General features: G+C 42.7%; 1 long non-coding RNA gene across 1 annotated transcript; it reads left to right on the top strand.

Moving 5' to 3' along the window:
* The first annotated feature begins 16,668 nt into the window (after nucleotides 1–16,668).
* On the top strand, nucleotides 16,669–46,603 carry LOC310754387. Its single transcript, XR_014543789.1, has 4 exons — nucleotides 16,669–16,749; nucleotides 24,124–24,657; nucleotides 34,391–34,531; nucleotides 43,797–46,603. It is a non-coding gene; the product is annotated as an uncharacterized lncRNA (long non-coding RNA).
* Nucleotides 46,604–72,089: the final 25,486 nt, after the last annotated feature.

The raw sequence follows: 72,089 nt of genomic DNA on the forward strand, positions 1-72,089 counted from the left end.
TGCTGCCCTACAACATCTGTAGGGCCACAGGTCCTCTATCCTTTATTATTCAAACTCAGGTAGACAACCCAGTCAGTCTAGGGAGCTGTGGACAGAACTACTTCAAAAAGAAAAGTGTACAGACTACTTTTCAGAAATCAGTGAACCACATTAACCCATTTTCCATTCTATCAGAATTTCATTGTGCCATATGTAATCTTTTTTTAAAAAAAAAAACCTGGTGACATTCAAAGGAATAAAATAGCTATAGCTATAGGATTACCCCTTAATGGCAAGCCCATCAGTCAAGCAGGAAAAGCATGGCCATCAATAAAGTTAGTCACATTGATGTACATTTATCTTCTCTTTACCTAAAGATTTTAATGTACAATGGAAGAGTTATAGTCCCATATGACTAGGAAATGCAGAGGCACGCACATTCATGTTTTAATTGCGCACTGGACCACAGGACATCCATGACAACAACAACAAAAACATTTTATGCAGACTACCAGTGTTTCAACTTGGAAATACTCTTAAACCAGCAGCTCAATAGCTTTTCCTTGTCAGTACAGGCATCTTATACATTTTTGGCCATATTTCACTTGCAACGTCCTCTACCTCTCAGCTTGTCACTTTCAATTGCATTTATTGTTAACTTGAACTTATTCCTGAAGGACTCCGTCGTCTTCCCTTGTCAGTTTGCATCACACTTATTTATAAACCGATCTCATTCCTCTAGATCCCTTTCTTCATTCTTATAAATTTGCATCACTGGTCCTTGCTTGAATCCAGTTCACTTCTGCAGCCTTCATAAATGTTATGCCTGTGTCTCTCAGGGAAGAGCTTCACTTCCTGACAAGCTTTCTACCAGGTAGAATCACAAGGACTTTTTAATGCCTTGAACATCAACAGCTCTGTCAGTCACAAAGTTCGTAACATCATTAAGCTGCATTGGTAGGTAGGATCAGTTGTGGAAGACCAGATTTGGCTGTGTCCACACATGATGGGCTGTTGATGATTTCTCCTGCTGGGATGGGGGAATAGGACAGATGGGTGTTAAAGAAAGATGGCTGTCAGAGACATAAAGAACAGGATCACAAACTGAATCTTTAATGTAGGTGTAGGGAAGCTGTGGCCATAAGAATGTAAGAAGAGCACTACAGTGGTATCTCGGGTTAAGTACTTAATTCGTTCTGGAGGTCCGTTCTTAACCTGAAACTGTTCTTAACCTGAAGCACCACTTTAGCTAATGGGGCCTCCCGCTGCCGCCAGAGCATGATTTCTGTTTTCATCCTGAAGCAAAGTTCTTAACCTGAAGCACTATTTCTGGGTTAGCGGAGTATGTAACCTGAAGTGTATGTAACTTGAAGCGTATGCAACCCGAGGTACCACTGTACTAGATTATGCCAAAGACCCATCTTCTCTCACAGGTTAACCCAATACCTATGGGAAGCCCAGAAAGAGGACAGAAGTGCAATAGCATTCTCTACTCATGGTTCCTAACAATGGATATTCAGAATCGTACTGCCTCTGATACATGGTACGGTAATATAGCCATTGTGACTGGCAGCCAATAGTTGCCTTATCCTCCAGAGATTTGCCTAATCTCCTTTAAAGCCATATAAATTCATTCATATTTTCTGGGTTAAGAAGTACTTCCCTGACTACTGGTGATAGTGCCTGCAGCTGCAACATCTTGGGGGCTTCTGGTTCCCCATCCCTGGTTTCATAGGTCGACCCCAAGCTTTTAATACAGAATTAAGTTGAAAGTTTCCATGATTCTCTGGAGACAGCAGAATAACGGCAGAGAAACAGTCACAATTCATGTGAATAAATAGTTTTCTAGGTCCTTTCTCACTGTGATCATGTTTGAGAAACACAGAGTAAGAGCATTTTTTTGTCACGATTGAGGGAATGTTGAGGGATTGGCCTCAGATTCTGATACGACAACCTACAACAATCAAGAAAAATATGGCTATTATTTAGATGAGATTTCCTTCCTTCTATGTAGCTGAATCAGGAAGTGCTGAAAGCCCCTTATCTAGAGGACTAATGGCTGCTGCCCCCTTCATGGATCACTACCTTGCCGTGGCGAAGGGGCTTGAATAACTCAGAGAAGCTATGAACTATGCCGAGCAGGGCACCCAAGATGAACAGGTCATAGTGGAGAGTTTGGTCCAAACGTGATCCACCTGGAGGAGGAACCGGCAAGCCACTCCAGTATCCCTGCCAAGAAAACTCCATGGACAAAGACAACAGGCATATAAAAGTTATGACGCTGGAAGATGAGCCCCTCAGGTCGGAAGGCGTCCAACATGCTACTGGGGAAGAGCGGAGGACAAGTACAAGTAGATCCAGAGCTGATGAAGCGGCTGGGCCAAAGCCGAAAGGACGCTCAGTTGCAGATATGCATGGAAGCGAAAGGAAAGTCCAATGCTGTAAAGAAAAATATTGCATAGGAACCTGGAATGTAAGAACCATGAACCTGGGTAAGTTGGATGTGGTCAAAAATGAGATGGCAAGAATAAATATTGACATCCTGGGAATCAGTGAGCTGAAATGGACGGGAATGGGCAAATTCAGTTCGGATGACTATCATATCTACTACTGTGGGCAAAAAACCCGTAAAAGAAATGGAGTGGCCCTCATAGTCAACAAAAGAGTGGCGAAAGCTGTACTGGGATGCAATCTCAAAAATGATAGAATGATCTCGATACGAATCCAAGGCAGACCTTTTAACATCACAGTAATCCAAGTTTATGCACCAACTACTGGTGCTGAAGAAACTGAAATTGACCAATTCTATGAAGACTTACAAGACCTTATAGAAGTGACACCAAAGAAGGATGTTCTTCTCAATATAGGGGATTGGAATGCTAAAGTAGGGAATCAAGAGATAAAAGGAACAACTGGCAAGTTTGGCCTTGGAGATCAAAACGAAGCAGGGCAAAGGCTAATAGAGTTCTGTCAAGAGAACAAGCTGGTCATCACAAACACGCTTTTCCAACAACACAAGAGACGACTCTACACATGGACATCACCAGATGGGCAACATTGAAATCAGATTGATTATATTCTCTTTAGTCAAAGATGGAGAAGCTCTATACAGTCAGCAAAAACAAGACCTGGAGCTGACTGTGGCTCAGATCATCAGCTTCTTATAGCAAAATTCAAGCTTAAACTGAAGAAAGTAGGAAAAACCACTGGGCCGGTAAGATACAATCTAAACCAAATCCCTTATTAATACACAGTGGAAGTGAGGAACAGGTTTAAGGATTTAGATTTGCTGGACAGAGTGCCTGAAGAACTATGGGTGGAGGCTCGCAACATTATACAGGAGGCAGCAACTAAAACCATCCCAATGAAAAAGAAATGCAAGAAAGCAAAGTGGCTGTCCAACAAGGCCTTACAAATAGCGGGGGAGAGAAGGCAAGCAAAATGCGAGGGAGATAGTGAAAGATACAGGAAACTGAATGCAGATTTCCAAAGAATAGCAAGGAGAGACAAGAAGGCCTTCTTAAACGAGCAATGCAAAGAAATAGAGGAAAGCAATAGAATGGGAAGAACCAGAGATCTGTTCAAGAAAATTGGAGATATGAAAGAAACATTTCGTACAAAGATTACCATAATAAAGGACAAAAGTGGAAAGGACCTAACAGAAGCAGAAGACATCAAGAAGAGGTGGCAAGAATACACAGAGGAATTATACCAGAAAGATATGGATGTCTCGTACACCCCAGGTAGTGTGATTGCTGACCTTGAGCCAGACATCCTGGAGAGTGAAGTCAAATGGGCCTTAGAAAGCACTGCAAATAACAAGGCCAGTGGAAGTGATGGTATTCCAGCTGAACTATTTAAAATTTTAAAAGATGATGCTGTTAAGGTGCTACACTCAATATGCCAGCAAGTTTGGAAAACTCAGCAGTGGCCAGAGGATTGGAGAAGATCAGTCTACATCCCAATCCCAAAGAAGGGCAGTGCCAAAGAATGCTCCAACTACCGCACAATTGCACTCATTTCACACGCTAGCAAGGTTATGCTTAAAATTCTACAAGGAAGGCTCAAGCAGTATGTGGACCGAGAACTCCCAGAAGTGCAAGCTGGATTTAGAAGAGGCAGAGGAACCAGAGACCAAATTGCAAACATGCGCTGGATTATGGAGAAAGCTAGAGAGTTCCAGAAAGGCATCTACTTCTGCTTCATTGACTATGCAAAAGCCTTTGACTGTGTCGACCACAGCAAACTATGGCAAGTTCTTAAAGAAATGGGAGTGCCTGATCACCTCATCTGTCTCCTGAGAAATCTCTATGTGGGACAAGAAGCTACAGTTAGAACTGGATATGGAACAACTGATTGGTTCAAAATTGGGAAAGGAGTACGACAAGGCTGTATATTGTCTCCCTGCTTATTTAAATTATATGCAGAATTCATCATGCGAAAGGCTGGGCTGGATGAATCCGAAGCCAGAATTAAGATTGCTGGAAGAAATATCAACAACCTCAGATATGCAGATGACACAACCTTGATGGCAGAAAGTGAGGAGGAATTAAAGAACCTTTTATTGAGGGTGAAAGAGGAGAGCGCAAAATATGGTCTGAAGCTCAACATCAAAAAAACGAAGATCATGGCCACTGGTCCCATCACCTCCTGGCAAATAGAAGGGGAAGAAATGGAGGCAGTGAGAAATTTTACTTTGTTGGGCTCCATGATCACTGCAGATGGTGACAGCAGTCACGAAATTAAAAGACACCTGCTTCTTGGGAGAAAAGCAATGACAAACCTAGACAGCATCTTAAAAAGTAGAGACATCACCTTGCCAACAAAGGTCCGTATAGTAAAAGCTATGGTTTTCCCAGTAGTGATGTATGGAAGTGAGAGCTGGACCATAAAGAAGGCTGATCGCCGAAGAATTGATGCTTTTGAATTATGGTGCTGGAGGAGACTCTTGAGAGTCCCATGGACTGCAAGAAGATCAAATGTATCCATTCTTAAGGAAATCAGCCCTGAGTGCTGATCGTGACCCTGAGTGGAAGGACAGATCGTGAAGCTGAGGCTCCAATACTTTGGCCACCTCATGAGAAGAGAAGACTCCCTGGAAAAGACCCTGATGTTGGGAAAAATGGAGGGCACAAGGAGAAGGGAACGACAGAGGATGAGATGGTTGGATGGAGTTCTTGAAGCTACCAGCATGAGTTTGATCAAACTGCGGGAGGCAGTGGAGGACAGAAGTGCCTGGCGTGCTCTGGTCCATGGGGTCACGAAGAGTCGGACACGACTAAACGACTAAACGACAACAACAACAATGGCTGCTGCTGTATGACTCCGTGGGGAATTTCCCTTCTAAGAAGAACATTTTCCCTCTTATCAGTCTCCCCAGTGTTGTATTTTTCAAAGTAGATTGAAAACACTTCTCTGTGGAATCAGAGCCCACTCATAGCAGGTGAAAGCTTTGGAATCAGCCACTGACTGCTTCTGTCACTAAAAAGAACCAAGCCAACACATGTTAAAATTAAATATTGTATAAACCATTTTGATAAGAGTCTTCAAAATGAAGCACACAAACATAAAAAGAAAATGCAATCAGGATCAAATTTTGAAAGGTTTGGGAGCTCAGAACTGATGGCAGACCTAGAAGCAAAGAACATAGAGGTAGATCAGTGTCAATTAGTATTAAGCCTCTCGCCTGATTAAAGAAATCCTAGTCAATTAATCATATGAGTTTCAATTGAACAAACTGATTTACTGGATGAATAAAACAATAACCCTGAGGGGGAGGAGGTGATTTTAGGAACATAGAAAACTGCCTTATATGATTCAGATCATTGTTCAGCTTGGACACTAAGGTCCAGCTCCGAGGGCCTTCAGGCAGTTCCCTCACTGCAAAAAGTGAGGTTACAGGGAACCAGGCAGAGGGCCTTCTCAGTAGTGGTGCCCGCCCTGTGGAACGCCCTCCCATCAGGATGTCCAGGAAATAAACAACTACCTGACTTTTAGAAGACATCTGAAGGCAGCCCTATTTAGGGAAGTTTTTAATGCTTGATACCAGAGTGGCTGGGTAAACCCAGCTAGATTGGTGGGATATAAATTATGAATTATCATCATCTTCATCATCATCATTGGTCCATCATGCTCAGTATTGTCTACACTGACTGGCAGGAGGTGTCCAGGATTTTAGAGAAGGGACATTCCCAGACCTACTAGGAGACTAAACCTGCCATACATGACAGATGCTCTACAACAGAGGTATGGCTCTTTCATTTTTCATGTTTACAGCTGATCTCCATGTGTGTCACCCACAGCAGGCTGCATTTTAGAACAGCCATGAGAATTTAAGATTGTACCTACAACCTACAAGTTTTTTTAGAACTCAGCTTAAATTTCCCAAAATAGTATTTCTCCTGTAGGTATTTTTCTTTCTCTCACCACCCCCTAAAAAAGACCACATTGCAGAATCCCCCCAAATATTCTGAACTGTTTTGTTTGTTTGCTTGCTTTGGTGGCAGCGGCAGCTGCTATTCCCTGTTCTAATACCCCACACAGGCCTGTGTTTTAAAGTAACAACAACATTGACTTCATGCACTGCAAGTCTCCCAATGGGGGTTGCATGATAATAGCCCCCCCATTTCTAAACTGCTTAATATTAAAAAAAATCTAACTGGTATACAAAAATACAATATAAAAAACAGTAAAACAGTATTATGAAAACAGAAATTCAGGAATAACAGGGTGCATAGCTAAAATAAAATCAAACTAGCCTGATTCTTTGCCCTTCTGCACACCAGGTGTGAAAAAAAATTCAAATCATTGATCAATCATTTATCAAGTTATTGGGTTGGTGACATTTCTTTATTTACAAACTATGATTGGTATCCAGCTAAGTCTGGCTCAGAGCAGGCCCACTGAAATCAATAGAGTTAAATTCCTTAAGTTGAACATCACTCATTATTTGGATGGGGACCCAGGTGGCGCTGTTGTCTAAACCACTGAGCCTCTTGGGTTTGCCAGTCAGAAGGTCAGTGGTTCGAATCCCTGCAACGGAGTGAGCTCCCGTTGCTCCTTCCCAGCATCTGCTAACCTAGCGGTTCAAAAGTACACCAGTGCAAGTAGATACATAGGTATGCTGCGGCAGGAAGGTAAACGGCATTTCTGTGTGTGCTCTGGCTTCCGTCACAGTGTTCCTTTGTGCCAGAAGTGGTTTAGTCATGCTGGCCACATGACCCAGAAAGTTGTCTGTGGACAAACATTGGCTCCTTTGGTCTGAAAGTGGGGATGAGTGCAGCACCCCATAGTCTAATTCGACTGGACTTAACCGTCCAGGGGTCCTTTACCTTTACCATGATTTGGTAACCAATTTGGTCACCAATTTCCTCAGATTATAACTTTGTAATGATCCACAAATATCTCGAAAACTAATATCTGGACTCTGATTCCTATCATCCCAGACCTTGGACCATGCTGGAATCAAAGAACACCCAGAAGGCCAGAGGTTTCCCATCTCTTCCAATATGTTTTAAATGCAAGATGTTGATTGTCTACCAATAACCAGTAGCTTAACAGGTTACGAAATCATCTTTAGCTAAAACTACACCTGAGCATACTCAGAGTGTAGTAATGACCTACAGCTTCCTGCAGTAACTAACCTGAATAATATTGTTACATGCCACCCCAATCTCCACAACAGTGCAAGATGCTGGGGTCCAGGCACTAACTCAGGGTTCGTGTTTCCTTTGGAAATGAGGCACAGTGGCGACTGTTGCGTTGTTATGATATGTGGTTTGTTTACACATATATACAACCTGAGCCTACAGTGGAGGGGATCCCAGCACTACACTCCAAGAGGGCCCTGCTTTTTCCATGGTCACAGTCCTGGGTTCAAACTGCCAGCCCACATGGTGTTCTGAACCCTCCCCTGCATTTTCTCCAGCCTGCCCCTGCTTGCAAACTGACACCTTCTTCCCTTAGCTCAGATCAAGGAAAACTGCAAACCTGAAACTTCTTCTTCCTAAAAACCCTGACATTATCTTCTGCTTACTCCCCAGAGCCCAGGGTGTGGCTCCACTCATTTGCTGGCTGGAGCCCAGAAAGGGAGCCCTGGCACCCCACAAATGCCCAACAATATTTATTAACCAGAACAGTGAGTTTACTGCTGATCCTAAAAAAAGAAGAAAAATAAAACAGGAATAAAACAGGAAGCCAATTTATGACTATTGCAAGCTTAATACAATCCTTTCAATCATTAGCAGTAAACTCAGCTAAAGCTTTTCTCTCCCTAGCCCTTTTTAACAAAAAAACAAAACAAAAAAAAACCCACAGTCTTCTATTGACTCAATTCAAAACACTGCATTCAAACCTTGTGCCACATTTCCCCCATACACTTCCTAAACAAATGCAGTATAAAAGACCCTTTTACTTGAAGGGGGTTCTGTGCTAAGGCTGGGAGCAAGCCCCAATAATCATACTGGCACAGATTATTGCAAACAGTAAAGCCTATGTGTGCACAGCTGCTCATTCATTGGCTTCCTCCCTGCAGATGTCTGCTTCAATGCATAGACATCCTTGTGTGGACCTGCTTCCCAGTCATTATATGGACAATTAACACAGAGGATCATAGAACTGTTCAGTCAAACTGAGGAAGATTGAAATGACTTCAAGGTAATGACTTCAAGCTCTTCCTTCTACTAAGATTGGCCGACTACTGATATTCCTCGTAGATTTCAACTGGCTTGCTTTTACCACCAATCAACTGGATGACAGCGAAAGCAATCCTCATTGTCCAATTCACTTCAAAGGCTCCTGGTTGTGCATTTTGCAGCCTTGTCTCTACCTGTCCCTCACCTGACGTCACATATGGCATCAGATGGGTATAGTTTGGTAGAAATGGCCTCAGGCCAAATTGGTATCCATGCTGGGTCTATAAATAGCTCAACAGATTGATTTGAAACATGACAGTGTAGAAGGAGTGTTTGTGGATGGTTCATGAACTGGGGGTAAGGTAAAGGCAAAGGGACTCCTGACCATTAGGTCCAGCCATGGCTGACTCTGGGGTTGCGGCGCTCATCTCGATTTATTGGCCGAGGGAGCCGGCGTACAGCTTCCAGGTCATGTGGCTAGCATGACTAAGCTGCTTCTGGCGAACCAGAGCAGCACACGGAAACGCCGTTTACCTTCCCGCCGGAGCGGGACCTATTTATCTACTTGCACTTTGACGTGCTTTCAAACTGCTAGGTTGGCAGGAGCAGGGACCGAGCAATGGGAGCTCACCCCATCGCAGGAATTCAAACTGCCAACCTTCTGATCAGCAAGTCCTAGGCTCTGTGGTTATCCCACAGCACCACCTGCGTCCCTGAACTGGGGGTAGAAAGGATAAAAGAGGATTTCCCCTCTCCCCGCCATAGACTTTGCTTGGGTGGTTTATCCAAAAAGATCTGTCCAATTGTAGAACAAAGTTTGTAAAATGAGAAGTGAGAGGTGGGGAACCATAGGCCTAAATCCCCAAATCAGTTCTTTGGCCTCTCTCTCTATTCCTTGGAATTTTGCTCAGGCGAAATTCTTAACAGACCCTGAGTATTTATATTTTAGTTAATTTCATTACTGCGTTTGCATCTACCAATTTTTCAAAATCTCATTTCTCTGCATGGTAGGCATAAGGCCAAATGTAGCTCTCCACACTGGCCTTGCTTCACATTCTCCTTGAGTGGTTTCCCCCCTGGCTGGGATGTGTCCTTGAGTTCTGATCATGCTTCTTACTTATCTGGATGGAGGAAGGAGAGGAAAGTGCAAATATGTGTAGATTCCACCACCCACCTTTGTCTCTGGCCCCTCCCACCATTCGCATGTGGCCCTCAGAAGGTGGTCCAGAAGGGAATGCGGGCCTTGAACTAAGAAACGTCCCCTGCCCCAGTTTTAAGTGATTTCCCCATGGGCTGTAGTTTGTCCAAAGCAAAGGTAATTCTTGTCTACTTACACATTATGCAAGTAATATCAGCTGGGGACTAGTCTAGTCTTTTGTTTTGTTGCTTGTAATTAACTCTCTCCTTTGAAGGAATGCATCTAAGCAAGTGGTTTAATGTAGCAAATAATTCCCCCTTACACCATTGTACTGCATAACCCCCCCCCCCCAAAAAAATGTTATGCAAATCCAGTAAATAGAAGCTTGGTTGGTGTTCTTGTCAAAAACAAAACTCTTCTCATTTAACTGGGGGCGTGATATGGCAAATTGCCGAGTCCTATGCCGTCTTCACAGATGCAATGGAAGATGATGAACACTCATCAGATATCATCAAGCACTCCACGCTTAGCTCCTACAGTCTGATTGCCAATAAGCAATGCATTTGCGTTACATTCATATCCATTGTCTCTATGGACTTGGGTGTTCAGCCGAAGGTGAACAAGGCAATTTATTATCAGAGAAGAAATACAATAAATATGCAAGGCAGGGGATCTGGTTTGAATCTGGGAAACCAATTTATTTCCAGTGGAGTGAAGAAAAATGTCTTTTTGGCACAGGTGTAGCCCCACATTCTTTTGCAAAGCTTTTTGCTATCCAACCCATCTCTCTTGAAGCTATGGCATAAATAAGTAGAACTGTCACTTTAGGTCTCTCAGAAAGACACTGTGCTCCACACAGTTTGAAAGCCTCCACTGAGCAGCAAGTGGGAGAGAGAAAATGAAGAACTTCCTTCGGAGACTGTATTACCAAGTTTCTTCTCTTCTCCTGGGTGTGAAGCTGGATCTGTTTCTTATTTCATACTTCTCATTTTAGGAACTTCAGCACTCCACAGCATTAGTGGAACCACTGTCTAATTCAATCAAGAAAGTCACAAAGACCAAACAGATACAGTAGTATATCTTAGAAGTACAAGTGAACTCAGGTATGCATCTTCATCTTTTTACCATTAATCTGAAACAAGCCAATTTATCTAAGCTTTACAGGGATGGGGCAATTTATGCCCCTGGGCACAAAGTGGGCTTTTAGTTCTCTCTATCTGGCCCTCAGCACTCTATCCAGATCACACACCCTCCCTTGCCACACACGCTCTCCCTGGACCATATCTCACACTGGGTCTGCTTTGCAGGTTCCTTAGGTATTTTTGCCTGGGGAGGATATGTTCTTGAACTCAATACTTTTTTTTCTTGCCCAGAGGTTACTCAGTCTACTTCTATCCCTGACCCTGACTACTAGAGAAAGGCCCAGAAGGAAATGTGAACCTTAGGTAGAAGAAGTTTCTCTATCCCTGATCTAAGCAAATTACCAGACGTCTGCCAATTTTCTGTAGATATCGCCATGCTCTTTCTGACAATTGACATTACAGTGGTACCTCCGGTTAAGAACTTAATTCATTTGGGAGGTCTGTTCTTAACCTGAAACTGTTCTTAACCTGAGGTACCACTTTAGCTAATGGGGCCTCCCGCTGCCGCCACGCCGCCGCCGCGTGGTTTCTGTTCTCATTCTGAAGCAAAGTTCTTAACCTGGGGTACTATTTCTGGGTTAGTAGAGTCTGTAACCTGAAGCGTCTTTAACCTGAAGCATCTGTAACCCAAGGTACCATTGTATGTGTTTGGAGTACTGTTCACATACTTGGTCAGGACACATGTTTCTTAACACCCATCTGAATTTATCCCTTAGTTTGTGGAGTAATCCCATCAGGAACAATGAACAAATGGGGGAATTTGGTCTGGTGGTGCTAGGGGAACCTTTTTCCTCTCCAACTCTTGGTTCTATTCCTACTGGATGACAAGCCACTGGCAATCTGGCAGAGCTTGCTCAGAAACTAGCAAATGATTATGGTGATGATGATAACGTTAATGAGAATGAGAATTAAAAGTCCCCTGCATACAATCGAGAAAGACCAGCCTCAGATTTATTACCTTAACATGAAAGAATCTTCCACCTAGTAGTTTTCAGCCTTGCATGTCAGTCAAGATTAGACTTGCTTTCCTATTGAGTCCTGCAGTCCACTGTTTTATCTCTCTAAGGTAAAGGTAAAGGAACCCCTGACCATTAGGTCCAGGCGTGGCAGACTCTGGGGTTGCGGCGCTTATCTCGCTTTATCCAAGGGAGCCGGTGTACAGCTTCCGGGTCATGTGGTCAGCATGACTAAGCCACTTCTGGCGAACCACAGCAGTGCACAGAAATGCCGTTTATCTTCCCGCCGGAGTGGTACCTATTTATCTACTTGCACTTTGACGTGCTTTCGAACTGCTAGGTTGGCAGGAGCAGGGACCGAGCAACGGGAGCTTACCCCGTCGCAGGGATTCGAACCGCCGACCTTCTGATTGGCAAGCCCTAGGCTCTGTGGTTTAACCCACAGCACCACTCTAGTGCTCTTTAAAACTTGTCTCAATACTTGTAGATTTGCTGTTCAAGCCACACCTTTTTTTATGTGCTTGTGAGGAGCAAAACCCATCAGACTGTGATGGATGTAACATCAGTGCTCCACTCTCCGAGAGAAATTTTTCATTCAATTGTAATGGAATAAATTCAGAAATTCATACCTGCTGTCATCTAAAGAAACAAAAGTTGCTATTAGTGTAGCTGTAATTCATGTACTACCCTCTGGACAGCCGAATAATTTCATTCCTACACTCTTTCCTTATTTACTTTGAACACATCTTTTGTGTCAAAGGAAAGGAAAATTGAATTCAGCTTTGAAATTCATCGTTACTTGTAAACAACTGCTCCTCAAGTATATGCACAGTGGAAACAGTTTCTGTTTGTAAAAAAGTATGGCTAGTCATCTTTTGATTGTTGTTTTCAGTTCCATGAGATGTCAGGCTTTATATTGGATCTATGCTCACCAAGAAAATAAACAAACTTTTCCCCCTTGGAAGTAAATCAATCACTCTCTACCTGAATGTGGGTTTTGCTAAAAGACCAGCACTGATTTTGCAAAGGGAGCTAATTGTTCCTGAATCATGCAAATGTACAAGAGCTGTTGCAAGTCAAATAATCTGCCAATTCAAAAGGGCTGTGCAATTAGCCATTTTCAGCTTCAGGAGCAATACTATCATTATTACTATAATTCCTTCCAACCTATTTGATGATGCCTACGATTCAGGTCTACAGGCACAAATTTGCAGTTCTACCAGATGTTTTCTAATTTGTATGAAGATTTTCTCCACTAATAAGTATAGTTGTCTGCTATTAAATGCTTACACAAAATTAAAAAGGGATTTCTTCAGGAAGTAATTTTCAAACTGAGTTCCAGGTAACTTTGGCATTGCAGTCCAAGTCCCAGTGCTACCTTCCCCTGGCCAGTGAATAAGGTGAGTTGTGATAGAACAAACTCAAGCAGATAGCAGTCTGGATTAAAACTTTATTGATTACAGGTGTACGTAACTTTGGCCCAGGCAAAGGGTGTATATCCATTCCAGCCTCCTGCTGGAGGTCTTAAACTGTTTCAGGTTATGGCCTCCTCAAGACACTGATCTACTGAGGTAGCCATCATAAGACCACCAGTGGAAGCTCTATGGCCCATCTGCCCCATGCTTTGCTTCTAGACAAAGACTTCCACTAAGACCCCTCTAATGGGGTACCCTGAATACGCCACTGGTTCAGTACAGGGTGACATACTACTTCACCCAAAGCTTTCATCTTTAAGATGATTCACTGCCCAACCACCTACAACTGCAACCAATCAGAGATACCCTTACCCAGGACTTAGTCCCAGAGGTGGATAAGTGAATGCCATCTGGTCTGAAAAAGTCCCGGTTATCAAATTTGATGTTAGGATGGGGAATGGCTTGCCCTTCAAGTTGCACAGTGACATGCCACAATGCCTTGTTGATCTTTCACAGGGAATAGTTTATGTGTGCTGGCTCATTTGCTTCTTGCCGCTGAAGAAGCTCTGATGAGAGGATTGTGAGGTCTAGGTGCCGTGCACACAGACTTTCAGCATCGGTGACCACAGCCATGATGAGCTTGATATCCTTCATGGAAACCAAATCACTCTTGCCCAGCCAGAGAACCAAGAGCTTGGGGGCGGAGGCGGTTCACAAATGGTGAATTCATGCAGCAATGTAGGGAGAAGTGTTCCCTAACACATGCCGTGCTGCCCCATTCAAATAACTGTGGCTCTTGAATGAAGCTGCATGGTCCAGGATGTTGCTTCAGCATGCTGCTGTGCCCAGTACATGATACTGTGGCCCATGATTCAGATGTTATTGCTGGAAGTACCTGGAAGAGGATTATTATAAAGACACATTAAATGAGAGGGTATAGCCTTTGTATGCAATCAACCACCAGTGCCCAAAAGTATTGATGTGTTCTGCCTCTAAATCCCATTCAAATGCTGTAGTGGCAGCACCAATGTGGAAGGTGTGACCTGAGTAGTCTTTAGGGTTCCAACGACACTCCCTTATGGGAACACCAAAGAGATGTAGTGAATTGACGCGCAGATAAAACTACACTGTTTTTGAGCACCAGTAGGGGGCCAGTTGGGGACGCAGGTGGCGCTGTGGGTAAAACCTCAGCGCCTAGGACTTGCCGATCGCATGGTCGGCGGTTCGAATCCCCGTGGCGGGGTGCGCTCCCGTCGTTCGGTCCCAGCGCCTGCCAACCTAGCAGTTCGAAAGCACCTCCGGGTGCAAGTAGATAAATAGGGACCGCTTACCAGCGGGAAGGTAAACGGTGTTCCGTGTGCTGCGCTGGCTCGCCAGATGCAGCTTGTCACGCTGGCCACGTGACCCGGAAGTGTCTCCGGACAGTGCTGGCTCCTGGCCTATAGAGTGAGATGAGCACACAACCCTAGAGTCTGGCAAGACTGGCCCGAACGGGCAGGGGTACCTTTACCTTTACCTTAGGGGGCCAGTAGGGACGCAGGTGGCGCTGTGGGTAAAACATCAGCACCTAGGACTTGCCGATCGTATGGTTGCCAGTTCGAATCCCCGCGGCGGGGTAAGCTCCCGTCGTTCGGTCCCAGCTCCTGCCCACCTAGCAGTTCGAAAGCACCCTTAAGTGCAAGTAGATGAATAGGTACCGCTTTATAGCGGGAAGGTAAACGGTGTTTCCGTGTGCTGCTCTGGTGACAGTTTGCCGGAGCAGCTTCGTCACGCTGGCCACGTGACCCGGAAGTGTCTGCGGACAGTGCTGGCTCCCGGCCTCTAGAGTGAGATGAGCGCACAACCCTAGAGTCTGTCAAGACTGGCCCGTACGGGCAGGGGTACCTTTACCTTACCTAGGGCGCCATTACTTAAAGGTCTTATCTGCAAGAACCTCCTGGTGTCCTTCACAGGACATGAGCCATTAAAAGGGAAGGCATCTAAGGATAGGATGACACCTTTCCACAACTGGTCTGTTTTCGAATATGTTATCCTAACTTTGATGTAGCCCTGGTGAATACTGACATCTATAGTGCTGAGGCCGCAGTGAGAAGATGTGGTACTTGTGCACTCGCCAAGAGGAAGCACACAGAAGACAACCAACCGGAATAGCAGAGTCTCATATCTAGAATAGCATATCTTTATTTATTTATTCAAGCTATCATGAAAATTCATCAGCATTTTACTGCAAAGTTCTTTTAACAAGCACATTTCTGTACATATTTGTGCCTGATAAGGAAATTTTTGGAAGCAATTATCCACTGCGTAATGCATTTTTGTATCTTATTCACTTAACATGTTTTTATGCACAATTGTACCCTGGTATACATTTTTGTATTTATTATTAAACTGAAGAATCACATCACAGAATTTGGAGAAGTGCATCTTTTAATGTATGGCTGCATTTTGTAAAATGTGAAGTTGGAAATTGTGATTGCAGACCCTCCAAGTGTCCCTATTTTCCAGGGACGTCCCTGATTTAGAGAAGCTGCCCTGGTTTCTGATTTGATCCCATAATGTCCCACCTTTCCTTAAAGGTAAGGGTAAAGGGACCCCTGACAATTAAGTCCAATCGCAAACGACTCTGGGGTTGCAGACAGTTTTTCCAGGTCATGTGGCCAGCATGACTAAGCTGCTTCTGGCAAAATCAGAGCAGTGCACGGATATGCTGTTTACCTCCCCTTCGGAGCGGTACCTATTTATCTACTTGCACTGTGTGCTAGCACTTTTCCTTAGGATGTCCCTATTTTATTGGAGAAATGTTGCAGGGTATGGAGTTATCTGACCCCCAAGCAGTCTGAAGGCAATCCTGTATAGGGAAGGTTTTTTAAAGTGTTTTTATATATGTTGGAAGCTGCGCAGAGCGGCTGGGGCAACCCAGTAAGATTTGTGGGGTATAAATAGTAAAATTATCATTATGGAATGAGACGACCCTATTTTCATCGGAGAAATGTTGGAGGGTATGTGATCATTGTGCATATTGTTTTGGAAACTGTCAATGATATAAGCTCACATTAAAATCCAAACCAAGCTGAATTTCCCATCTGGAATAGAAGCCTTATAGTCCTGTTCAAGCTTCATAGAAGGATGTGGAAAAGCACATATTTCCCTCTACTCCTCTGAGACTCTTCCTGCTGTCATGCTAGAGGCCCAGGTCTGGACCAGTTTATCATACCCAGTCTATTTCTACTTCCAGGATCTATTCTACTTCCAGGATATCTACATTTAGGGCAGGGGTGGAAAACCTCAGGCTTGGGGGCCAAAATGTGACCTTCCAAGTCTCCATTCAGCCTTCAGGACCTACCCTCCTCCTCAGGCCACACCTCCCCTACCCAGGCTGCATCTCTCACCAGTCCTGTTCTACACCTCCTTGAGTGCTTTGGCCTGAATTGCAGCAATGCCTTGTTCTTCTAGTTGGAGGATGAAGATATGCAAATGTGAAGGCATGTAGAAAACTTATTTTTGCATGGCAAGAAAGCAAACTACTGTACAAAAGTAAGAGTCACACCTGTTCCAGTTTTTGCCGCCTGCAGAAATAAATATGGCCCTCGAGCCATAGCTGTCAACCTTTCCTTTTTTTGCAGGAAATTCCCTTATTCCAGCGCTGCTTCCCAGTGCTATCCCGGATTGTTAGATATCCGGTAGACTGTCCCCGGGACAGGTGAGGCTGCAGATCCCTTATTTTTGAGGCTGCTGACCCCTTATTTTCAAATCTGAAAGTTGACAGCTAGAAAGGTTCTCCAGCCCTGTATTAGGAGGCCTGAGCAAACCAGTTTCCTTTCCTCCTCCCCCCTCTTTATTTTAATTCTCTTTCAATTTAATTCCCTTTTATTTTAATATCCCTTTCAGTTTTTCCAATGTCACATAAACACATAGGTTCTTGTCAGCCTGTGGCTTTAAAAATATTTTACATTTTGCTTGCAAACATAATTTTGGCTCCCATAAGAATGTAGAAAACACTGCCTTATTTTGGAGTGGCACAGTTTCACTTGACCACCTGAGTTTGCTATTGGCAGGAACAATGTGTAACGGGTGAGTTTTCTGCTAAATGCCAATTACTCACTCATGCTTCACACAGGAGTTGGTAACATAACCGGTTATTAAAAAGGGATATATGCAGCTGTCTGGCAGGGCTCCTAACACAGGCTTATAACATGGGTTCTTCTAGTTCAAGTGATCAGAAGAGAAGAAATGGAGTGTCAATGCTGGTCTTAACTTAAGGAGAAAGTGCAAAGCTCATTCGCTGTGCCAAAATTCAATACAGTGGTACCTCAGGTTACACACGCTTCAGGTTACAGACGCTTCAGGTTACAGACTCTGCTAACCCAGAAATAGTACCTCGGGTTAAGAACTTTGCTTCAGGATGAGAACAGAAATTGTGCTCCGGCGGCACGGCAGCAGCAGGAGGCCCCATTAGCTAAAGTTGTGCTTCAGGTTAAGAACAGTTTCAGGTTAAGAACGGACCTCCGGAACGAATTAAGTACTTAACCCGAGGTACCACTGTATGTTTCCTGGGCAAGGAGGGAAAAAAGGTCTGTTACATTGACAACAAAGTTCCCTCTCAAAATGGCACCAGAATAGATCAAATCATGTAGACTAGGGTTGCCATATTTCAAAAAGTGAAAATCCACAAAAGTTTTTGAGCTTTTCTTTTGGTTATTGAGCTTTGGAGGGTGGCCATGACAATTGTTTCAGGCCTCACACATATGGAAACAGCCATATCAACACACACAGATAATACCCTCCATATAATAACAAAATAGCCTGGCCCAAAACCAGTCAAATCCCATTGAAGTCAATTAGTTCTGACTAATTTATGCCCCATTAATTTCAGTGGGACTTTTGCATGTCTGCATTGAATTGGAGTACAGTGAGATGGGTGGAAAGAGGGTGGTTGATATGTACTGGCTCTTTGTTTGACTCTTGTTGTGCCTATCTACAACACAAATGGAGGTACCATATGGAATATGCAGCTCCCCCCCACCTGTCACATGAGGGGCATTGCATTAAATAGGCAGTGGGTTCTCATTGGCCAGTGATTCTTGTAACCACCTTGCCACCATACGGTAGGGAACTTGTATTGATATGTTAGTGCCTAATAGTGAGTCAGGCTGTTGGTCTATCTAGCTCAGTATTGTCCACACAGCTCTACAAGTTTTCAGACTGCCCTACCAGAAGATGCTAGAAGCAAAATATGGGAGTTTCTACATCCAAAGCAAATGCTCAATCTCTGAGCTATTGACCTTCCTCAATGTCTGTAATGACTCAGTATTTTTAGTTAATTAACTTCTAATATCCCCTTTATCCAGCCTTGTGATTGGACTAATTATAATTGTATTAGAACTAATGTCTTCCCTATAACTTAGAGATAGGGAACAAGATCTACCCTAGCGGGTCACATTCTGGCATGCACAACTCCATAAGCGATTTTGACAGGCAGGTGGGGTTGGAAGCAGCAGCAGGAATAGATCAGTTTGTGACTTAAGGGTTAGTTTTGTTAATGTTAAAGCCAACCAGCCAAGAAGAAGACTGGTGGGGATGTTGCTTAGCAACCAGTGGCATGAACCTCACATGGTCTGCTTGTCTATGTAGGTTTGAGGGACTTTTCTTCTGTGCATTAGTTGAATGCCATCCAGCTATACATTATACTGAGAAATTCTGTAGTGCAGCTGATCTCAGCAGAGTTGTTATAAGTGCTGAGCAGCTGATTTCTAAGTGACTACCCTATGTTCTAATGCAGGTGTAGGAGACCTTAGGCACTGCAGGTGTTGCTGCACTAAAACTCCCACCATCCTTAGCCATTGTCCATGCTTATTGGGGCTGATGAAAGTTATGGTTTAGCAACATCTGGATGGCCAAAGGTTCCAGTCAAAATGTGGAGCCTGCTACCACAGTTATTTGATTGTTTGTTTTATTGACTGCTTACATGCCAAAATCATTTCTAATCATTTCAGAAACATAAAATCAAATATGAAAATGTCCACACATAATTAAGACACACAATAGAACATTTCCTTCAAAACATTAAACACCCACAATTAAAATATAAAACAAATCCTTCAACAATAGTATGATAGTTTGATAATTAATAGTTGTAGCTTCCTAATTTCTTGGGAAAGAAAATGATATTATTTAATCAGTGTATATGTTGTTGGCTTTGAGTTAAGGAATTTCACTGTATATAATTTATGAATTAATTGAAGGGATTTGCCACGTTGATGGATATCGTTTCCCTTCTTTCTCTTCATAAGTATATATAGTGTTGTAAATAAATAAATAAGAATATAAAACAAGTCTGTTTCAAAACTACAACAGTGCCATCCCCACATGTGTTTATTCTGCACAAAATGTGATATTCAACTACACATTACTGAGAAAAGACACTTTGAAATTAGTGAACATAGGTAAGTTAGGTTACTTGCAATATAGAACTTAGCTGCATGCCACTGAAAGTGAGTGGGTTGCAGTCAACTAAGTTTTACTCAGAGTAAACCCATTGAAATTATTGGACAGAAAAACGTCATGATCATTAATTCCATTGAGTCTATTAAGAGCAAAACCTAGTTGAACACAATTCAGTGTTTAAAAGGTGCTTTGGAATTACTAGACTTCCAGACATTCTATATCTGAAGAAAAGAAATAACTATTGGGCTGGATCCAGACTTTGTCATAATTTGAATAGGTACGGCAAAATCAATAGGCTTAATTCCCATTGATTTCACTAGGTCTACTCTGAGTATGATTAAATCTAGATTCACCCCCCCTTTTAAAAAACAAATGAATATGTTGTTATGTGTTTAATTAACATACCTTGATCAGCTTTATAGATCTCAGATAGCATGTGTTTTTTGGCTGGTCAGCTTTGAAAGGTAGTTTTAATGGAAAGGAAGGTATGCCAGCAAAGTCGCTAAATTAAATTTGGCAGGTGCTCCATTCCATCTAAAGAAGTTTGACTTCTTTAGGCAGCCTTATGCTGTCTGTTGTTGAAATTAAATACTAAATGTAAGCCAATACTTGTTTATTTTATGTGAGAGAGGGCAAAGTATTTCATGGCACAGTGACAATGTTTTCAGAGATCTTTGCCAGATCTCTGTATAAACGTAATTAAATGAACTAATTGGTTACCTGAAACTGTTCTTAGAAGAGCTGTACATGCCTGAACAAACAATTATTGTGGCTTTCCTTACACAAGAATGATTCAGAAAAACAATACTAAGAGAGGGAGAGAGATGGGAAGACGCCATCCATCTTTAGAAAGCCCAGCTGTCCCACGTTCTTCCTTCAACTCATTAAATAGATGATAGATAGATATAGATAGATAGATAGATAGATGATAGATAGATAGATATAGATAGATATGATATGATATTATTAAGAATTTTCATAATACATCACAATAAAAAATGAACCAATCTAAACAAAAATAAAAACAAAAAGGAAATGAATAATGCAAAGTCCTCTATCACAGGTAGATGTTAACTCTTGTCCCACATAAAAATATGTGAACCCTTCCAGCTTTCACCTGGGAGATTGCTTTGCTTCTCCCAGCAACTCACCCTGGGAGATCTTCCCTTCCCTGCCTCTCACACAGAGTCCTTCACCAACAACGATACCTAGCATTCTCTGGGAATTTGGTTCCGTGAGAGGAATGGGGGTCTCCTAACAGTTTTCAGCATATTTAACAAAGCACAGTTCCCATAATTCTTTGGGGGAGCCCATTACCATTAAAGTGGTATGATAATGCTTTAAACGTATGGTGTGGATGTGGCCTGTGATTCCATTTGGCCCTTTGTGTACAGATTTTCACTGCCAAGATCAGACTCATCATTTGGCTCACCTTCTGTTTGATGGGCTTTTCATTTCACAGTCATAATTTGTTTTTGTTGTGGGCATTTTTCTTTTATTAATATGTTATTAGTATTTTAATGTATTTTTGTCTCACTTTTATTTAAACGTAAGCTTGCCCAAGCGCCATGTAAGAGGAAAGGTGGATTCTTGCTTCTTAAAAGAACCGTCTACTAAATAAATAATCGATTAATGATGTTTGCATCCTTCATTTTCTATCACGTAAACCAAGTTTCCCAAGATGGGTGAAGTTAGAAGCCAGGATTTTACTTTATTTCCACATCCCTTACCATGAAAGTGGTCTTCAAAATTCTCATTTTAGAGGGGAAACCACTATCAAAGGACAGCAGAGATGGCATTTCTGTTTGCACTTTTTATGTTTGTGACTCACAGGGGACAGTCTACGAGTGCCTGATTTTAGTGTCTACATTCTGAGCATTAGTCAACATGGTACACTTTGTTTTATAAGGCAGTAAAACCTCTCAATTTTAAGATGTCTGCTGTACTTTGTCCATCGACTCTACTGATTTTCACTCCTGAGATTTTTATTGTTCCAGCTGGCATTTTAATTGCAGACAATTGCAGTGTCAATTTTACAAAGACTTGCTAGAGAGAGAGAGAAAGTTAACCGACTGTAATTGATGAACAGCCTTCCCTCACACATGTATTTTAGGCTTAGTCGGCTGCTGTTTTACTCAGAAGGGAAGTGAATGTTAGCCTTGACCTTGGTTTCATAACTTGGACCAACTGTTCCTGTCCTCATGTCCCAGAGCATACACACTTGCTAGAAAGCCAGCTGGGGCAAGATGAATAAAGGGGATCATGACAAGTCTCATAGGATGGAATCACTAGACCCTGGTCTGGTTTTAAACCTAACAAAAAATAATTCCATACTGGGACTTAGAATTTTCTAGCAGATGGTTTAAGCTGGGGATAAAGATGGCAGCAATCCATGATCTTTTGTATCCAAGCACATGGTACTCAAGAGTATTATTGTTTCTAAACAAGAAAATACCATTTGGTTACTATCACTGATCACTGCTGATAAATCTATTGTTCACAACTGTATCTCTAACTCCTGTTAAAACCAAAGGTTCATTTTCAAATGTGATGCCAGATGTGTATGGAAATGAAATTCACCAGTAGCCTAAGTACTGGACTACAGCTCCCATCATACCTGAACACTGGTCATTCTGGCTGGGAATTATGAGTTGCAGGCCAACAATATTTGGAGGGCACCATATTAGCTACCCTTGTTTTAGGCCAAATGAGGGGAAACTGTGGATGTCTCCAGATGCTGAAAGACTACAACTCTCATTTCCCCAAACTATTGGCTACACGATCACATGTTCCTTACATGGCCTTCAGTTTGAAAGCAACTGTGGTTACCATTCAGCTAGCTTTCATATTGAAATCAAACCTTAGTTTGAAGAAGATTTTGGTGTTCCTTCACAGGTAAACCATTTGAGGACTTCTGGTGGAATTTTCTGAAGAATAACAACATTTAGCAGGGCTTTGCACCTTCTTAAATCTTTGGTTTGGCACCTAGAAACTTGTGTATGTGTGGTAATGTTCTGAGCAGGAAGCCTACTGTTCTTGGGGTAGCACACATGGTATCACACTGGAATGTGGTGTAAGAACAGAAGGATTAGCATCATTCACTTTTGAGCCAGTGCTTAACTCTGGCATCTTTCTCAGTTCAGTGCAACGGGTCTGAACCATCATTCGATTCACTTCACACTGAAAGGCAAGCCTATCTAATTTGTATTTCCCCAAAAAACAATACACAACCCAAAACACAACCATCCTTCAAAATTCACAATGATAGGTGCTGACTTCAAACTCTGCTATTGGGATTGGCCTGCACAGGACTGGTAGTAGCACAGCCGATTTCAGTTGGCTTGCCCTCACCACCAATCAGCTGATTGGGGGTGACAGAAAGCCTTCCTTGCCAATGCACAATCAGAAGTGGATGTTAAGTCTTCTGACTGCACACTGGCAACTGGGTATCCACCTGCCCCTCACCTGATTTCACATGTGACTTCAGATGAGGAACATGATTTGGTGGGAAAAAAGCCACATGAGCCAAATTGGAACCCCTGCTGGGCCAAATTAGACCCCTGGACCAGGGGTTTAAAGCAAAGTGGTTAGCTGAATGAAGGCAGAAGCTTTCAGCACCCTTCATTTTAAATATGACACACTCAGTCTATTGTTGAACCAGCTGCAAAATTGGGTCCACAACAGAAAAGCAAAAAGCCACAGATGTAAGTCGCTTCAGCCAGGCAGCTTCAGAAGGCATCTTAAAGATTGCCAAGTGTGGGGTGAAGGGAGGAGGAAAGCGAGAACCTGCCACCTTCTATTAATTTTCGTTGCAATTCCATCTGTGCATGAAGTAGCCTAATGATCCAAGCAATTGCAGTCACTTGTCAAGGATCTTTTCACTTATTTCCCCGCAAACAAACTTGCTGATGATATTAGTGGGCAGCTGCCAGAATTCATCACGGCACTTAACGCATCCTTGGCAAGAGCTGACAGATGTGAAGACGCCGGGATATTCCACAGTTGGCACACATGACAGCCCAGAGCACAATTCACTTTTCAAAAGTCTATTTAAGGCAGAAGTGCAAAAAGAGAGGAAGAGATTGTACTAATCTTCAGAAGGAAGTCTATTGCCTAGGCTTGGAGAGAAACAGAGGGTGTAGTTTAGCATTCTGGCACATGTAAAATCTGAGGTTCACTTTCCAATTCCATCACAAGAAAGACCTCAGGAAGCAGAGGTGGGAAAACCCATCTCACTTGATGTCTTGTATATGACAGAAGCAATGTATTATAATGTTAGAGGTTTTATTACAATCAAGCTGTATATAAATCTTGTGAAATAAATAAAACAAAATAAGGTTTTTAATTATCCCCATTTTCTATGAAGCTCAGGATAGTGTCTCTAATGTATTTTGTCACCACAACTCTGGCAGGTAGGTTTGTCCAAGACTGACTGGCACAAGATGAGTTTCAAAGATGGCTAAGTGGGGCTTTGAAATTGAGTCTCTTTCAACTCAGTCAAAAGGGGGTGAGTACATTTTCTCAATGTTGAAGAACAGGTCACCTTTACTTATTTGATTTGTACATGGTGCCTCTCCCCTCTATCTTCACAACAACCCTGTAAGTAGGCTAGGCCAAGGTCTCTCAAACAACCTTTCTGGCTAAGTGGATATTTGGACCTGTGACCCCCTCCAATTTAGTTCTGCACACTAACTACCATCCCATACTGGCTCTACCACCACCTCCCCCTTCCCCAAGGCCCTGAAGCTTCATGGGGAAACAGCAGAAGTGATGTCAGTCCCAAACAGTGTTGTTTTTTCTCACCAGGGATGGGACCAGGGCAACTGCTTCCTGAGGCGGGAAATGTTCATTTCTGCTGGGACAAAGATCCTTCGAGAACCATGGCAGGAAAAGTCTCTCATCTGGGTCCTGAGAACATCACACAACCTCATTTCCATCTACTACCTGAAGGTGAATTTCTGAGCTTTGTGGCAAAGAAGGGGAAGAGCTGCAGTGCTGGAGGGCCCTTTGCACCCACCCACCCCCTTTTTTTTTTTTGCAAGCATACAGATTGAATGAGCACAAAACTTTGGATCTTTGCAAGCATTCAGTTGAAGCTACTCTGAGAATTTAATTAAAGGGAATTTTATAGAAAAACCTTGAATGAGTATATATCAATACTTTTTTTAAGGGTGAACAGCAGGATTCTTGTAAATTGTTCAAAACTGATTTAGTTTTGTGCTATAGTTCTATTGCTTGTATACCACAGAAACTTTGTATTTCTAGAAAGGGTCAATAGAGGAGGAGGAGATTGTGGAGAGTCAGATCTCCATTTCTCTAGCTGTTGGGAGACTGGCACTACAGGGTCCCATTCAGTGGTGGCCCCCAGGTGAGCAGGTCTTTGTCATCCCAGTGGTACCTAGCCCTTTCATCTGAAAGAACAGGGAGTCCTAACAAAAAGAAAGAGCAAGTGTTCAGGAAATTAAATGGGATCTTAAAAGACCTCTATTAGGCTGAGAAGCGGCTTCACTCAGTAGTTAGGTTGGATCCACTATGCAGTGTCATAGCTATGACTCCTAATCTGGCTACTATGGAGTCATATCTGCTGTCCATGTTCCACCCACCCACCCACCTCCCCACATGCCTTCATCTCTCTGCCTGCTACAGTTAAGCACATAGGAAGAGCCCTGTTGCATCAGGCCAGGTGTTCATTTGTCCAGCAACCTCTTCTCACAGTGGCCAGCCAGATGGTGTTTTGGAGCCTGGAAGGAGGAGCTGAGTGCAGCAGTTTCCCTCCTCTTTCTCTGTTGGGAGCTCCATGCCATTCTCTCTTCACTCATCCCTGTAGGACAGATAGATTGGGTTTAGAGCTCTCTCCCTGTTCCCACCCACCCTCAGGAATATCTGTTCCTTCCACCAGCTATGGAATCTGGCACCAGCCTTGCCCTGTGTTTTTAACCGGTTAAGGCTAGCTGGTCACACCCACCCAGCATCACATGGCACTGCCCATCAGGTGAAAAGTTATGGAGAAGCACTGGAAACAAGCAATTACAAAAATCAGGTAAAAGATTGCTTCTGGACCCTAAACTATGTGTTCTATTTTTAATAAAGGGAATGCAGCTCTTGTATGTAAACAGTTGCATATCTTATTGTAGCCATTCAATTAGCCATTACGCAGGGCTGGAAAGGCACTTCATGCTGTACCCTACATAACTGGTTCAATAAAGTCATGGTCATTGTTATTTCAGACAATTTGGTATGTAATCTTCATGTGACTAGCACTGGCACTGATCCTTCTGTTTGGGGTTATTTATTAAATGTGCAATGACTTCTTATTGTCTTGTCTTGTCTTTTTCATGGTATAACGTAAGGCTGTTTTCATATCTCATTTATAATTTTATAATTGTATCCATTTCATTCACTTCTGTATTCTTATTTGTCTTTGGACTTTATTATCAAAAGCACTTTGTGTTGGACTTATATTCTTTTGTTCTTATTGTTTGCTTTTATCTTTGTATGTATTGTCTTTGTTGTTCAGTGGGGGAGGGAGGGAGGTGTGGATAGCAGCTAAAGACACATCTTACTAACTTCTGAGCCACTTAGGAAGTGGTTGAGATAGCTGCAAGGCCTTGCGGGGGGGGCAGTGTCCTAAACACTGTCCACTCATTTTTACTTTTATGTTTTGCAATATTTTCTCTGCCACAAGTATTATAAAGGTAAAGGGACCCCTGGCCATTAGGTCCAGTCGTAACCGACTTTGGGGTTGCGGCGCTCATCTCGCTTTATTGGCCAAGGGAGCCGGCATACAGTCATGTGGCCAGCATGACTAAGCCACTTCTGGCGAACCAGAGCAGCGCATGGAAACGCCGTTTATCTTCCCGCTGGAGCGGTACCTATTTATCTACTTGCACTTTGATGTGCTTTCAAACTGCTAGGTTGGCAGGAGCAGGGACTGAGCAACGGGAGCTCACCCCGTCGTGGGGATTCGAACTGCCGACCTTCTGATCGGCAAGTCCTAGGCTCTGTGGTTTAACCCATAGTGCCACCCGCTTCCCTTGCCACAAGTATTATAGGAACCTAGGAAGTGGGCTTGCACTGACCAGTGATCCATCTAGCTCAGGATTATCTGCACTGATTGGGAGTGGCTCTCCAGATTTCCATGACATGGTCTTTCCCAGCCCTACCTGGAGATGCCATGTATTGAACTGGAACCCTCTGCATGCAAAGCAGATCCTCTAACACTGAGCCATGGTCTTTTGCATTAAACACTATAGCACTGCAAAACTGTAAGAGTATAATCTACTCATACATAAGCTCAATAACGTTCAAAAGGACTTACAGTAGAACCTCGGGTTGCGAACGTGTTCCGTACAGGAGGCATGTTCGCAACCCGCAGCGTTCGCAACCCACAGCGCTGCATCTGCGCACACGCGGGTTGTGGTTCGGTGCTTCTGCGCATGCGCAAAGTGCAATTTAGCGCTTCTGTGCATGCGCGATTGCCAAAACCCGGAAGTAACCCGTTCCAGTACTTCCAGGTTTGGTGCGGTACGCAGCCTGAAAATGCATAATCTGAAGCGTCTGTAACCCGAGGTACCACTGTACTTCCAGGGAAGTCTGTACAGTACTGCAATGCTAGGCTGCAGTCCTAAGCCTACTTACTAAGGAGTAAACTCCAGGGAACACAGTAGGTGTTACTTCTGAGCAAACCTGCAAATGATTGCACCATAAGTCTCATTAGTATACTGCTGCAGCAGCTTCCTGTGTGAATTATGTAAGTCTTCCACTATGCTTTATTAGACGTAGTTTATTTCCTTTTCAACTTAATAAAAAGCAATTGCATGATTTAAAGCACATACGCACACCAGATTGCCTGTTATTGGAGAAAGATGGATTAATTTGTTCATTTGTCTAGTCATTTGTTTTCATATAAAGCAAAATGACAGGACAACAGCTGGAGATTATTATTATTTTTAATAGCCTTCAGGCTTTTCTTTATTGAATATTTCCAAGTGTAAATCAATCTAACTATTTTAATAATTCCAAGATTCCAAAATATGTAACCTTAAAAATCTACTCCGTTAATTTGTGCAGATTTGCACGTCAAGCAGCACAAAAGGAACCCTTGATATAACCCGAGGGCTTTATAGGCTTCCATTTGGCACTTCTTAAAAGCTAAATACAGTGTTTTCAGCTTTAGATATCTCTTCCCTTCATTTGCACTCTCCAGCACTAGCAGGATACAATGGAAGTGGCAAAGAGGATTTAATTTTATTACCCAAAATATTTCATCCTCTCTTCCCTAAGTTTATATTACAGTAATGCATTTTGTTATTTACATGCTGCTGCAAAGACAGACAGCCAAATAAGAACTGGAGTCAGAGAGACATTTAGAATACAAATAAAATTCCTCAATCCTCCCCCCCTCCCCAGCATGATGGCAGAGAAAAGCCAGCAAGATGTTGAAGCCGAGTTTCATCCTTCCTTCCTTAAATTATTTATGGCCTAACTGAAGAAGTATGAAATGCAGGGTGGGGAGAAAAAAATCAAGGAGTAGTTACTGTTGGGAGTTATGCTGTATGGAGACTGGGAAGGAAATCAATGGAGTTTACTTTTTTAAGCAATCATACCAAATTCACAATTTCCGAAACAATATGCAAATTGAAATACAGCCGTTCTTTGAAATTCACGCTTTTCTGAATTTTGCAAGGCAGTTCTCCAGCTAAGTAATGTGTACAAAAATGCACCTACTAGGATAAAGTATGCATAAATAGGCATATACAGTCAATTTCCCCCCCACACACACAAATGCATGGGGGGTTACATCCCACGCCCCTGTGTGTGTAAGTGAAAATCGTGTAAGTGGGGAGCACCCTCTAAACACCCTTTAAATGCCTTCTCTGGTGTTCTCTCTCTAATCCAGACCAAAAATATGGTATCCAAAAATATCCACAACTAGAGTTGAAACTCTGGGGCTGGAAGGAGACTGGAGGATGCATAGGAAAGTGGCATCTGTTGCTGTGCCACTGTATGTCTCAGCTGTTGTTAAAGTCTGGCTGTGCCTCCTGTATCTTTGGGGCTTCCTCCACTCTCACTGAAGTTCTCTTTGGGCTCAGGGGAGGGTCTCATGTTGAGGCACAAAGGCTCTTCAGCTCTCTCCTGCCATTTCCAGGTTTGAATCAAATTATTTGTTTATTCCCCGGTGCGGCACATGTACACGGTCATACGTAATATAAAATGGGGGTGCAATATATAATGGTCTACAAAACTGTGTATATTAGTCGAAAATGAATATTAGAAGTTTCCTGCTAAAGAAATTTCTGTACGTTCTTTAAAAAAAAATGCAAATTGCTGAATTTAAGATTGAAAAAATGAGGAATTGGGAGAACAGAAACCAAGAAACCTAGTGGCAGAGGAAAGGAGTGCTCAGTCTGACCAGACATAAAAGAGCCCAGCTAAAAATATGATGCAGCGCCCGTGTCTGCCACATTCTCTTTTATTATAAGCTCTCCAGTGACAGAGCTTGGGATATCAGATTTCAGTGGCACCCCTCTGCCTCTCACACTCTAAGGTTGGAAGGTGGTTCAGTGGAAGTGGGTAGTGATTGCCCTGTAGGACAATCCCATCACAAGGGATGCCAGGAGAAAATAGGAAGCTACAGGTATGACAAGAGATGATGTGAAGGGCTCTAGCTTCTTTGATAGAGCTTTGCAACCAGAGTGCCTTGGGTTAAATCATTTGCACCTCCAGGTGTGGGTTGCCCCAAACCCTGGCGAACTGTTGCCAGTCAGTGTAGTCAGTACAGAACTAGATGGACCCACTTACTAACTTGGTATAAGGCAGCTTCCTATGCTCCTAAGATCTACCTGCTTAAGGGTACAGTGGTACCTCGGGTTAAGTACTTAATTCGTTCCGGAGCTCCGTTCTTAACCTGAAACTGTTCTTAACCTGAAGCACCACTTTAGTTAATGAGGCCTCCTGCTGCCGCCACGCTGCCGGAGCACGATTTCTGTTCTTATCCTGAAGCAAAGTTCTTAACCTGAAGCACTACTTCTGGGTTAGCGGAGTCTGTAACCTGAAGCGTATGTAACCTGAAGTGTATGTAACCCGAGGTACCACTGTACTTCGCTTTTTTGGCCTTCTGACAGAGCCTTCTTGTTATTAGTTCCCCAGTAATGGAATGCCTTTCCTGGTGAGGTGCAACCGATTGCTAACTTTCAGCAAGAACTGTAAAACATTCCTGTTCACCCAGGCATTTGATAGCTGAAAGAAACTGTTTTTTGCAACTTTGAAATGATTAGCTATGAGGATAAGTAACTGTTTAAAACAGTTTTAGAGCAGAGGTGGCCTCTCAGCACAAGGACCATATTCTATTCTGGGCAACCTTCTGAAGATCATTTTCAGATGTTGAGTGGAGCCATGAGCAAAGTGGGCCCATGAGCTCCAAAAGACTGGGGGAACCTGATTTAAAAGAACCATCAGAACTAACATTGTCTAGAACTCTCCCTAGATACTTGCATATCTTTTTTCTTTGAAAGTCTAAGTATTTAGGTATAGCTCCATGTCAACTTGCAAGAAGCAAGCTATTGCAGGAGAGAACAAAGCAAATAGACTACAGTGGAGAATAGGCTACAGGAAGGGTTCTCGTGAACTAGGGCTGAATATTTCACATTGGAATTCTCATAAAAAATGCCGATTAAGTATAAAAGTCAAGCAAGAGTCTTACGATGCAAAGAACAGTACTCAATTCATAAAGTAAATGGTTTTGTTTTTTTGTTTAATGGAAAAGCTTGAATTTCCCTTGCCACAGGCAAAATAAGTGCTTGAAGACGCTCCATGGCCTGTAGCCATTCATTCACAACGTCCTAGGTGAAGTACTTTATTGTGATGTATCTTGTCAGGTTGTTTCATTCACATCATACAGTGTTACATCATCTAATGTGATTTGACAGATGCAGCTTGACATAACATGACATGAAACATGTCACAGAATAAATTTAAAAAGCAGTTGCTGGAAGGTAAAATCTCATAGTTTTTTTGCGCAAGGAAAAAGAATTTCACATGTATGTTAGTATGGATTGTTCAGATTGCATGCACACACACAATTATCAGGTGCATGTAGACAACAAATTAAAGAGACACTGTTACTCTGGATAAATTCTTATTTTAAATAGAGGGGCTAGCTCAGTCATCTGAACTGGCAGGCCATTTTCTCCATGATATTGCATGGAGAAACCATGCAGAATTTTGGAAAGGGAGGGAATATGCTAGAGAAATACTATTCACAGTAAGTTTCAGAATCATGGCTCTTGGATATTCTTAATTTATCACTGACCCTCTGCATGTTTAGGTCCAAGTTGGATTTACTCAAATAAGTGTACATGCATTTGTTAAAGATTTATTGAAGAATTTTTTTAATAATAACTAAGAGAAGGTCACTCACAAAGGACAATCTCCCCACTTCTCTCGCACAAACACATTAATTTTTTAAGTAGCTGTCTAAAAATGCTCAGCCACATTGCTTCAAAAGTGGAACACTCATATAGCACCTAGCTCTCCAAGAGAAATGGACTCATCAGGCTTGGCTCTCTAGAGCCTTGGTCAAACAGCATGCCTTGCTGTTTGGTTTCCTTTTGCATCATATATTAATCTTGACGTCTTTCTAACACACACATCAGGCCATCAATCTCCTTGGAAAGACACATCTGACTAAATACATTTTGTGTCCTTATAGTTTCAACTTATATGATGACCTTCATTTCCTTCGATCATGCTGTATATTTTTTCTGTCACAGCAGGACATGATCTCTTTGTTAATTTATGTTGATCCGCTGTTTTTTTCTGCATACATTTTATCTTCATATCCTGTTGGAAAAGTCAGTAAAAAATAACCCCCACCTTCAGGCCAGCTGCTTCAGAACAGTGGTCCAACATATTATATATCCAAAACAAATAGGGAATCTTTACTAGTTATTGAGATGCAATCCTAAATCTGATTAACTCTTCTGGAAATTAGAGTTTATTGAATTTTGTGAAAAATTCAACTTGTGTCCAGATTCTGATTCATAATACCCTAAAAATCTCCAGAAACAGGAACTAGGTCATGTGTAGTGCCATCTGGATACATGTTTGAATATTGACAAGGCGACCAGTTTGGGAAGCCAAAATACACTGGGAAATATCATGCTATTTATTTGCAATAAGTGTTACTGAATCTAGGGAGATGAGATTCTAATTCTAGACACACTTATCTACAAGTAAGCTGTATTGAATTCACTGGGACTTACACTGACACATGCTGCAATTGTATTTGGGCTTTATCCAGTGTTAGACCTACTCAGAGTAGACACAATGAAAATAATGGACATCGGTAACTTAGACCCATTAATTTCAATAACCCTACACTGAGAATAACATATTTGAATACAACCCTTTGTTTACCATGGCTTTTCCTGGCTACTGGTGGCTACCTTTATAACATTTTGCGGATTTTTTTAATTAAGAATTTTACTGCATTTTAATGATTTCCATTTGTGTTATATTTTCTGATATTAGTGAATGCCAAAATGAGATGTCTGTATAACAAATGGCATATACATACTTTAATAAAAAGCACAAAAATAAATCTTGGTAGATACATATAAGATTGTGCTCCAAAGTGCCTCAGCTATTTTAGACATTCCAAAGAAAGTGAAAAAGTTTTACAACATGTTTCCAAAGACAGCATTCCAAACTGTGCTTTGACATTCAGTTTTTGACATTGTCCGTATTTTAACCCACATAAGTTTTTAGAAAGTATCATTCAGTGCTGAATTTTGAAATGCATTCTTTTCTGTTCTTTGCCAATTATTTTGTCAGTCATTATGTTCAGAGCTGCACATTAATTTGGGATGCAAATTGGAATTTTTTGCAAACACACAGCCCATTTGGCAGTAAACTGCCCATATTCAGTTGATCTGGAGGTCCCAAGACCTTTGGAAATTGAAAGTGAAATAAAATAATCCATGGTATGCCATTGTCTTAGAGCAGAGGGAGCCAATGTGATCCCCACCAGATGTTCTTACACAATAATTCCCGTCAGCCCAAGCTAACATGGTCACTATTAAGGAATGAGTAGAATCGGAGTCCAAGAACATCGGGGGGGGGGTGTCACATAGACGTGAGTTGGGTTTTCAGTGGTGACCTGGAGTCTTCCGAAAGCCTTGCTGTTAAAGAGCTGTCTTTGTCAAATATCACATTGTCTTTCTCTGGATCTGTCTTATGATGCCTAATGGCATTGTAGCCATGATCTCTGCTTCATGTGAGTTCTCTGTTGCTACATGTTTTATGCTTGTTTTAGGTTGGGGGTAGGGACGTGGGTGGCGCTGGGTCTAAACCACTGAGCCTAGGGCTTGCCAATCGGAAGGTCGGCAGTTCAAATCCCTGCAACAGGGTGAGCTCCTGTTGCTCGGACCCAGCTCCTGCCAACCTAGCAGTTCAAAAGCACGTCAAAGTGCAAGTAGATAAATAGGTACCACTCCGGCGGGAAGGTAAACGCCGTTTCCATGCGCTGCTCTGGTTTTGCCAGAAGTGGCTTAGTCACATTGGCCACATGACCCGGAAAAACTGTCTGCAGACAAATGTCAGCTCCCTTGGCCAGTAAAGCGAGATGAGCGCTGCAACCCCAGAGTCGTCTGCGACTGGACTTAACTGTCAGGGGTCCCTTTACCCTTACCTTTTAGGTTGGGGGTGGGGTAATGAGCTTGAGTTTTTGCTTTTGTGATTTATTTTATTTTAATGTTTTAATTGCAAACTGCCCAGATAATTTGGTTGGAAAGGTGGTATAAACTGACAGTGCTGATATTGACAGAATAATAATAACAGTAATATGAATAGTAACAATAACAGTAATTCAAAGAAGCCTGTTCATAAATTGGCATTGCTGTTCCATAGTGATCAGTTCATACCACTGCAATTCATACCCTTGACATTTACATTTATTGAGGGAGTCATCACCAAGGACACATCGCCTACAGTGCCTTCCTCAAGAAAACCCCAGTAATTGCAGTCTAGGACTGAGTCCGCAGTCTTGATTTGATCATTAAGAAAAAAATGCAGACAGTCTCACAGAAGCAAGAGGAGGGAGAGAGAAAAAGCATTAGCCTAGCTGAATTTTCTACACTGACTAAGCAGCTTTATCATTTCAAGGACAGAGAGGGAAAAAAGGACTTCAACTCTCCCTAAATGTAAATTACTGACACAATTGCAGCTACTTATGCCAACATAAAGTGGAATTTAACAGGGCCCTCTGGAGTTTTAAATCCTCTGAACGGTGAATGTAATGGGCAGTAGGCACTTTCTTTCAGGCAAGTTGTCAGGATTAAAATGAGAAATTTGCAGGTAGGGAAATGGTCACCTTAGTAAGCTCATGAAAAATAAAAATTAATGATGAGTTTCTTGTTTATATCCGGTTCACAGATTATCAATAAAAAAAAATGGATCAGAAACCCTGCTTTCCACCTCCCTTATCATTGCCTAGAGAGCCTGTTTGTAATGTGGCAAACTCTGGGAAAGATTGTTTTTGACTGGAAGCAATAACCAGTTTTCAAGTTGAAGAAAAGTTCAGCCATTGTTTGGTTGTCTTAAGTATGGTACCTGTATATTTAAAGCGGGTGCTCTATTTCTTGCATTTTCTAAAGCAATAACAGCATTTTTTTAATACTTAAAGGTAAAGGGACCACTGACCGTTAAGTCCAGTCGTGGACAACTCCGGGGTTGCGGCGGTCATCAATTTCACCCAATTTCAATCAGGGATAGTAAAGATTTTGCGCCAGGGTCCATGGATAAGAGAAACAAAACAGCATTAAAGGTATCTTCCACATTTGAATCTTACAACTCTCTTTGGGTTTTGCATGTGATGACATGAGTAATCATTTCTCCAAGGCTTTATTACAGAGGCTCTTATGACAGGGTAAGATTCCATGGAAAAATACAACATCTCCCAGAAAAAAAAACCCTATGGTTTAACTAGTCATTATAATGGGAACACTAACCTTGATGGACTAATGGTTTGGTTTAAGGGAGCTTTCTGCATTCCGGGGGAGAATGTTTCTGGTTCATCCCACTCCCTGGTCTGAGAAAGCAGTTTTCTACTTGCAAAGAGGGTTTTTAAAATGCAAAGAAATATTAAAAAATGTAATCTTCCAGCTGCAGTCTGTAGTCATACAGCCCATTCTATGATTGCAAGAACTCTGCCATCTCTTTATCATGGTTCCTAAAGCATGCCTGTAGAACAGCAAATGGCCTTGCTAGAGCCAAGAAGATAATAGAGATAAGAGGAAATAACTATTTACCAATAGGATCTAAAGGGCTGTGTGCACAATGGGACAATTAGAGCTCCTGTTTCTACTGCAGCCTTCTCACATCCCATGAAGAGCTCTTCCTAGAGACTGGGTAGTTGGAGAGATTCTTATAAGTGGAATTTAATGTGGGAACTAAGTTGGTTATCTTATTTCCCCCATACTCTTAGACACACCTGGCCTCCCTACTAGCTGTGAGAAGGTTATTCAGTATACCTTGATCACAATAACAAACAGCCATAAAATACAAAAGCTATTAAACACCAGAGAAAATGGCTTCCATTTGTTACAAGCACAGTTCTACAAGCTCTCAAATGTAAACCATCGTCACTCTCCATGTACATGACATGTCTGATTACTTCCATCCCTTAATGGTGTGGAAAGGCTAAAGAGATGTCCATCAGGGCAACACTAGGTTCCAAGGCAGGGGGTACTGAAACAGCTGAGAAGCTGTCTAAGATGGAGGTTGTGTGCAACAAGTGAATAGCTATAATTGCCCCTGCTGTCTCACCTCTTCCTCATACAGAGTATGAACCTTGCTATCTCCTGAGAAGGACTCGTAGATAGAATATATAGTGCTTCGTGAACTATGCACCTACTTTCATTCTGATGCGGTGTCATCACTCTCTCTGCTCCTATGGTCCTGGAACTAATGGTAGAGGGATTGGAGCTAAGCTTTTGGGCTGCTGTCATCAGGATAGGGCATATTTCAAGGAGACAGCCCCAGGGCACAAACAAAGGCATATCCTTGGTCCTAGTGTCCTACTGCTGGTGGTAGAGTCTTCTACAGCCAAAGAGGAGGTCTCATCTGCTTTTGGATATAGGCATGGGCTGGTCCTGACCATATTGTTTTGACCTCCTAAAGGTAGAGAAGTGGGAAGGAGTCACAGGGAAACAGCTACTTCACAACTGTCTTAGCAATAGCCGGAAAATGTTTTAAATATTCATATTCATATTCATATCCATCTTCATTTTCCTTCCTTCCTTCCTTCCTTCCTTCCTTCCTTCCTTTCTTTCTTTCTTTCTTTCTTTTTAAAAAAGACTATCCACTTCATAACTCCAGCAATCGCACACTTAAATAAAATATTGAGCCCAGTCTTCTATATACAATTGACACAATACATTCCTACCTTCCCAGTCATTCACTGAAAAAGGAAGCAACTGAGGTGTCTATTATAGAGAGGACAGACAAAATTTAACTTAACGAGGAAGAAATATCCATGCCACATGTTAAAGGAAAAGCAGCTGGAAGAATGAAATCTTAATCTAATTGATGCTTCAGAACAAAAAGAAAAGGAGACAGCAGTTGGCACAAGACTGTAGTAATCACCAGAGCATGAGCCTCAGACTCTCAGTACTCTCATTATGACCAAATCTAATCAGATGTATAATCTGTATGAGCTACAACTGTGCAGAATTTTATCTGAATACTTTTTTTGCGTGTGATATTTCTTTTTCTCAGCCACTGAGGCCCCTTTTGCACTTCTGTAAATATTCTTCAAAATTTATGATGGCCAACATTTTGCACCACAATGGTGGTCCAGGGCATTGTGGAAGGTAGAAAATGGTGGCCAGCCTGCCAACAAAGTTGCAGTGACAGCAAAAATAGATAGATAGTGGGCAGGGGACAAAGGAGGTGTGCCGTCTGCCTTGACAACGTTAGTAAAATGGTTCCTCTAGATTCTCTGCTCACAAACAGGAAGGAGAATTTCAAGGTGTCATGTATGCACAACTCTAGTATGAACTAGATGTAGAACCATACCCCAGTGCCACCCCATATACATATGACCTCCATAGTCCATTTCCTGCTGCATGGATGTTGCCTGTGAACTCAGACCAGTGAAACCTGTTATTCTCCTTGGAATTCCAGCATCAAGGTATCAATAAAGCAGACATGGAATGATAGGTTGGTTGGTAATTGAACTGTGCTGATGGGAACAAAAAATAGATATGTGGGAGGGAGTCTGTACATTGCTATAGGCCTTTGCTAATGACAACAATTCAGAAAAGGCTAAGGATTTGATAGTGTACTTCTCATATCTCCCTTTGCAAGCTTCCCTGATAAGAAAAACCCACACCCTAGGTTTTAGTTTTCTAGATGATTGAATGGTACAAACAGTGTCCCCATGGAAACATTTCAAGAGCACACACTGGGCTCATGGCTCATTGGCTCTTGAGTGGGAAAATGGCTTGTGAATGGTGCCTTGCATCACCTGGTTAAAAATAGCATTTGATGGCTCACTGTTGAATGTGTGAAATGACTCCTTCAGGAGAAGGGAGAGACCATAGATCAATGGTAGGGCATTGTTTGCATACAGAAGATCCCAGGGGCAGTCTCTGAAATCTTCCTTTTAAATAAAAAAGAATCAGGGTGCAGGTGATAGGAAAGACTTCTGTTCAAGACCTTGGAGAACTGCCAGTCAGAATAGATGTTATTGGACAAGTTTGACCTGGTATAACAGCTTTATATGTTCCCCAAAGCACTGCATTTGTGGCAATATGAAAGTTCTGACAGACACTGCAGTCATAAAATGATGAAGCGGCTCTTGTGAACCAGCCCTTCCTTAGCTTATTTTATTTTAATAGATCATGTGTTCTTCTTGTAGCCAGTTTACAGAGATGCTTTATGATAAACCAACACATGGCAGGGATAACCAATGTGTCATTCTCCCAATGTTGGGGACCACATTTCCCATGACACCTGCTCACTGACTATGCTGGCTAGGACTGATGGGTGTTATGGTCCAAAACATCTGGATGATGTCATATTGGCTACTCCTGCAATACTGAGTCAACATGCAGGTTTGTCTACATATTCTAACTGGCAGCACGTTCTTGGATGTTAAGTGTCTTTTGCAGCACTTGCAACCTAATCTATTTGGTGGAGAAGCTGGGGACTTTCTACATGCAAAACATGCATTCTAGACTGCTATTGAGCTAGGGCCCTTTTCATCAGCTTGATTGGTGATATTTATACAGTGGTGCCCTGCAAGACGAACGCCTCGCAAGACGAAAAACCCGCTAGACGAAAGGGTTTTTCCGTTTTGGAGGCGCTTCGCAAAATGAATTTCCCTATGGGCTTCCTTCGCAAGACGAAAGCCCATAGGGAAATCTCCAGGACAGCGGGGAAGCGCAGCGCGTCTTCCTCACTGTCCTCGGACCTCCTCCGAAGGCTGGCGGTGGGGCGGAGAGACCTCCTCCCGCCGCCAGCCTTCCGAGCAGCCTTCCGAAGGCTGGCGGTGGGGCGGAGAGACCTCCTCCCGCCGCCAGCCTTCCGAGCAGCCTTCCGAAGGCTGGCGGTGGGGCGGAGAGACCTCCTCCCGCCGTCAGCCTTCCGAGCAGCCTTCCGAAGGCTGGCGGTGGGGCGGAGAGACCTCCTCCCGCCGTCAGCCTTCCGAGCAGCCTTCCGAAGGCTGGCGACGGGAGGAGGTCTCTCCGCCCCACCGCCAGCCTTCGGAGGAGACTTCCGAAGGCTGGCGCGGGAGGAGGTCTCTCCGCCCCACCGCCAGCCTTCGGATGGCTGTCCTGAAGACTTGCGGTGGGAGGAGGGTTTTTCTTCCCACCGCCAACATTCAGAATGCTGTTCTAAATGTTGGCGGTGGGGAGGAAAAACCCTCCTCCCACCGCAAGCCCCGGGAACAGAGGAGAAGCGCTGCGCGCCTTCCCCTCTGTTCCCGGACCTGTCCTGAAGGCTTGCGGTGGAAGGAGAGCTTTCCTCCCCACCGCCAACATTCAGAATGCTGTTCTGAATGTTGGCGGTGGGGAGGAAAAACCCTCCTCCCACCGCAAGCCCCGGGAACAGAGGAGAAGCGCTGCGCGCCTTCCCCTCTGTTCCCGGACCTGTGCTGAAGGCTTGCGGTGGGGAGAAAAGCCCTTCTCCGCACCGCCAGCCTGGCAAGCGGTCTCCATAGGAACGCAGTAATTGATTTTCAATGCATTCCTATGGGAAACCGTGCTTCGCAAGACGAAAAACTCGCAAGAAGAAAAAACTTGCGGAACGAATTAATTTCGTCTTGCGAGGCACCACTGTATGTAGGTAAAGGACTGTGCTGAGCACACAATGATGATGATTAGAACTCCACAAAGCTTTGGAATGTGCTACGTTCAATAGAAACATAGCAAGCTTCAATATACCAAATCAAACCATTGTTCCATTTAGCTCAGTATTGTCTACAATGACTGACAGCAGCTCTCCAGAGTTTAAGGCAGAAGTGGTGGAGTTTGAACCTGAGACATTCTGCAGGCAATGCAGATGTTGTACCACTGAGGATGCACTGTCCTTTATGGAGTAACATCTGGGACATAAGATTGTGTCCAACAAAGTTAGAGCTAGCATTGGATACAACCAAAGGGAATCTGCCTTACAATGAGCCAGATTATTGTTTCATCAAGCTACACTGGTTGGCAGTAGTTCTCCAGGCAGGGTTCTTTCACAGCCCTAGCTGGAGATGCCAGGGACTGAACCTGGGACTTTTTGCATGTAAATTAAATGTTCTCCCACTGGGCTACTGCATCACCTTAAAAATCCAATGAGAATCCATTACAAAGCCACTCTCTAAGACAGGCAGACATGGAGGTAAAGATTGTGCAGGAAGCAATGGGATAGACATCCAAGTGTACATTTGAGGACTAGCGTGTAAATGAGGGATTTACAACAGCAGCCCCCAGACAAATTGCTGTATCACGGCTAGTTTAGCATTCTTATTATATATAAGCCAGAGAGTGTATAACAGCATGCTAAAGAAAGGCACACTGTATGTAAGTATGGCAAGAATTTGAAACAGTACACATATTTTACTTTTCTGTAAAATCCTCCAAGCCCTGCTAAAACTGAAGGGCACTTGAATTTTCCCCAAGCTGTAATTGTATCCAAGTTGCATTGGGTGGTTACACACTACAGTATGTCAGTCAAAAAATTGGTTTTTATTCCCTCTTCCAAAATTTACATGTAAAGCCTAAGAACAAAAGTAATATGCTAATATGAAATATCTGTAGATTAGTCACGGATGCTACTATTTTTTAAAAAATATATTTATTACAAATCTCCAAATGGAGCACTCTCTCTCACCCCCAGTTCATTGTGCAAAAACTAATCTTAAACTTTCAAATATATTACTTGACATTTTATAGCCACCAGAGCAGAATAGCAATTTTTTAAATGTTAGTGGAAATTGGATAAGAAACCACATCTCAAAGGAGAATCACTAGAGTATGGAATACAGCTATTAATTTATTTTCCATTACCACCTGGAATCTCTTTCTACTCTTCACATCCATCTATCATCTGTTCTGCTTAGTCTATACCCATAAAAATAATTTTGTGATTATAGGAGGGAAAGATACTGTCAGATGATTTATGGGTGATCAGTAATCTAAAAGTAACACTGCAAATTAAGCTTCTCAAATAAGCACTTAATTTAGATGTAAGAAGACATTTATTGTACAGTATGTTAATTAAACAACAATTCATGGATAAAGAGCAGCTGATTAGGTTACACAGATACCAGAACAGCTTAGACACTCTCTTTCTCTTTTTAATTTTAGATGCTACAGTAAATGATCCTCCAAGCTCATCCATATTAACCTTTGTACAGTTATTCACAACTGCATTCTATCTCCTCCCCAAAGTTTTACAGCTAATCTTGTTTTGTCCAGAACTTGATACTGTTGTTATAATGGAAGGAGAGAAAACCATTTTTTTAAGGGGAAAAAAGGAAAATAGAGGGAGATGTCAATAAACAAAAATCCAGTTCACAGACTTTACTGAACCAGCACTATTCTGACTGGTTCAGCAAGCATGCCCCCTCCACCAAAGATATAAATAATGACACCTGTGAGATATAAATAACAGTGCTTGGTTTTACATTAATGCACAAGTGGGAAAGGGCTGTAGCTGAGTGGTGGAGAGCATCGGCTTTGCATGCAGAAAGTCCCAGGTTCAATCCCCAGTATCTCCAGGTAGGGCTGGGGAAATACCCCTGCCTGAAACCCTGCCAGGCTGTGTAGGAAATACAGGACTTGGTGGGGGCCAATGGTCTGATTTGGTGTAAGGCAGGCACATCCAACAAGTAGATCGTGATCTACCAGTAGATCACTGGACGTCTGTGGTAGATCACGGGCAGATCAGTGGCTCCCCCTAAAGAAGCTGGACCACTTTGGCTCCCCTAAAAAAAGCTCAACATTTTGGCCCTTCACCCCCCCAAAACAGGCCTTCCCTCCTCCCTAAAAGAAGCTCAACAAGTTTGACCTGAGCCCCCCAAAAGGGGGTAGATCACTGCCAGTCTTTGTGAGTAGATCACAGTCTCTTGGGAGTTGGCTACTATGGCGTTTGCCTCCTAGGTGGGTCATAAGGAAAGGTTTAAATGAGTGTGACGTGATTGGCCAGTGGAAACTGATAGGAGGAGTTAGAGTGAGAGTTGTGTGGAAGTCAGTTGAGAGTTGGGAGTTGGAGAAGAAAGAGGGAGGATAAGTCTGTGGGTTGGTTGAGTTGTGTTGTGAGGAAGTGAGAGGAACTGTTAGGTGGAGTCAGATAGATAGTTAGGATAATCATTTTGAAGTTGTTAGGAAAATATAGGTCAGTAAATAAACTAGGACTAAGAAACTGCCAAGAAAACAAAACTGAAACCACAAGCTTGTTCATGCCTATAAAATAAACTTGATTATTTCTTAATGTTAACAACTGTCTGGACTCCGTGTGTACCCGAGAGAAACGGGTTGGTGGCAGCGAAGAGGCAATCACAGTGGTGGCACAGGGATCAATAGACTGTCAAACGTCCAGGAACCCTGTCCAGCTACCCTTGGTGTAAGGCATGTAGTTATGTTCACCCAATCGGTATACATCCTTATAAAATTCACGTGGACTAGGTGTGCTCATGATGGAGATGTGCAAATTATTTGTACAAATCCCAAGTAACTGGCTGCGATGGGTGCAGCAGAGGGATCTACAAAGCACTTTATTATGTGCCTCAGCAATCTAGGCATCAAAGAAAAAATGCTGCAGACAAATATTTATGAGAAGGAAAACTATGTTTCTAAGCTTTACTGCTAATGCCATGATGGGGGTGGGGGGAGGAGAAGCTTTGCGAAATGGAAACTTACATCTCTAGCTTAAGGAAAACATCAGGTTCGGGTGGAGGGGACGACTTCCAACTCACCTGCAAGGTCTAGTATGTAATCAGAGGAAATGATTTTATCAGCACTCTCCTATTCCAGTGCTTTGGAGGAAGGATCAGCTTTTCAAGAGCGAATCATTTATTTGTCTCCTCTAAGCTTAAGGAAGATGCCAGGTTTCAGAGGAAAGTGGTGGAAGGAGAGTTGTGCTGTGACTGACATGCCAAGCTTGTAACTGCATAGCACAAATGCCTCTGGACCTATTTGTTTGCCATTTTTCAGGTTTCTTACACAGGGGCTTCTCTCGTGCGCACCTGCAGTATTTAACCAATTGTCCGCAAAATACCAAGGGAGTGTAAATAATTCCTTTTTTTTAAAAAAAGCACCCTGAAAATATAAAGGCTGCACTTGCAGGAAAACTACTGCAGCCATCCTGCTGAAATTTGGCAGGATTTAGGTGCTGAGGAGGGATGACCTTGCCTGCAGATTTCATCCAATTCCACCCAAAACAATATTCAGATATACCAAGCTTATTTGTGGCTATTTATCTATCATTTGCTTCAGTAGCATAGGTTGCAAGTAAAAATAGCAGTAAAGCATGCAAATTTCATGAAGAAGGTCCCAGATACAAATTTCCTGAATTTGTATTTGAAGGATCTCTGGTGGAAGCATTCCCTTGGAATCCTATAGAAGTATTGTCACTCATGATAAACAATGCTAGGGCAGATAGCCATTAGCTTGGCAGTATCTAAGACAGCTGTTATCCACTCTCCACAGTGTTTCCCAGGCTTGGTAACAGCATACTTAGCTCCTGGGCTAAGTTCAGAGTGCTCATTTGAGTATATAAAGCCCTATGCAGCTTGGGACCAGAATACCTGAAAGATCCTCTCACTTCTTATAGACCCAATGAATCACTGCACATAATTCCAGCCAGCCAATCACGCACCCCTCTAGCAGGTCATCCCATTCCTTTCCACCCCACCCCTTGAGAATGACAATCAACGCCCTATGGATGAGCAACATTCCATAGGTCTATTGGAGAGGAGAAATAACTTGTTTTATACTTCTACTGGTCTCAAGGTTTTTTCAAGCATGCTGACACTTCCCTCGTTTTTTTGGTTGCAATCCCATTGACACTCATTACCTGTTGGAAGGAATAAGATATTTGTGTGTGTGTGTGTGTGTGTGTGTGTGTGTGTGTGTGTGCACGCACACACACACACAAGTATGTTTTTTTAAAAAAGCTACTTATAATGCAACAAGATAACAACAAGCAAAGTACATGGCAAAATTTATACGCATCTCAAACTAGAACAAGATTTGCCCTTTGGGGAATTTCATCTATCTTTAAAGATTGCTTCTATTGCATGCCTTTAAATAAAGAAAGAAAGCTAAATAATATTTTTGGGAGGAGGAAGCTATATTGTACATATTCTGGAGTTGTTTATTGGCTTTCTGCAGTGGATGCAAAAAAAGAAAAAAAAAGCTCTTTGAAGACATAAAACACACCAAGTGCTCACACTCATTCCTGTCTTTTTAATGAACTTGGTTATGTTGTAAAATTATACCCAGGCAAATAAAATGTGATATATATTTTAAAGAGAAAATAGAGGGAATTTGAGTTTCTCCAGTTGCAATTTCACAATTAGCATAATTTATCCACAGGATGGCACTGTAGGGTTTTGCTATCACTGTGTCTACAAGGAGTGTGTGAGAGGAAACAACAAGCTAGAATAAAGCTGCAATGAAAAGAAAAAGGAAGAAGCGTGCAAAGACACAACACACAGAGAGACTTCATGTGTAGAATGTATGTGTGGATAAGGAAAACCAGGGCACAGCCAGTGGCCCCATACTCAACCTCAGGTACACGATCAGCTCCACCTCCAGTGTTTGCAGCTGCTCATGCACTGGAATCCTTTTGTGTAGGGTTGGGCTGAATGTGCTGATAAAAGGGAGTGGGGCTGATGGAACTCTGTCACTGCTGGTAGGCTGCCCCACCACAATTTTTTAAGACACTTTGGTGCACATCCTAAATATGGCCAAATTGCCTCCATCTGCACACACCAGCATTTGCAACATCTCTTATTTTAATACTGATATAACTACTGCTCATATGAACAAGGGTGTCCACCAATTCCCATTCACTGAGCATCTTGGTTCAGTCAGAGGTTATTACACTCTTCAGAAATAGCAACCCAACTATTCTATATGTGGCCATTAAACTCAGGATGCAGGAAAGACTCAAAAGTCCCCAGATCTTCATTTCAAGCTATGAATTTAACAACTTAACACATCAGGCAAGTCCAGCTGTTGTTATCCCCAGGATCATCATGCTTGTTCATAGCCCGAAATTTCTTAGTTTTGCTGCCTACCAAAAGACAAAAAGTCTTTCTCTTTTTAGATGGCATATCGTCCTCTGTGAGCCAGCCATTTTTTAAAAAAAACAAAAAACCTCACTGCAGACCTTTGGGGTAAACTACAGAATCTGCAAAGCATGAGACATCGCCAGAGATCAGTGACTTAATCTGATGGCTGATAGCTTCCCTGCAGAAGACAAATGACTCTCCAAGATCACCTAGTGGGGATGCACTGATAGGCAACTAAGCTTGGGCATTAATCATCCTGCCCAATGAGTGCACATGTGTATATGTGAATGAGAGCTACATATTCCTCTTTGGCGCCAAATGACTCTTGTCCCAGTATCACCCAGCCAGTTCTCTGGCACCGTGTAAGAGGTAGTGTTGGCAGCTGTTGAGTTGTCACAGGTGGCTCAATAACATGCAGGGCCCATTCTCATGATACACCTGCTAAATGGGGGGGGGAGGGTTGTTACCTTTCCATACACCAGTGATCCATGCTGCACACCCACTAGTAGGGATGTTCATTAAGCATTTAATGTTCAGCAACATGATTGTTATTTCCAGCTTGGTCATAGCGGGCTAAGTTTGAATGATGCTCTCCCTCACGGGCCAGGCTGGAGGAGCTTTGGAGACTCTGGCAGTATGCCCCTTCCAACTCCGGTTCGGCTGATGAACCACAGGATCCTGGTGCCATGAGAGCAAGAATTGCAGAACAGGCTGCTGTCCAAATATATCCTTGGTGAATTCTCTCGCTTTCATTTTATTTGACATTTTAGAGGCAGAGAGTTCTTACAGATGACTGGCCTGTGGCAGCTGGCTGCCAACATGAGCTGTTATTGAGTTATAACACACACACACACACACACACACACACACACACGTACAAATGTGTGAAAAATTGAAACAGCAATGGCTGTTGCAAGAGGAAAATGTGTGAAAAATTGAAATGACAAAAGCTTTGTGTTATCAGCCTCTCTCGCTGTCACAGACAAACTGGGAAGCTGCTAGCAGTCTTGAAGTCAAAGAGGGATGTAACAGCATGGCAAAGGGGCCCTCCGGTCACGAACTCTCTTGGATAAATCTTCAGGTATAAGTCTTGTCCAGTTTGTAAGAAGGGGGAAGGAGGGAATGTAGTAAAACGAATGAAGAAAGAGACAAACAAATATCAGCAAAATGAGGCCATAGCTGCTACACAGATTTAAACACAGCTACAACTAGGGATGTGAGAGGAATTTTGTTCAGTTCACATTTTAACCACCAAATTTGCACTTCCTGAAACAACGCACAAACCAAAACTACAGATCCAGTGATTCTTTGGAAAGGAACTCAAGACACTTACGTATGAAACTAATATTTGTAGTGTACCAATAACCTGAAAACAACAGTTATTATTGCTATTCAGAAGAACAAAGAGTCTTGTGAATTCTTCAAGGTTAACAAATTTACCGTATCAAAAAAGGTAATGTCTGCTATAGAGTCTGTTTACTCTTATTTTTTTTACCTAGTGTGTTAACTATGAAATTTTGTTCTTTTGTTTGTATTTAGAAGCTACACAAAATCCGAGGCCTTAAGATGTAGATCACTGGTTTGTGTATAAATATGCCACTAGGTGCCCTCAAGAAATTGGGGACTACAACTCCCATCAGTCCCAGCTGGCATTGATGGGAGTTGTAGCTGGCACTGATGGGATCTGTAGGGCACCAGGGACTATTTTCAGTTTAAATAGACATGTGGAAATATGGAAAGAAGACAGAACAAGTAAAGAAAATGGAGGGAAACTGATGCTAAATTAAAATATCAGGGAATTAAAGAAGGTATGAGAAAATAAATATATACTAAAGTACTTTTGAAGACCATTTGTCATTTAAATATCTGAAAGTACAGAGTTGCAAATATAAGGTGCTGCCAGAGAAGTGCATTAGATAGGATGGGTGAACTGTGACCCCCTGACCTTGTTGCTAGATTGTAGTTTGTAGACTGCATCATCACTGACCACTGACCATACTGGCTGAGGATGATGGGAGTTGTGGTTCAACAGCATCTGGAGGACATTGCATTGGCTGCCTTTGATCTGTATGCATGATTCATGAATCCCAACAACAGCACCTTTAATAAAGATGAAATATACTCAGAGTCGCAAAGTGATTTCATGCTCTTTATTCAGCTCATAGTGGTGAGGAGGAATGAATGAATGTCCCCTCAAAGTATCTGCTTTATATACATTATTTACACAATGGGCTGCACATGATTGGCTAATTCCGGAATTCTACTGTAAGCCAATCAGGTTGTGGATTCACTTCTATCTGGAGCATGATTGGGTGGTTCCTGCCAACCAATCATACTGCTGTATTGTTCTAGGACCAATCAGACTGCTGCCTTTTGGATCCTATTGTTCTAGGACCAATCAGACTGCTGCAGTTTGGATCCTATTCAACTCAGTACATAACAAAAGAAATGGCATTTGCCTCTTTCTTATTAGCCCCGGTGGTTTCAGTTTTCTGACTCTGAAGGGTCTTGCAACTCCTACTCCTAAGTCCATTCAATCTTACAAACTTGGAGAATAGAAAAAAATTGTGCCAAATGGGGGGGGTAAAAAGGTTGCTGTGACATATCCACTGGTCCTTAGGAGAGTCCCCACCCCAATCTATACCCTGGCACCCTCTGAAAGTCACTAAATTCCCCACCTTTCATAAGAGTATTAAACCCACAGTTGAATAGTTCAGTGTATAGTTAGCTCCCTAACTATTTATGACCTTTGCCTTCAAGATCTGGGAAGCTTTTGACAACTAATTTAACCTCTTTGTTTCCTCTACCTTGCGGAATGAAAAATGAGTTAGTGGTGAAAGAGGCAACCATTGAACAACTTACATTACATTGTGCTCAGGAAGGTTAGAACTGAAGCCTAAATAAGGAAAATAGTATCTCCATATTGCTGAACTACAATGTCCGCCATCACTTTCTTTTACATTTTTTTGTTCCTCCATCAAAACCCTAGTGCTTATTCTAGTGATGACAAGGTCTGTCATTTGACTAAAGAAATCTTAGACGACTGGTGTTCTTCTTAGTTGATCAATAGTCAGAATACACATTAAAGGGGAAATGTTTTGTGTTTAGATAATTTATTACAGTAGGGATAATCTTAGGAGACATATCGCCCCTTTCTTTTTCACACAGAAGGGACTACCTATTTTATCTGCATTTTTAATGTCCTTGTAGTAAAAACAATTTATAAATCAATTAAACTCCACTGACTGATGAATTGCTTATTAGAATGCAGATCGAATTCTCCTCCTCAAACTATAAACAATCACACAACATGAGTGCGGGTCTTCTGCTGTCTTCTTACCCCAGGCATTGGCAGGAACATCTCTAGAGATGAGCATGCTCTGCTCACATAGGTTCCCTTCATGATGTGGAGCTCTGAACAACCAGAGTTACACACCATGACAAGTTTCCTACATGTGGAGAGCAAATTCCCCTGCCCCTCAGCTTGTGGACAGTGAAGAAGGATGTGATAGCAATGGAGGGCAATGGAGGCCCAATTCCTTCCCTCCCATGATTGCTAATTTCATGAAGACTGCCTCAGTTCAGCTTGTTCAAACTGTGTAGTTAGACTACTCATGCAACTAAATGGTTCTGTCTAGATAATAATTATTAATAATCGTAACAACTATTGTTGTTGTTGCTGCTGCTGCTATTCATAGAGTATTTCCAACAAGCATCCAATCCACTTTGCATATATTATCCTAATAATCATTATAAGAAACCTGAAAGGAACACCAATAATTATTATGTCCATGTTACAAGATGAAGTGCTGAGTTTAGTGGTCTGCCTAGACTCTCCCAGTAACTTTCTGACTGCAGCATGATTCCACTCTGGGATTTACTGACTCCAAGCTCATTTTCTTAACCAGTGGAGCATTTTCAGCTTTTTAGTTTTGCAAAAAAGATGACTAAGAGGAAATATGATGAGATTTATTTATTTTTATATATGCTATTTGTGGTGAAAGTGGATTTTCCCCTGCTTTCTCATAAAACTAGAACATTGACTAATCCATTGAATTGATTGGTGGGGTATTCCCTACAGACAAAAGAGAGTACTTCTTTGCACAGCAATTAATTAATGTGTGGGAATTACTGCCAGAAAATGAGATGATGGTCACCAACTTTGATGGGGTACCCTCCCAACAGAGGGATGACTGACAGCAACAATGCAGTCTCTTCAGCACCAAGTTAAAAGCTTATTTTGGTCTGTTAGCTGCTCTATTCTTTTAATTGTTTAGACATGTGTTTGACTTGATTGTTGTCATTGTTTGTATTAAAGTCTTTTATTTTGGTATGGTTGTGGATCATGGTCACTGTACACCACCCTCACATCTGTTAGGATGAAAGATGAGTTTTATTTTATTTTATTTTTTAAAAAAATGTAGAATCTCCAGTTATTCAGAACTTCATGAAAAATGGCTTTTTGTCATGATGGCTGTATGGAAACTTTTAGAGTCAAAGGGACTTAGAGTCTGGATTGCAGTAGTGGGACATTTTTGTGTTCAGGGTTTTCCTGTGCACTTCCTAGAGCAGGATTGCAGGTGAGTGATAGAGCATCTATTTTGCATGCAGAGGATTCTAGAGTCAATCCCAGATCCTGAGTACAGTGACTTTTTCTGTTTAAGGTTAAAAATATGAGGGTTGGGGTGTGAATGTGGAAAAACAACCTGACTACATCAAGAGGCAATAAGAACCTCTTCCCCAAATCCTGGACTTTCCCCCCATACACGTAAACATTTGCCCTCCCAATGACCCAGAGAATTCAAACAATTATGCTGGATTTGATGTTTAGATCAGCCCCAGTTCTTTTTTCAATCTGTTCAAAATCATATTGCTTAGTCGTATTCCCCCTCCTCATGCCCTGAGACACTAATATTTTCTTCATTCATTTATTTCTTTTTCTAGCAGTGCAAATGACAAGAACATTATTTCCCATTTGCCCTATCCAGAGGGTAGGATATTGGTGAAGACTGGCCAACTCACAGGTCAATCTGTCATATTTTCTCCTCTCTGTATGTGAGCAGTGGCAGATTTCTTCCTTTCATTAGTTGTGCAGAGGCACTGTGCATGGAACTGCTTTACTGAATGTTCATTTTGGGTGTAACACTGGGAAACAAAGGAGTAGCATGATGGGGTAATGCAACCAGATCACTACGGTGGAAAGGGTTGAGATTTCAGTGGATTTCGCAAGGCACATTATCCTTCCTCTGCGAGGGAGCCTTCCCAGACCCGCTGAAAGAGGCGGTCATCAAACCGCTTCTTAAAAAAAATAAATCTTTAGACCCAGCCAATATGGCCAACTATTGCCCAGTCTCAAATCTACCATTCTTGGGCAAGGTGATTGAGCAGGTGGTTGCTGAACAACTCCAAACACGCCTGGAGGATGCGGACCATTTGGATCCCTTCCAATTGGGATTCAGGCCTCACCATGGGACTGAAACTGCCTTGGTCGCGCTGGTCGATGATCTCCAGTGGGCTAGGGACAAAGGTGAGAGCTGTTTCCTAGTTCTGCTGGATCTCTCAGTGGCCTTTGACACCATTGACCCTAACATCCTTCTGAATGTTATTATTCCTCTGTGATACTTTACCTTACTAAATCAGGTTGTGTGAGAGGGATCTCTCACAGCCTCCTCTCTCAGACAGTGTCTAATACAGCTGCCTTCTTCATTTAGGTGGGACAAGTCCACCCCAACTAAATGTTGGAGACAGTACATTTAGTTGTATAGTATAATCTCATTGAAATGGTTTGTCTCCAGATTAATAACACTTTATGAATGACTTGGCAGGGGGTTGGACTCGATGGCCCTTGTGGTCTCTTCCAACTCTATGATTCTATGATTCTATGACTTTTCCTTAAACACACATGGGTTAGATAGGAAATACCAGCTTATTTCCCCCCTTCCTCCTCTTCTTTCTTTGGCCATCACTCATAGGCGAGTAAGATTGTCTTCCATGAACACGGTTTTAACAGTGAGTCCATAAGTGACTGTGGAGGCCAATTCTGGATCCACAAGTCCTCCCACAGTGGGGACATAGGTTTCCAGGCCGGAGTTGATCATGGTGAGGGTTTGCCAAGTGTCCCTTCCTCTTAGCACACTTCTCCCTTTTGTCCTGAGTTTCAGCATCTTCAAAGCCCATGACACCTTTGGTAAAGGCTGTTCTCACATGAAAGAAAGGCCATCCCTGTCACCTCACAAGGTATTGAAATGCAAACTAATAGATGAAGGAAAATAACAATGTAGGATGAGTCTTGCTGGATGAGACAGAAGATCCATGCACAGCCTGAATAAAAACATCTCAGGGATCACCTACCCCACATTTATCCATGTCAGAGAAGAAATCCCATTATAATTCTGTGAAGACAGAAGTGTAGGAAATGACACCATTTAAAATTTCTGTGTTTAAATTCTATGCTATAAAAAATTATTTCTTAGTTGGCTCTATCACACGCATGCAGCTAGTCATTCATTTTTGTTACAGTCTGGTGGAAGAACTAGTCTTTTGAGAAGAAACTTTCAGAATAAAATAAATAACTTCTTAAAAGTCAGTTTCTGTCTTAAGAAGCTCAGGTCATTCTGGGGGCATCAAAGGAAAGGGAAGCATAGACCTTCCCAGAACAATGACTCCCAAAAAATTCAATAAATGAAGAAAAGATCATAAGACCAGCAAAATAACATGTCAATTACTTGAAAGGAACTCTAATCAAAGAGATTTAGTACAATCTCCCAAACAAAGGAAATTCTTGAATCAAGGTAACAAAAGGAGGGGGGAAAGTTCAAGGATGAAAAGATATTGGAGAAGGGTTTCCTTACCCTTCTTGATGTGAACCTCTTGATGAGAATTAAATTGGAAAGAAAGGATGAAAAATAATCCACAAAGAATAACTAAGGTGGGACTTGCTACATGCAGGGGAGTTTGCTCTCAGAGGCTAGTTTATGGGACCCTGAAATATTGTCAGTGTACCTTAAAGTTATCATAAGGACATACAAAGAATTCATTTGGGCCAAACCAAAGTCCATAGTTCAGCACTTGCTTTCACAAATTGGTCACCAAGATACCTTCAAAAGGCCAATAAAAAACTCATGAAGGCAGCAGCCATCCCTTTGGCTTATGCCCAGCACCTGGAATCCAGAGGGATCTTGCCCTTAACAAGTTCTCCATAAATAATAGCTCTGTCTCCATGATGTTGTCTAATCACTTCATTCATTCATTCCACTTAAAAAGACATATCAGCTACAGACCATCACCATATTGTGCGATAGTAGTTTTTTGAAGCTAATTATGCACTCAGTAAAGAAATATACAATTTCTTCTGCCAAGAAATTATGGCAGAAATGGGAAATCAGTGGCCCTTAGAACCCACAAAGCAGATATGGACTATGCAGCCTTATCAAGTGGCCCACCAGCATTTATACACTATTCTTGGCCCCATTCCTTCCTTCTAAGTGATCTACCCATGGAAGAAGAAAGATCATAGCAATGAAAAAGTGACCTCCTTTCTTATAGGAACATGGAAATCTGCTTTTACTGAATCAGACCACTGGTCTATTCAGGTCAGTATTGTCAGCACTGCCTTTCCAGCATTGCAGGCAGGGAATCTTTCCCAGTCCTACCTGGAAATGCCATGAATTGAACCTGGGTGCTTCTGCATGCAACACAGATGTTCTACCATGGGGCTACGCCCTTTCTCTGCACAGCACAGAAATACCATCTCCAGAATTATTACTAGTATAGAGTGACCAAACATTCTATCAAGGAATGACATCTATTTCTTGGGAGGATTAGATGCAGACAACATGCAAATATATAACCTCTTCCTTCATTCAGGAAAAATTGGGATTCCCCCTGCCAAAGCTAGTGCAAATGGCTGAAATGCCTGTAAAAGCCCCATCTCTCTTTAGTGAAGAAATATTTTGGCATGGAGAATGGCACCACAGTATATCAGAAACAGGACCTGCGTGAAGGTTTTCTTGCTCTTACTTGTAACTTTTTAGCTGTTAGCATAGTCTCTCTGCTATGAAGCTACTTCTAAATGCCGAACTCCAAGGTTAGCTATGGGACCTTGCCTCAGCCAATAGTGATGGGAAGAGGTTTCGTCAGTTGTGACTTGTGAAGAGAGTATAGAGGGATTGACATCCTCCAAGATACAGTGTTGTTACATGTGTTGGATTGGAGATGGAGGAGGGTGAGGGGGGTGGTGAGCTCTGAGGTATCAATTACCTCTGCTGCACTGGTACTCCCCCAGTTTTTCTACCATCTCACCCTGCCTATTACCATCTCAGCAAGTGGAGTGCCATCATGAGTACCTTCACCCTTCCAAGCGTTCGCTACTTCTCATATGTAAAAGTCTTACTGTCATTCCTAATGATGTGGTCAGATAACAGAAAACCAAAGCTTCTGGAAAAAGTATTGAGATCCCATCCTGCGACTTAGTGCTGCAACTCAAACTCTTATTTGCTGGTACAGTGGCTCATATGATTGCACCATTCATTCTGAAATTATCCCACATCCAGACCTCTGGCTTGTATCACAACACGGTGCAACTTTAACAGAATGCGAGGTTAAAATAAATGATGTGGGAAAGGCTTTGAAACAAGAAAAATCCTTCACTGACAGCGTATATGGAGCAACGTCAAAGGAACTGCTCGTTTTTTGCTGCAGCAGAGTAAACTCAGATTATTGACTTCATATATCTTAGCTCTTCTTTCACCTGTCAGCATGGAATAAGAACAATCTGAGTTATATATTACTGCGATATAAAACAAATCAGTTCCATTTTTGAATGTGTTGGAAATAATTGCTCCCTAACACAACATTTAAATAAAATGAACACATGGCAGTATTTGCCTTTTTTTGTTATTTCTACTTTTAGATACTTAAAAAAGACAACATAAACCAGAGTATATATCATATTTATCATAAACCAGAGTGATCAGTTATACTATGCAATCATTTGGATTTAAGCATGTCATTGGCAGTAGGTTCAGGCTGAAAACTGTAGCTCATAAAGGACCTACCAAATCCATTGCACAATGTACGTACTTGCAGGTATCACTGAATAGACAAAATCCATGCTAAACACACAATGTCTATGAAACTGAATTATGAGGAACCTTAGGGCAAGGCATGCAAGATTCCCTGAAAGGACTGCATCCCCTTTCTTGTTGGTTTCCTCTTGCAATGTGCAAGAGGCACTGGCTATATGGGAGTTACACTCTCTGTATAAAAGATGTTGAAACCCAACTGAACTAAGCAGTGTCCAATTACAAACTGCACAGATTTTTCTGAACACAGGTGCTGTGGTTCTCTAACAACTAGAAAACCTCTTATCTGCCTGATAAATCTATGAATATTATTCTTTAAAAGTAATTATTTATTATGTAGCTAAAACTAGAACTTTCACCTTCTGACACAATTTCTTGGCTGAGAACCAGATGCTGAGAACAAACTGTCCCACCTGTAATTCACCTCATTTCTTTCCTTCCTGGTCCTTCCCTGGACCATTCCTGGACCATAAAAAAAAAATCCACAGGAGGGAGAATTCTGTGAAACCATGGAATGCTAGTCATATTGAAAGCAAGGCAGATGGAACTCATATCTTCATATCAAAGGTATTAAGCTCAGTTGAGAGAATACAATGATGAAGCTAGAGTAGGGAAATCTGTGACACTCCAGATGTTGTTGCAGGACTCCAATTCCCTTCAGCCCTAGCTGGCATAACCAATGGTCAGGGATAAAGGGAGGTGTAGTCCAACACCGTCTGGAGAGGCAATGGTTTCTGACCCCTGAATAGTGAGCCAAGAACATTGTTATGTTATTCAAAAGTCTCTGAAAGCATAACACTGGCTAGACTGGGGCTGGGAACAGATATAAAATGTTAATAAAAGCAGGGGCTTGTCCACACTTCCCCTTTTACCATGCCTAGAAACCATGGGTCTGGGGGCTTTCCGTTTGACCCACACCTTTTGGACACAGGTCTGAGCAGTTTCTCTCTTGTCTCACTCCTTTCCAAGGAAAAACCTGTTCTTTAGTGATAGAAACTCTAAGGCCGTATGCAATAAAATTCTACTCAGACTCAATGAAATTAGTGAACCTAAATTAGTTGTGCCCATTAACTTCAATGGATCTACTCTGAATAGGACTAGCATTGGATACAACTTATTGTTCCCCTTATTACAGCGAAGTGTTTATATTTCCTCCTGAATGAAGTTTTCTTTTTGACAGCAAAGATATCAACATCAAAATTATCAATTGAAAATACATGCTCATTTACATCAGCTCCTGCCCACCATTTATACACTAATGGGGACATTATCTGAAACATTAAAAGGCACAATTATTGCTAAAGCCAGCTTTTAATGATCTTCAAACAATTAAATTTAGCACATTTATTCCTGATATTCACACCAAGAAATCCATTGACATTCTGTTAACCTCCGCCATTAAATTAATCCCACAATACTGAAAGGATGCAACAAAATTACATATTGATCACTGGATTCATTACTTTGCTGTGACTTTGAAAGATGCTATGCCACCAACCATGGTGAGTAAGATGAAGAAATGCTACAAAGGAACACACATGCTCACCCTCCACACACACACACACATCACAGTTTATGCATACTAATATGTATTGTTGCATTTCAAAGGTTGGTCCAAGAAATGAAACACACTTTCCTCAATCCAGCTAGGGGCGTAAGTGTGAAGAAATGGGCTTGAAATGACACCATCCAGCTAGACATACGAAAGCATGACAGGAGCAAGTTACTTGATTCTGACTATCATTCAAATGCATGCATTCCAAATTCCTGTAGCCTTTCCCAGATGAATTACTATTCTTGTTTTTACTATAAAAATGTCTCAGAGTGACTTACAAAAGCATGCATAATACAAAAGAACAATTGACAATAACACAAATCCTACCCCACCCTACTGAAAAGTTGGACATCAATAAAGGTTTAGGTATCACCATATACTATAATCCCAATTAAGACCCTAATGCTTGGGTGAACAGATATGTCTTTGACTGGCACCTGAAAGTTGATAATAATGGTACCAGCACTTTCTCTCTAGAAAGAGCACTGTAGTATAGCTTGCAGTACAGTTTGCTAGGGTCATCAGTCTTCAGCATTCAGCTTCCTCCCTAGGGCTTCTGGATGTTAAATTTCTGAGGGTCAAACCACAGGTAACGTTAAATGTGCCTTTGCATTTTTTAAAAAAGCACAAATTGCAGCTTTGGCAAGGAGATGACAATTATAGAGCTCACAGCAGGCTGTAAGGGGACCAAATGCGAGGGGTTTTGTTTTGCTTCCCCTCAATGCAAATAGCAATTTCAAACAAGGACCACAGCACAGGAGCAATGGGTTAAACCTCCTTCTTGCCATCTGCTTTGATTCCAGTATCAATTAGCCAACCCCATGGGTGCAATCTGTACTTTTAAAAATATGCATTGAACATCATGTTAAACATGATGGGAGCAATTCAACACACCTGTAAGTGAAAGTCAGGGGTAGGGAACCTTTTAACCCCAAGGACCACATTCCCTAATGGGCAAATTTCTGGGGGGATAGCTTCTACACACACACACACACACACACACACACACACACACACCTTTCCTTCATCCTGACAAGCAAGAGGCATCATCAGAGTTCAAGTTCATATTCCATCCGGGCAAAACCTGTCAAGCAGGTACTAAGTAGGGCTGGTGAGGGATATGGACTGGGGAGAGGGGATGTGACTTAGGAGAGGGAGCCTGGGAAGAGTCCCAAGGGACCGATGGAAAGGGTTGACTCACATTTGGCCCCTGGCCTGAGTTTCCCCTGCTCCATCTTAATGAATGGTAAACCTTCACATAGAAATTGAGGAATGTCAGGCTATGAAGTCAGCTAGACAGGTAAAGAAAAAGCTCTGTATATGTGATATAACATTGTGCCACCAGATGGAGTACCGTTTTTCTCTACCTGTTTTTTCTGTGTAAATTTACAATCCTTTAAACTGAAATGCTTCTTTGATATGTTTAGATCCAGCCTATGTCCCCCCAAAGGTCACCACACTTCTGCTGGTCACAAATGACCCCGGGGCAGTGGAAAGAATCTAGACTGGCTGTTGAATATGTAGTCCAAAGGCTGTGAGTCTGTATCTCTTCCCTCCATCATTTATGTTGAAAGGGGTAGACATCATAAGAACTTGATAGGCTGCAGTTCACCTACACCCTGTGGAACCAGCTTATTTGTGTTATTTGTTTCCCTTTGGAATATATTTCCAGGAGACAATAATAGACAGAATTTTTGACTCCAGGGGTGTATGCTGTTGAAAACATGGCATTTTGTAAGAGCCTCGGACAGAAGATCTCCAGGTTGATGAACTATATGGAATGGACGGAAATGACTGGCAGAAACCGAGACCAGGGAGAAGAGATGGTGGAAGAAGATTGGGAAAGTTTAAAGTTTATATATAGAAATATTGTAAAATTAATGAGTGTTAGAAAATTGCTGGAATGAAACTTTATGGCTTTAGCAGAAATGTTATAAGGAGTTAAGTATAAATAAGTACTTTAGTATTAATGGAAAATAAGGCTAAAAATATGTTAAGATATTCATAATGATAAAAATAGAGAAAGATGGAAAGGAATTGCTGAAACAAGTAACAGTAGTGGAATACAAAAAGGGAGGTGAGAGGAGGTCGATGAAATAAGGGAATGAAAGATAGAGTAATGAAATGGTAAGGTATATGTTTTTAAATTGTTGTTGTTTTGTTTTGTTTAGTTTAGTATGCTAAGGTTGTGTTTTGTATTGTTTATATATTGTATTGTATTGTATTGTTTCTTCTTTTTTTCTTTTTTTTCTTTTCTGCTCTATTTTGTCTTTTTTTCTTGCCTTTTTTCTTCTTTTTTCTTTTTTTGTAAGTCTTAAAAGTAATAAAGATTATTTAAAAAAAAAAGAAAACATGGCATTTTGGGCAATCAGTTAATGGATCAAGTACTATGGGTGAGCAGCTGCTCAAAATTCTAACCTTACAGAGTGCATTGTCTACAATTGTCAGGAATGATCTTGACTAGAATTAACCTTTGACTCTGCATACAGCAGCCTCTTGTGGTGAGCCTCGGGAGCTGCAGTTTGGAACATCTTCTAGGGAAGGAGTGGGGAACAACAAACCTGCAAGAAATATTCAGCCCTTCAAGTCTCTCTAACTCGCCCCTGGAATTGACCCCAGGTCACACCCCTGCACTCTTTAGGGCAATGTTCCAAGGGTTACATGCCAGTGATGGGTGGTGCCAGTTGCAAAAGTGGGTGGAGCGATGCATGCAAATTTTACCTCTGAACTGGTTTCTGCAGTCATACACACATCCTCTGCCAATCCTTCAGCCGTAAAAACAAGATGCATTGTCATTCAAGGATATGTTCCAGGCAGGGAAAACCATTCAGGGTAAGAAGTAAGGCCGGTGGCCTGGAGAAAGTTCCATGGACCAGATAGAGAAGAACGAAGGGTCACATTCTGCCTTCTGGCCCAAGGATTCCAAACTCTACTCTACTATAATTTCTCACTTCACTCTGGCTACTGCCTATGGTTCAGCCCTGACAACAATCTTCCCTTTTGAAAGACTCCACTTTGCTCAGCTGTTTATTTGTTCCATTGATGAAATATACTCAGAGTCCTGTAGTGATTCCATGTTCTTTATTGCAGCCTGTAAAACAGTGATTCAATTGCCCCCCAAACCTCAGGCTTTTATATACATTATTTATACAATGAGTCCCGTCTGATTGGCTGATTCTGCTTCCTTCCTGGAGCCTGATTGGTCTTTTCCTGCAGGACAATCAGTTGTTGCATTCTACGATCCTACCTGCCTAAAAGGCTGATTAACTTCCTCCTGGAGCCTGACTGGTCAGGTGGACTCGGTCTGCATCCACCGTAAATCCTATAAAATCCACCTGTTGCACTCCTACCAGACACTTTTCCCACTTCACCCTGAGGCCAGCCATCTGGAAACGGTGCAGGACAGTGCAGAGTCGGTCCCTGAACTCCCCCAGAGTGGCCCCAACGATCAACACATCATCGAAGAAGGGTGTGACACCGGGAATTCCTTTGAGGAGAGAGTCCATTCGATTTTGGAATATGCCTGGCGCCATGCTGATGCCAAATTGCAGCCGCTTGACACGGAACACGCCCCTGTGCGTTACAATTGTCTGTAACAATTGTCCACTGGCAACTGCTGATAGGCCTAGGCCAGGTCCAGCTTGCCAAAAATCTTAGACCCCGCCAGGGTGGCGAGGACATGGCTGACCACTGGCACCGGGTATGCATGAGGCGTAAGGGCCTTGTTTATGGTACATTTGTAGTCTGCGCAGATGTGGACTAAGCTGTTGGGCTTGACGGGTGTGACATTTTGGGTTTCCGAGGGGGCATTAGGCACCGGCTCCAGCACTCCTTTCTCCATGAGCCAGTCTAATTCCTCGTCAATGCGGGGTTTAAGGGCGAACAGGACCTGGCGGGCCTTGAACCTGATCGGTCGTACGGCGGGGTCTAGTTGTAGACCAATGGGGGGGGCAGTATATCGTCCCAATGCCCCGTTGAAAACCACCAGAAACTATTTGCAGATGGCGTCCACGTGGGAGCTGGTGCAGTTCACCCCAGTGATGGCTAGCCCCAGTGGCCCAAACCATGCCAACCCCAGTAAGCTAATGTAAGGCCCCTTGACCACGATCAAGTCCAATCACCGCTTCTGCCCTCGATAGTGTACATTGAAGGTTCCCACCCCCATCGTGGGGACCTTTTGTTTTTGGAAGTCTTGGAGGGTGAATGGGGCTGGCCTAAGCTTGGGGCCACCACTGGGACACAATTTCCTTAATGTCTGTGCCAAGATTATGGACAGGGTTGAGCCTGTATCAAGCTCCATGCGGCACGGGGCTCCCTCTATCTGTACCTTGATGTAAAAAAAATTCACATTAGAATGAGGCAACTGGCATACCTGACAGTCTGTGATCTCCGTCGAGTTGCCTTGGTGTGTCGGACCATGGGGCCTGGGACTCTTGGGTCGGCCATCTGGCTCAAGGCATTGGGCAGGGCAGGCACAGCACACCCGGGCGATGTGTCCCACTTTTCTGTATTGTCGGCATTCTGCATTGCGGAAACAGCAAGTCCTCTGCTTGTGGCTCTCCCCGCAGCTTGTGCAGTTCCCCTCTTCTGGACAAGGCTGTCGTGGTGGGCATGCGGCTTTTGTGTGCTGCGGCACTCGGTGCATGTCCTCCCGGTCGGATTCCGAGTCGTCAGTGAGGTCTTCGTGGTGGACCCTCGGTTGGGATGACACGTTTGACTGGAATCCTTGTGCTGACCTCTCGGCGGCTTCAGTTGCTAGAGCCTCCTCTAGGGCAACCTGGAACATCAGGTACTTCTTGGTGCAGAGGCGTCGCTGCAATTTCTTGTCCCTCAGGCCGGCCACAAGGCGGTCACGGAGCATGTTCTCCAGCTCTGTGAAGTTGCAGAGCCGGGCAGCCTGGCAGGGGGAGGTCACATACCCGGTTATGGTTTCTCTGGGGGCTGCCGCTTTGTGTAGAAGGCGTTGCAACACGCTACCACCGAGGGCTGTGACGAGAAGTACCCCTTCAGATGTTCCATTATCGTGTCATAGGAAACGGTCGCGATATTTGCAGGAGCGAGGAGGGCTTGGGCAATCTCAAACGTTTCATCTCCACAGACGCTGAAGAAGGTTGCCCTCTTCTTGGCTGCGTCCGTGACGTCCTTTGCTTCCAGGAGGAACTGGAAGTGGGTGGCGTATCCTTCCCAGTCTCCTGAGGCTGGGCTGAACGGCATGAAGATGTTGTCTGTCGTCATTCTGAGTCCTTGGGTCCTGGAGCTGTAGCCTGGATGCGCGGTGTGATGCTGTGTTGCCTGTGGCAGTTGTGTGCGGTGCACAGCAGACAGCTCAGCAGGATTCCATCCTCGTTGCCAGTGAAGTATACTCAGAGTCCTGTAGTGATTCCATGCTCTTTATTGTAGCCTGTAAAACAGTGATTCAATTGCCCCCCAAACCTCAGGCATTTATATGCACTATTTACACAATGAGTCCTGTCTGATTGGCTGATTCTGCTTCCTTCCTGGAGCCTGATTGGTCTTTTCCTGCAAGCCAATCAGTTGTTGCATTCTAGGATCCTACTTGCCTATTGTTCTAGGGTCCAAGCTTAGTACATAACAATTGACTAACACTTCTGATTATAATATTCCGGGTGGATATAAATGACACATCCTTCAGCTTAAACCCATTCAGCGAACAAAGCCAGTGAACGAGCTTAGCAGCCTTGACTATTTGAGCATTTGTGTGTTCTACCACAGCAGGAAGGACCTGAACCTCCTCTCCCCTTTTGTCAAAAAAGAAAAAACCCCAAACAAAAGGCCACTTGAAGGGCACCATGTGCTTCAACCAGAAGAGCACTAGATTCATTTTAACTGGGTTGTAGTCTGCAGCAATTCAAAGCAATAGGGGGATTTTTAAAAATCAAAAAGCGAGAGGGAAGGATGCATGTGTTGACAAGGCTTAGAAGGAAGGAGTGGAGATCGGGAGCAACACATTGTCACAGAACAGCAATACTTTGAAAAATTTATTTGATTGGTATTGAGTGGTACTTGCTGGAAAAGCTTTATCATAATAAAAAATTAATAGTTTGCTTTTCTTTACCATAAATAACCTTAATATGGTACACGGAATGCTGCAGTTTTGCCTCCACATAATCTCTTTAATAGTGGTTGCATGCTGGGGAATTATTCAGTAGTTTGCTGTTGCTAGAGATTGCTCTTCTTTGTTATCATGGGGCTAGTGGGTAAAAGATGTATCTGCATTCTGTACAAGAAGAGGCAGAGCAAGACACATCATAAGATAGACAAAAGAAACAATTTTCCCCCAACTTTAACAATGCAATCCTATGTATTTTTACTCAGAGCTAATAGGCAAAAAAATTCAAAAGCCTTTGTGCTGCTGTGCAAGAAGGACAGGAAGCTTCTCCTGCGTCTGATCTCACTGCGGCAGTGGCAGGGTATCGTCACACATCAGACATGGATGTATACTTCAGCATACATGTGAGTTTTGTATCATTTCTTAAAACACAATTTTATTTTGCAGTATAGTATTGTTTTTATGTTGAATTACCATATTTTTCGCCCCATAGGACACACCGGCCCATAGGACGCACCTAGTTTTTTTTTGGGGGGGGGGATAAAGAAAAAAAAAATTTCCCTGAAATATTTCCCTGAAATTACCAGGCGCGGGGCTGGGGCGGGGGACGCCTGAGCTTCCCCCGACCCCAGCCCCCAGAACAGGCAGCTCTCCGCAAGCCTTGGGAGACCAGCGCGACTTCCCGCCGGGCTCCCACGCTTGCGGATATCTGCCTGAAGCCCAAACCAGGTCGGGGAACAGCGGGATGGCGGTGCTCCGCCTCCCCGCTGTTCCCCAAGCTTGTGGAGCTGGCAGCGGGGAGAAGCGCGCTTCTCCCCGCCGCCAGCCTTCAGACCAGATCGTGCTGCGCCTCCCCGCTGTCCCCGGAGCTTGTGGGCTGGCGGCAGGGAGAAGCCTCCAAACCAGGTCGGGGAACCGAAGCCCGGGGCGCGCTGTGTAGCGCGCCCCGGGCTTCGGGCTGCAGGCTGCTGCGCGCAAGCCTTGCGAGCCTGCGGGAACTCCCACCGGGCTTGCAAGGCTTGTGGATGGCTTTCTGAAGCCTGGAGAGCCAGAGGGGTCAGTGCGCACTGACCCCTCTCGCTCTCCAGGCTTCAGCGAAAGCCTGCATTCGCCCCATAGGACGAACACATTTCCCCTTCATTTTTGGAGAGGGAAAAGTGCATCCTATAGAGCGAAAAATACGGTACATATGGGATTCAACCATAATCCTTTCAGTGTTTAGGGTCTCTAGAAGTATTAATCCAGCCCCGGGGTTGACCACTGCACAAAGAGAGGAAAAGAGGGAAGGAACCAATACAGGGAATGAAGAGGTGAAGAAACATAATAAATTCACCAGAATCAGTTAATGTATTAAGGAGCACATTTCGAGACACAAGTCAGTGCATTGTTGAAACTATGGAACGAGCCACTAGAGGATGCAGTGATGGTTACCAGCCCAGAAGGTTTTAAGGAAATTGCTTCAGCACTCTCGCACTTTATTTATTTATGTACCTTGTGCATCCTGCTGATGTTCAAGTTATCCTACAAAATTAAAAACAAATGAAAAAATGAAATAAATAAATAAAATAAGGCCTATTTCAGAGAGAAAATTCAAAACAACACAGCAACAGATGAAAAGCAACAACTTTCCACAACTGAAACATTTGAAGTGCCTTAAAGACCTGTTGTCACCTGGTTTCTATAATAATTAAAGTATGCTTGGGAATGGTCTGTCCATGCTAGCCAAACATTTAAACTCCGGAGCTTGGATCACACATTTTTGTACCCTAATGTCCAATCAAAAGTGTACACACTTTCCCTATGGAAATACCAAGGAACAGGGTGACGCCCAGAGAAAATCATGGCCAATGTTAGCTTTTCATTTTTACAAGAAGCTCAATTCCATGGCTAGCCAAAGGTTTAAAAAATGGAAAAGGAAAAAGACTTCAAGCTATATCTGCCTTATAGATGCATGGGGTGTATTAACAAATCTAACACCATGGAGTTCCTCTCTAGTGGCAGAGATTTTGCAAGACATTGCCCACAAAACTGCAAATCCAACTTCAGTGGTGGAAACTTAAAAACCATAATAAGAACTGAAGTTATCTGAAGGCTAAATACCAAATTCTGCTTCTACCGAACTGCAAAATCCACATGACCCTAAACTGGATATGCCTAAATTTATGTATTCTGGCTTACCAGGGGGTCCAGCTGAGACTATATTTGGGGAATGGGGAGGAAAGTAGCACTTGTTTATTTTGCAACAAACATCCCCCAGTACTGACTCGATTAGCAATTCAGCAACCAGATGAGAGCAGAGAATGGTTCAAAGCATAGGTCAACATTAGTAATTCAAACCTGGAGTTAGAATTTTTTTTCAACAGTTTCCCTGCATAATTTATTTCCACATTTCTGATTTCTGTCCAACTCTTCCTCTGCCAGGGGTCCTTTCACCTCTCTGTGCTAGAAACAGCATGAGCTTCACATACTTGTAGGATTTTTGGATCCAAGGCTGTCCTATTTTGCAATTCGCACCCAGCCTTCTCTCCTTTGAGCTCAGCCCTCATGCTGTGTTAATCACATGTCTGGCTCCCAGACAGTGGCACAGATCCGATGTAATAAAAGTTCATAGGCCAAAATGTTTAAGTCATAAAGATTTACCAATCTTCATATGCAATGATGGCCAACAAAATGAACAGCTTGCAAATCATGTGATGCTTCCTGATTTGGGGGAGCTTCATAAGTATTAAGCCAAACTTCAGCTGTAGTTTCAAAATGAACCGTCAACTTTTACACACACACACACACACACACACACACACACTAAGAGAGAGAGAGAGAGAGAGAGAGAGAGAGAGAGAGAGAGCTTCATTCCATTCCACAGAAAGTTTCATTCCCTGAGTGAGGTTTTTTCTATTAAAAAAAGAAGTCTGTAGGTACTGCACACTTTCTCCCTATTACAACAAATCCAGGTTTTCCCCAGAGTAATCTGGAAGTAGAACATCCCATTAAAAATGCTACTGCAATTTCTTGTGAATTCCCCAGTGTATTCTGCTTGCGCTTGGCATACCCATCATCTCCCTTTCTGAATGGGATTGAAAACTGGGGAGGATGCAGGGAAGAAGAGGGAGGGTTTAAGGTCTAAAAAAAAAAAAATTCACTCACAAAACTGTCAAATTAGAAGCAACCAGAAAGCCATTTGTCCAAAGCCTGAGTAGAAAATGGGACTGTCCAAAACCTGTCAGCGTGAGAGGTCAAATGTGGGAAAGTTGGGAGTGGATTAGAACAAAGGTGTGTGCACACACAAACCCCCCTACATACCACATGTGGGGTTTGGCTAGTGATACAGAACCACCATCAGTTAGGAGGTGCCATATCTCAAAGTCAGTACAAATGCTTGGCTTGCAGAAGTCCTCAAGTTTAGGGATGGTCTGCTCATTAACCACAATGAGAATTTTGACTTACAAGGAGAAGGGGGTGGGTTTGTACAGTCACTACCTCCCAGGGCTCTGAGAGTGCCACTACCACCTTTATAACCCTCAGGGGATTGCTGCCCGCAACTTCGTCACTGTAGCAGAGTGATCAGTTGTGCTTCTGTGGGAATTTCATGACACCCATGCCGGAATTCTCAAAATGAGGAAGGGTTCTGCAAAGTGAGTCCCACTGAGTTTGAGGGGACTTACTTTCAGGGAAATGACTATAGAACCACAGCCTGTTAAGCCTTCTCCCTTGTCTGCTGTCAACTGTCCCATATGCTCCTTCAGAGCAATCCCATCTATGTTGAGCGCATATGCACAGTCAGCTGTTGTCCTCAATAGCTCCATAAGTCAGTTGGCTTCCTGGGCCATAAGGCAGAATTAGTCATTTATTCCATGGCAATGGAAAAATGAGAATAATGCTCTGTAGCATAAACAGAGTACTTTCCATTCAATAGCTCTTCAATATTATAGTGAGTCAGTGGTTCCACAGAATACTCCAGGCTGAGCTGCACCCGCTAACACTATGCATACCAATTCAGAAATAGTGCCCATTGAGTCCAATGGGTCTTACTCTCAGGTAAATGAGTACAGCATTGCAGGAAACAGTGTAATTCCACCCTGCAGGAATATTGCCAGAAATAGGTGCCAATAGGCACCACTTCTCCGCCAGGGGCTATAATTGTGCCTCTGACTAAGCTCATTGGCTACGATATGCTTATTACAGGTAGCTCCTATCTGGAATGGTTTGCCATACAGAATAGCTCCAGGGTTTGAGAGCTGCTTGATGAATCATCTGGGAATTCATGACTGCCTGATTCCAATTCCTTCAGCATCCTCTGAACAGCTTAATCCAAGGCACAATTATTGCTAAATGAAAATGTCATCTCAACTCAAGCAGCAAAACGAGACCTGCCAGCCCAGCCTTGAAAGGCCTCACCAACAAGACATAGGGGCCATTTTGCCCCATGGGCACCCCACCCACCCACCTTTGGGTTAGAGCCTCACTGAGCTATTTGGGTTGATGGTTGACAGAGCCAGAAAGGATTTTTTTTGTGGCAACCTCTATCAACAGGTTCTTGAGTTTTTCACCTTTCCCTCAGCGAGCCAAGACACACTTCTATTAGGTGTTGATTGGCTATGTAAACTGTGAGCAGAAACAACATGGGGCAGGATCAGCATAGAGGGATTAGCCATGGTTTGCCCTAGGCTCAGGTTAGGGCCTCTGCCTGGCTGGAATCTCGCACTCCAGTCACCTAGTGAGATCTTGGAGGCTTGGCTTGCACTATGACAGGATTCAATGCCGAGTGACTCCCAGAGAAGGAGTTGGGCAGTTCCCAACCCTTGACAGAGTGCCATTCAATCAGTTAGGGCTGAATGGAATCAGCAAAATGCCTTGCGCTTCAACCATGCCAACCCTGGTGTCTGTCTTGGTTATTCCACCACTGCCTGCCTGGGCAACAGAAAACCCCCTCCCCACCTCCACCCTTGCACCCTTGTGTTTCAGTCAAGAGTGGGAAAAGTTTTTATTTGTTGCTGCTTGATGGGCTGCTGCTGTATATCTTACACACACACACACAAGTGCTGTATATATTACACACACACACACAAGTTTAGAGGATAGAGGAAGTCTGAGTCATTTTTCAGTGTCATTTCAAACACATTTCTTTAGGGTGGAAATATAACACAAGTATTGTTAAATGGGTGTTAATTGCCCAGACAGCTGCCAGTGTGCTCTTCCTGCAGAGAAATCCCAGCAGGGAGTTTGCCTTTGAATGCTCGAATGTAGACAATATGCCCTGGGGCACAGCTGAACTTTCAAAGATGCAACTGCGAAATGGATTGAAAATTTCGAGAATCTGGTGGGGAGGGGAGGATAATCACAACTTCTTTCACTCGTAGTTGAATGGCAAAACAAAATGGGGGTGCTACAGCTCTAGGTTCCATCTGACCTATACATTATGAGCAGTATCGTGCCACTTTAAACAGTCATGGTTTTGCCCAATGATTCTTGGGAGCTGGAGTTTGTTAAGGATGCTGAGAGTGGTTAGAAGACCTCCCTTCTGGTTGGAAAGCTACAATTCCAGGAGTTACCTGGGTAAACAGATTGACTGTTAAACCACTCTGAGAATTGGGGCTTTGGGAGGGGGAACTGGGTTATTCACAAATTGTTCCAGCCTTTCCCCTTTCCTGCACAAACCTGACAAGTTACCAGATTAAACCACCATGCTAATTATCATGTTCCTGTCTCTAATTCCACCTGTTCAGCATGGCAGTATGGAGTAATCTCACACTGAATAGAGGGAGGACAAGCTCATGCAAATAAAGAGCTGGAAGGAGAGTAGCAAAGAGCCAAAAATCTCATGCTCTTCTTAGGCCTTGGCGATTATGCTGGTGGCATCCCTACTGCAAATGTGCTCCCCACCCCCACCCGCTCTGCACTGACTTCTTAATGTTGAAGCTAGGGAGTGGTGACCTTCTGCACCAAGCTACATTCGTCAGAAAGAAGTGTGTTCCCTGTTGAAAAAAGACCTATTCCACCCCCTCCTCCATATTTCACACTATGTGCTCTGTGGCTGGGATGGTAGCCTTGAGTGAAAGTTGAGGAAAGGGGTGGAGTTCAGTAGTAGAGTATTTGTTTTGTTTACATTAAGAACGTCCTGATTCTATCCTGGCATCTCCAGGTAGTGCTTGCAGTTGACGCCTGCCTGAAACCCTGGAGAGCTTCTGCTAGTCTGTGCAAACAATAATGAGCTAGATCGGGGTGCCCAGACTTTTTTCAGAGGGTCAGATTTGATGAAGTGAACATGCGTGAGGGCCAACCAAAGTTATTGAGCTTTCTTTAGGATTGACGTTTACCCAAAGTTGTTGAGCTTTTTCAAGGACATATACTGCCACGGGGGGCAGATTAAATCGACAGGTGGGCCAGAAGGCCCCCGAAACGGACTTTGGACATGCCTGAGCTAGATGGACAAGTGGTATAAGTCATTTTCCTATGTATCTAAGTGCATTCTAGTTTTTGAGGGTGGTGGTGGTAATAATACTGTCTGGTTCACCCTAATAGTGCAGGTCACAAAGGAATGAAAGAAACAAATTAGCTGATGGGGTGATAGACCCCATTGAAAATTACAATAACATCCCCAAATTAAAGCCATGTTCCCACACACACAGGAATGTGGCAAATTAAAACAGGGGATGCAAAGTGCTTGAAAGTAATCAGCAGTGGTTTTCATAAGAGAAAATTACCAGCTTTATATGTGACACTTTCAGTTGTTACTATAACTGCTATAAAAGGTTCTGCAATATACTGCAGGAGCATTGGGAACCGCCGATTAGCTTTGTTGGAGATCTTCATTGGTTTCTCTCATTTGGCACGGTGCTGCTTTGAAATGTCTGCTTGCGGGACTTATATTAAATGTAATTTTTTTCCCTGGTAAATTGTTCACATTTTCACCTGCTGTGGGAGATCATCAAGAATGGAATAACTTAATCAATGTGGGCAAAGACAAATCAGCAGCTGATGAATTCAAAATAGAGAGCTTTATGTGGAAATGGGAGGGAGTGGGAAGGAATACATTTTGTATGACATATGTCAAACTCGGGAAGAAAATTGTTATTGAGGGAAAGTTATGCCTTTGAAAAACAGCTGGAAGGATGTACGGTATATCCTAAAAAGTAAAGGTTAAGATTTCTTGTAAAGGCATATATTTTGCCCAGTCTATCCCTGACCCATAAGGTTGGGCCCTGTAATTAGAATATAAATGAATTTCCATGTGCATGTATGGCACTTAATTACTACACACTTAGGTTTCTTTCCACATACATTGCCATTGCAAAATGCACTCAGTCACTTGAGCCTCTTTGAGACACCTTCACACTTTCAATAAACATGTGTAGGGGGAAATAAGATCTTGGAAGTAGTGGTGCAATTAGGTTTTATTCTATTTCACTATACAGAATACATGGCCCATGGCCAGGGATGAAGGCAGTTGTGGTTCTGCAACTTTGAGAGGCCAAATGTCCCCCACACCTGCAGATGAACTTCTGAACAACACTAGACCAGTCTTTCGCAAACTTGGGGCTCCTGCTGTTGTTGGACTACAACTCCCATCAACCCTGACCACTGGTCCTGCTAGCTAGGGATAATGGGAGTTTGTAGCCCACCGACAGCTGGAGCCCTGTTTGAGAAACACTGCACTAGACAGAGCCCTCCTTGAATAAAGGCATACATATAGGGAGTGTTTACAGATGTTCTAATAAATGGATATATTTTGGGCATGGAGACTCTGAGCCTCCTATTCTCCCCTCACAGGAAATGAAATTTAGTTGCTATATGCATGATGGCAATTAGAAGGTTGTGTGAATCAAATGGATTGTGTTTCAGACACTATGAATATCTGTGGTATGATATTCATGCCAGCCACTAATTGCATACAAGGCACCACTTGATACTACAGTCATAAAACAGCAGCCATCAAATGATAAATATACCTCCATTAATTAAGACTTAATCAGAAAAACATTCTAGAAGTGGTACTTTTTTGCTTTCACTGGGCAGCTCTATACATGTTGATTCAAAAGTAAGCACCATTGAATTCAATGGAACATACTTCCAGGAACAAGTGCTTAGGATCACAGCTTAAATGTGGGCACAAAACTTAAATCCCAAATTCTAAGGAAAGTTATTAAGTGCAAATGTAAGTCAATAGTTGATTTTAAAAACAACAACAACAACAAACAACTATTTTCTTGCCCCTTTGGAAAATATTATCAGACTGGGAAGTTGCTTTCAGTATAAATGAAGTACGTAGCAGCAGTGCTCAGGAATTCCAAAAAGAAAAAGTAAAATTAGTACAGCTATGAAAGTTTCAGTCTGCAATCTTTATTCAAAATGCTGTAGAACTGTATCCAGGCAGTGACAAAAATCTGTTGCTTGATCCCAAAATTTGGTTATAGTGTGTTGTAATCTAAGCTATATAGACCCATTGGAATTAACAGGTAAAAGTAAAGTCCATTACTTTTCAGTGGACCTACTCTGAGTAAGGCCAACATTGGATACAACCTGATATTTTAAAAGAGTTCCAAATGCATAAAAAACAAATAAACAAATTTCCAAAATATACAGCAGATACATAATAGGCTTCTTGATCCCCCTAACCAAGAATGGATGGTTTGATTTTGTAGTTCAAAACTTTTTTTGAAGGTTTTTGGGTTGGCTTGCTTTTATAAAAACAGTAAACGTAACAGCACAAATCCTACCTTTCAAAAGATATTCAGTTAGAAGCAGCATATAACTTCAGATATATATTTCTGACAAGCTCATATGACACTTAAAAGTTATGTTCAACAGCAACAAAAAAGTTTTAGCAGGATTTGATGTAGTTTATGGGGAGGGAGAAATTGTTTGGTTACTATCTAATTAAATGCAAGATACCTGGCATGGCTCCACATTAAACATGTTTCATGCTATCTTGGATGTATTTGTAGCCTTCCAAAATACAGTGTGATGGAAGGAGGAGTATCATAAAGCATATCAGGCACCTATAATGGTTACCAATATATCTGAGCATTTAGAGTGACTGGATGTTGCTACTCACTGTCAAGAAGGAAATATTTATAACAATACTTTAAGCTAATACCTTTCCAAAAGAGAGGTGTATACAACAGAGATTATAACAAAGGTAGTGTTTTGCTCTCCTCAAAGTCAGAGAATGATATGTCGATAGAAACACTTCCTCCCTTTCAACAACTTAAATATTTTTGAAATGCAGTAAATACAATTTAATAGTTTCTGAGCTGAAAATTACCTCCTGAGTCATCTGAGCAAATCCCTTGTTCTACAAACAGGACACTAGGAGGCGGAGGGGGGGAATTGTGTTTCAAGTTGACAGTTTCCTTTTAAGAAAGAATATCTGCTCACCTGGGGCTCTGTGGAAGTGGCATTTGCTGCACAATACAGACATGACTGGTTCCGGGAAGCCACCATCTCCCAGCATGGATGGGGAAGGGGCTGGGCACTTGGCACCACCCTCCTCTGGCCATGCCACACACACCAACTGGGGGAGGGGTTTGCCCACAAGGCCCATTGGGGCTGGGGCAATGGGGGCTGGGAGCTGCTCATTCCTGCCATTTTTAAGAGGGCAACCATGTACAGGCTGCCTTCTTTGCTGATCATGGATCAGAAGCATGACTCATGTCAATGAGAAGTCATGCCTTCAGAGTTGTAGGCCCAACTCAAGTGATATACCTAAATAGGGTCACTAACTGATTTCCTGCAGGGACCGCTCAAATTTCTTACAAACATTACAACCCCTGAAGTGCACCCTTGAAGAAACTGAAAGAGCAAATGCTGGAATGCTCTGCAAGTGACAACAGCCCATTAGTGGAAATCCAGAGGCAAAAGTGACACAGGAGAAGGGGGAGTTTGTTTTGGAACAAATGAAACTTTGGAGGCCATTAATTTCAATTTTCAGCTGTTTTGAAATTAAAGAAAGAAAATATTCTTTTACGGCCAGTGAACTGTGATTTTATTTTTTATGTGTGTTTTAACAGAAAGATGGACATCAAAAAAGATTATGCAAGATTGGTCTAGATCCTTTTAGGATTTGGCTAATCACTAGAATAATATATATGTTACTATGATGAACAAAACGGGGGCGGGGGGGATGTGGCAAAATGCTTTAGCTTCCACTTTCATCAGCTGCTATAAATGAAATAATTCTGATACGAAGTCTGACAGACAGTGGCTTCCGTACTGAAATGTTTAGCAACTGGTTGTCCCATTGTTTTTTGTTCCAAATGGCTAACAAAACAGAAGTTTTAAATTCTTGTAGCAAAATATTTTACCTTCTGCCACCAGCAGTTGCAACATTGCAATCCTGTAATTGCAGGTAGTGTTCTCCGCTGAATGTAAAGTTATTACAAGTAGGCAGCAGCATAGTTAAAGTAGTGATAACCATAGCTGTCAACTTACAGATTTGAAAATAAGGGACCAGCAGCCTTGAAAATAAGAGACCAGACTTCCGGGTTAGCGCGATCGACTAATGGCGGATTCCCTCCGAGCTCCGGAGGGAATATGCTCAGTAGGGGACGGGTCCTGCCGCGGCGGCGACACGGGGACCCTCAGAAACCACAGGCACTGAAGCCTGTGGACTTGGTGACTCGGCGGGCACCATTTGCGCCCCCCCGACCCGCGAAGGAGCCTTTTTAAAGGCTTCGGAACGGGGGACAGGGAGCGGCGCAGTGCTGTGAGTCGACTGCTTCCCCTACGGAGTGAAGCCGCATGCCATGGTCGGAGAGCGCTGACTTCTTCCTTTGAACATTTGGACTAAAAGTAACAACCTGTGAGTAATACGGAAATTGGACTTAAAATTTCTTTTTTGGATTTGGCATGAGCGGGGAAGGCGCAAAGAGGAAGTCCGTCTCCCCG

Source organism: Podarcis filfolensis, assembly GCF_964270895.1.
Source record: "Podarcis filfolensis genome assembly, chromosome: Z".
Taxonomy (NCBI): domain Eukaryota; kingdom Metazoa; phylum Chordata; class Lepidosauria; order Squamata; family Lacertidae; genus Podarcis; species Podarcis filfolensis.